Source organism: Oenanthe melanoleuca, unplaced genomic scaffold, assembly GCF_029582105.1.
Source record: "Oenanthe melanoleuca isolate GR-GAL-2019-014 unplaced genomic scaffold, OMel1.0 S001, whole genome shotgun sequence".
NCBI classification, from domain to species: domain Eukaryota; kingdom Metazoa; phylum Chordata; class Aves; order Passeriformes; family Muscicapidae; genus Oenanthe; species Oenanthe melanoleuca.
In genome coordinates this window covers 1585913-1656605 of record NW_026612650.1, presented here as the reverse complement: position 1 = coordinate 1656605, position 70693 = coordinate 1585913, and the positions used below count along the sequence as shown (strand labels likewise).

Here is a 70693-nt window from a genome sequence, read left to right as displayed (position 1 = left end):
AGGCTGTGAGCAGGAACTGCAATGCTGAGCAAGGCCTGGGCTGGTTGGAGGCAGCAAAAAGGCCAAGGCCTGAGCCCAGGCCTGGCCCAGCAGGGCCTGTCCCTCACGGGTAGCTCAGGGCTGTTCCTGGGGCACTGGGATGGGAGGGGCAGCAAGGACAAATGGCACCAACCTGTGTGACACTGCAGATGCTCATGGAACCAAGGGCCAGTGTGACACAGCAGGGTCTCATGGAAACAAGAGGCCATTGTAAGCCTGCGGGGCTGTAACACCCCAGAACTCTGAAATGCTGTGGGTGACCAAAGGATCCTTTACATGAGCTTGGTGCACAGGAGAAACCCCAGCCAGATTTTCTCAAGAGGTTAAAATGGCACAAAAAGTTTACTGGCAAAGTATAGAAAGTCAAGGAATTTTGGAAAAGTATTTAATATGGAATCCAAGTTATCATAAAAAAACTTCTCATAGCAGTAACTTCATAAATTTTGTCCATTTAACCTCAAAACCTTTAAATACTTCAGTAGTTGAGGTACCCAAAACTCTTTCATATAAAGAGCATAAGAAGAGCAAGAAAGAGAGACAGAATGAGAGAAGCTCTGCAGAAAGACACGCATATTGTTACCATGTCCCACCTGCTCTCCTCAGGGCTCTGCTTGCACACAGGCCCAGCAGAAGTTTTCCTGTTGGTGAGGAAAGAATGGAAATGCCTGAGCAGGTTTCATGAACAACAAACCCCGCTCAGGAACCACATTCTTAGTACAGGATGGCTGGAGTGCAGTCACCTTTCTACAAGGGACAGTATGACCAGAACTGATCTCTGTAAGCAGATTATCTGAGTCTTTCAGCTGGATTCTCTGTCCCTGTCCTTTCCCTGGATCTCTGTTGCAGATGGAAGCTGCTGGTGCCATTCTCACCTTTAACCCCTCTTTTGAATGCAGACAGATGTTCCCAGGTGTGTTAAGCAGTTGCTGCTCAATGCTCATGCAAAGCTTTTGTATCCTCTTGGAACCAAGGACACACTTGTGACACAGCAGGGGCTCATGGACCCAAGGAGACAATTGTGACAGTTCAGAGCCTCAGAGAAATAAGTCTCCATTGTGACACTGAGGGGAATTTTGGAATCAAGGAGACCATTGTGACACAGCCAGGCCACATGGAACCAATGGTCCATTGTGACAATGCAGATCCAAGGAGACCATGGTGACACTGTGGAACTCCATGGATCCAAGGGGCCACTGTGACACTCAAGAACTTCATGGAACCCAGGGTCCAGTGTGACATAGTGACGCCTCCTTGGAACAAGAGAACCATTGCTGACAGCACAGAAACTCATGGAACCAAGGGACCATGGGGAAACAGCAGGGCCACATGGAACCAAGGAGACCTGTGACATTTAGTTACCCTATGGAACCTAGGGACCATTATGGCACTGCAGAAACAAGGAGACCATGGTGACACTATGGAAGCTCATGGAACCAAGCAGCCATTGTGACACTCCAAGGCCTCACTGAACCAGGGAGACTATTGTGACACTCCAGAACCTCATGGCACTAAGGGTTTATTGTGACACAGCAGGGTCCCATGGAACCAATTGTCCATTGTGACAGTGCAGATCCCAGGAGACCATGGTGACATTTTGGAAGCTCATGGAGCCAAGGGTCCAGTGTGACACAGCAGAACCTCTTGGAATCAAGGCAATCATGGTACACTATGGAACCTCATGGAATCACAGATCCAATGGAACACTGAGGAGCCTCACTGGAACAAAGGACATGGTTGATGGGAAAAAAGCTCATGGAAACTCTGGGGCATTGTGACACTGCAGAACCTCATGGAACCAAGGGCACCACTGTGACACTGAGGAACCCCATGGAACCAAGCAGCCATTTTCACACTGCAGACCCATGGAGACCATTGTTGACAGTACTAAACCTCATGGAACTGAGGGGACCTTGTTATACTGCGAGGCCTCATGGAATCAAGGGGCCATTGGGACACTGGGGCCGCATGGAACCAAATATTCATTGTGACCCAGCGAGGCTGCTTGTAACCAATTGTCCATTGCCATACTGCAGATCCAAGAGACACTATGGCAGTTCATCAGCCAAGGGGAAGTTGTGACACACCAAGGCTTCGAAGAGCCAAGGAGAGCATTGTGGCAGTGCAGAACCAAAGAGGCCATTTTGACAATATGGACCCAAATAGAACCAAGGGGCTATTGTGGAACTGTACACGGGACATAATGGAGTCAAGGACAGCAGTGATACTGAAATGTGCTGGATAGAACCTTCTGAACAGAGTTTTGAGTATTCTTTATTACAGCATGGTGGTCACTCTAGTAATCCTTCATCCATTTCTGTGTACTGGGTATCAGGTAAACAGTGATTTATCACACACGCTGATCATGTCTTCATTAGCTATCCCCACTTCCTTTGACTTTATTTGACATATCACAAATCCTTATGTGGTTCATTGGGGTGTGTCTTCAACATCTGGTAAAGGTGGCTGTTCCTCGATCTCTGCTTTTGAATGATGGCAATTTCCTTGTTTTCCGTAATTTCTGCTTTATCAGCAGTCTTTCAGAGCTGAGCTGGCATACTGCTTACATTTTGAATGATTTGTGTTTGCCTGAGTGACATCTTTGATCTGTTTCTCCAAGGCTGTGCACTTCTGTTCTACTGTCCTTGATAAGAGTAAATGTTCTCTTCTCCTGTCCTTGTCACAGTGCTCACCCCACATGAGACATGTCAGCAATCCCCTCCAACCCATGGGCTGGGGGTGGACAAGTGTTCCTGAGGGAACAGGGATGGGACAGCTGGGCTGGACTGACCAGAGGGATTTTCCGTTTTGTGCCACATCATAATCAGCAATAAACTGAGAGACGTGTGGGGGGCAAAGGGAATAGGGAATTTATTTTTTTTAATGACATTTTTCTTTCCAAACACCACTTACAATTCTGCCCCTGGGTAGTTAAACATTTTCCACTGATAGGAGATTTCCTCTGCATTTGTTTGTTTCTGTTTGGGGTCTTTGATTTTGTAGTTAGTTTGTTTGTGGGGGTTTTATATTGTGGGTAGGTTTTGCTTTGTTTTTTATTTTTGGTCAGGTTTGGGGTTTTTTTCCCTATTTCTTATCTTCTGATGCATAAGTTTTTTCTCCCTTTTCATGTTGCTTGGTTTGCACCTGATCGCAAGGCAAATTTACCCAACTCAGTCATCTTGCTCCATTATGTTTTGCAGTCATCATTAACTGGATGGGTTTGGTCACAGACTTCCTGCAACTTGGGAGCATCCACAAAGAAATTGAAAGTGCATTTCATGCCATTATAGAGATAATAGGAATGTTCCCCAGTGGTGGTCAAGGGCTGGTCACTGAGGGATGTCACCAGGGTGTGGCTGCCAAGGGGACTCTGTGCCTTGGATGACATTTGACCATCATTGATCAGCCAAATTCCCACCCATCCCATGTTCCACTCCTGCAGCCCAGCTCTGTCCAGTCTGGCTCTGAGGAGAGCACAGCAGACCATGTCCCAGGCCTGGCTAAAGTCAGGGCACACAACATCCCCTTCTTTTCCCTCCCATGGGAGTTCTGCCATCCCTGCCTTGTGTCACCAGTGCCTGGAATGGCTGCAGGAGGATTTGCCACATGCCCTTCCCTGCTGAGCCTGACCAGTCTGTGACTCTCCCAGTGCCCCTCCCTGCCCTGTTTGCACACTGCTTCCATGTCTACCCTTCCCAAGTGCCCAGGACCCTCTGGGATGGCTCTGGCCTTTCCAATGGCTTTGAGAGAGGTCTCAGAGTGACACTGCCCAGCCTTCTCAACATCCCTGACACCAAAGGCCATTTCCACATCCCTCACTTCCAGGCCAGTGCCCAGAACACAGCACAGCCCTGTCCAGGCGCTCAGGGTGTTTCAGAAGGGAGGCAGCTCTGATTTCTCCCCACAAACCCCCACCCCAATGGTCTCTCTGTGCAGTCCATGGCTGTCCTGAGCATTTTTTCCTGGAGCCTCCTTGCCCAGGCTGTTTCTCTCTATGGAATCCTAAAGCACAGCCCAGCAATGAATTCAGGTGTTTTCCCAGAGTTTAGTGGCCTCAAGGCACCGTTTGTGCCACCAGAACTGTGCCACCCCCGAGTGCTGATGATGGTGTTTGTGTTCACTCGGGTTCATGTCCCCACACACACGTGATGCACTGCTGAAATCTCCTCAGTACAGAGCAAACTCAGACTGCTCACTGGTCACTTGGTGTCCCTCCATGCAGGGACAAACAACCTCCTGCAAGTGGGGGAGAGGCCAGTGCTGGGTGTGGTGGTTGCAGGAGCTATTGTGAGACAATTGCCCTGGGCCACTTTCCCAGGCTGTGGCCAGAACAAAGACACAGCCCAGGCCCTGCTCTGCTGCTCCCTCAGGTCCAGCCAGGAGCTCTGGCTGTGCCAGGACACTGCTGTGTGCCCCCCCTGCACACTGCCCCTCTGCCCCAGGCACTGGGCTTTGCTTTGCATTCCTGGAGCACATTGCTGACAGCAGCTCTGGAGGAGAGCAAAGCCTTCCTGCCCTGCCCTCAGGAGATGCCCTTTGCTGATGGAGCTGCTGTGCTGGAGCCCAGCTGTGTCCCAGCAGTGCCCATGGCCTGTCCCTGCCTGTGCTCACAGCACGGACACGCAGCAGGACAGTGACCAAGCTGCCAGAGCACTGCGGCCTTACAGCCACAGAAGGGCTGGCAAGGAGAGGGTGGAGCTGGGAAGAGCAGATGTGGGAAGAGCCAGGGCCATTGTCCCAGGCTGTGCTGCTGTGCTGGGAGTCTCTTCACCTCTGCCTCTGCCCACAGGCACTGCCCTGCAGAGACAGAGAAGTGCTGAGGAAGGATCCGGGACACACAGGAAAGGGCATGCACTTGTTTTTATTTAAATGCATAGGGAAGACACCTCTTGAATATATTTGTGTTTCAAAGGGTAGATATTAATGTAGAAATGAAAAGAGTAATGTTACAGAATTTTTTAAAAATCAGGGCAACATTAGAAAAAGTAAAAAGGCTCTGGTGCAGAAAAGAAAGTGTTAAACACTTCTGAAAACATAGAGTCATCAATTTTCTCAGGCCACCTTTGAGCTCCTGGTTCCTCAGGCTGTAGATGAGAGGATTCAGGGCTGGAGGCACCACTGAGTACAGAATCGACAGGGACAGATCCAGGGATGGGGAGGAGATGGAGGAGGGCTTCAGGTAGGAAAATACTGCACTGCTGATAAACAGGGAGAGCACAGCCAGGTGAGGGAGGCAGGTGGAAAAGGCTTTGTGCTGTCCCTGCTCAGAGGGGATCCTCAGCACAGTGCTGAAGATCTGCACATAGGAGAAAACAATGAACACAAAACAACCAAGTGCTAAGAAGGAAGTGAAAACAGAAATCCCAAATTTCTTGAGGTAGGAGTGTGAGCAGGAGAGCTTGAGGATATGGGGGATTTCACAGAAAAACTGGCCCAGGGCATTGCCCTGGCTCAGGGGCAGGGAAAATGTATTGGCTGTGTGCAGCAGAGCATTGAGAAATCCACTGGCCCAGGCAGCTGCTGCCATGTGGGCACAAGCTCTGCTGCCCAGGAGGGTCCCATAGTGCAGGGGTTTGCAGATGGACACGTAGCGGTCGTAGCTCATGACGGTCAGGAGGAAATACTCTGCTGAGATAAAGAAGAGAAAGAAGAACACCTGAGCAGCACATCCTGAGTAGGAGATGATCCTGGTGTCCCAGACAGAATTGTGCATGGCTTTGGGGACAGTGGTGCAGATGCAGCCCAGGTCAGTGAGGGCCAGGTTGAGCAGGAAGAAGAACATGGGGGTGTGCAGGTGGTGGCCGCAGGCTACGGCGCTGATGATGAGGCCGTTGCCCAGGAGGGCAGCCAGTGAGATGCCCAGGAAGAGGCAGAAGTGCAGGAGCTGCAGCTGCCGCATGTCTGCCAAAGGCAGCAGGAGGAAGTGGCTGATGGAGCTGCTGTTGGACATTTTATTCACTCTGGGCATGGTGGGCTGTAGGAAGGAGAAACAGACAAGTTGGGCAGGTTTCCTTGTGTGAATTCAATGTTATTTTCTTAGAGATTTACTCAAAATTGCTTCTTCTTCAGTGGGGAAACTTCACTTACTTTTTTTTTAAATCTTTGAGCTTGGGGTTTTTCCTATCTTTAAAAGAGGAGAAATCCTCTTTAAGCATTGCTCTGAGCCTGGACACTAGGGAGCCCAGGGAGATCACAGGCTCCCTGTGTCCCAGTGTAGTCATACCTGCTGGTACCCCAGAGCTGCCCTTCCCTCATATACATCTTCCTGTATTTCGGAATGATTGCCCTTAAAATGTGCTTGAAATAATAAAGAGGACATTTTGCAAAATCTGGTTTCAAAGTTAGTTCCTCTAAAGCCACCTCCCTTTCCCTGTACAGCTAGACAGGATGGGATATCCAGGTTTGGTGTGGCTCTCAGCTGCCTGGGGTTGTGACTACTGGGTGCTGTTTCTCTCTATCCAAGCCTTGTCCCTGCCAGTGCTCCCACAGGCAAGCCCAGACCAGCCCTGGGGGCTCAGCTCTGCCCTGCACACCCCTCCCAGCACAGGGCACTGCCCAGGGGCATTTCCCTGGCAGCAGGGCCTTAAGGGCAGCTGAGACAAACTGAGATGCTGCAAGCCAAGGTGCTGCTGCTGCTGTCTGTAGGCACAGGAGGGTGAGGAGGCACTTTGTGAGGGAGATGAGAGGCAGATCTGCTGATTCCCAGTGGGACAGTGCAGGAGTCTCAGTGACACAGACACACCTGACAGCCCCTTTCCCTTCCCTTGAGGAGAATGTGGAGAGCAGCCCTGGCCATGCAGCACCATCTCCACATCAGGAGGAATCTGCCCTGATGGGGGTGGCTCCTTCCACCTCCAACTTCTCCCCACAGTCCATGGGGAGCTGCCAGGCAGGGTGAGAGCTGCCCCTGGCAGGTGGCACATGCCCTGGGCTGGCCAAGAGCCCTGAGTGCTTCAGGAGCTGCTGTGCAGGACAGCCCTGGGCAGCCCTGGCTGCAGCCCCAGCTTCAGCCCCTGCAGCCGTCCCTGGCAGCAGGAGCCATCCTGCCCTGTCCCTCTGACACTGCCCAGGGCAGCCTCGCTCTGCAGCACATCCTCCTCTTCCTCTGCCTCTGAGAAGCTGGGAGAGTCCTCCTGACATATCCCCCAGGCTGTGGGGTGTGCTGGATCCAGGAGATCCCACCAGGAGCACAGGGAACATTGCCCTGCACCCACAGACTCACCATGTCCAGGGCTGTGAAGATGTTTCCCCAAGTGAAGTCTCAGCTCAATGTCTTACCAGTCCTGGTTGCCTGTCTGTGCCTGGCTCCTGTCCCCTCAGTGCCTGCAGGCAGAGCCCTCAGCCCTGCTGGGATGGGAGAGGAGATGCTCCTCAACAGAAATGTCTTTTTGAAGGTCTTCTTGGTTGAGCTTGGGAGCTGCCTCTGTGCCAGGAGGGCAGCCCAGCTCAGCAGCACAGACACTGCACAAGGATTTTAATGAATCTCTCAGGGCTTTGGTGCTGTTTACATCAGACTCAGTCCCTGAGAGAGTGTTCAAAAAACTTCTCAAGGTCTCAAAATCACAATCAAGCCCAAAAATTTCTTGAAGTTTTAATGGGTTCCAATGAGGAACACACCTGGGAAAGTGTCCCCAGGTTGAAGTTAGAGTAGAACACTGGTGGCAGTGATGACAGGTGGGGACAAACAAGGGAAAGGTGTCTCTGATGCTGAGCAAACCTGGATGTGTTTCAGGAATGCAAAGGGCCAAGGGCTGAGCCCCAGACCCTGGCAAGGCACATCCTGTCCCTCCCTCATTGCTCAGGGCTCTTCCCGCGGCACTGGGCTCTGGGGATGTGCAATGCCAAGGGCAGGACCATGGGGCGGCCCCTGCCAGGCTGCTGAGCAGGGACAAGGAGGCAATGAGGCCCCAGCACAGCAAGGCTCACTTGTCCCCTGCTGGCCTCAGGCCTAGGGCCAGCAGCCATGGCCCAAGTGCTGCAGCAGTTGGCTCTGGCAGGGCCTTTCAGCTGCTGCCCATCCCTGTGCCCTGTGCAGCCCAGGCTGTCCTACGGTGTCCATGCCCTGCGCCTCTGTCCCTGCAGGCTGTCGTCATCCCCCGGCTGCCCCACCTCGCTGGCCCCTTCCTTTGCTGACAGCTCTGCGTCCTGCCTGCCTCTGCCTGGCCACCCAAACCTTGGCCCTGATTCTAAATATTTTAACTCATGTTTTACTGTGCCTGTGAACTTTTATCACAGGAACAAGACATGCCAGGTCTGCTTTTCCAGGAGGGACAATTGAAAGAGAAAAGACATCTGGCTTAAGGGTGCAGTGATAGAAAAAACAAGGACTCTCCATCTTGGGAATTTGGGTTGAGTTTTATGGAAATGTGTAAATTGTTATACATATGTGGTGACTGAATATATAGAACATACTTGTAGAATCAATTTTCCACATAAGGTTAGGTGTTATCCTGGGTTAGACCAAAGGCATAAATAAATGATGTCCTCTTCCACACCAAATTGGTGTCAAGGAGTCTTATTCTGATACTTCAAGGCTTGGCTGTGTGGCCTCTCAGAACTGAGGATTCAACTGTGACACCTTAGAACCTCATGGAGCCAAGGGGCCATTGTGATGCAGGAGACCCTCATGGAACCAGGGACACCACTGTGACACTGTGGAACCTCATGGAAAGAAAGGGCCATTTTGATACTTCCATGCCTCCTGCAAACAGGAGCCATTGTGACACCACAGGGCCACAGGGAGCCAAGGGGCCATTGTGACACTGAGGATCCAAGGAGATCACTGTGACACTGAGGAAACTCATGGAACCAAGGGCCCATTGTTACACTGTGGGACCCTGTGAACCAAGAGGACCATACAGACACTGTCGTGCTCCATGAATCAAAGGGGCCATTCTGATACTGCCTGGCCTCATGAGACCAAGGGGACAATTGTGACACTGTTGGGCCTCGCTGAACCTTTGACCTAACGTCACCTCATCAGCTAGACCATGGCACTGAGTGCCACGTCCAATCTTTTTATAAATTCCACCAGCGACAGCGGCTCCACCACCTCCCTGGAAAAAAGATTCCAGATCCCAATCACTCTTTCAGTGAAGAATTTTTTCCTGATGTCAAACCTAAACTACCCCTGGCTTGTCTTAAGACTGTGTCCTCTGTTCTCTCAGTGGTTGCCTGGGAGAGGAGAGTGACTCCCACCTGACTACAACCTCTGTTCAAGCAGTTGTAGAGAGTCTCACTGGAGACCATTGTAGCCATTGGGGCCCTGTAGCATGGCAGGGCCTCATGGAATCAAGGGGACCACAGTGACAGTGTGGGGCTCCATGGGACAAAGGGGCCATTCTGACACTGTGGAACCAAGGAGAGCTTTGTTACACTACAGGGCACCGGAGACCATGATGACACTTTGAGGCCTCGTGGAACCAAAGAACCATTGTGGCACTGCAGGGCCTCATGGAACCAAGGGCACAAGAGTGACACTGTGAGCTCCAAGGGACCAAGGGGGCATTCTCACACTGCAAACCAAGGAGACCATTGTGACACTGTGGGTCATCATGGAACTGAGGGTCCATTGTGACACACCATGGCCTCATGGAACCATGGAGGCCATTTTTACAATTTGAGGCTTTGTGAAACAAAAGGGACATTGTGGCATTTCAGGGCCTTCTTAACCCAAGGAAACCTTAGTGACACTGTGGGGCTCAACAGAACCAGGGGGCCATTGTGACTCTGTGGGGACTCATGGAATCAATGTCTGTTGTGACACTTTGCAGCCCCATGGAACCAAGGAGTCCATTGTGACACTGCAAGGCCTCAAGCAAAGAACCATTGTGACACTATGGGTCTCCTCAGGCCAAGGGGCACTTGTAACACTGTGTGCCACCATTAAACGAAGGAGTTCATTGTGACACTACAGGGCCCCATGGAACTAAGGATTCATGTAACAGTGCGGGACCCCATGGAACCAAAGGTCCATTGTGACACTGCAGGGCCTCATGGAATCCTGAAGGCTGTTTTCCTAGTTTAGGACAAAACTGGGGGAAGCCTCCAAAGGAGCCCCCCAGAGAATAAGCCCCCCTTACAATTCCTCCCCCCCACTGGGCTCAGAAAGAATTTTACTCGGGGGGAAAAGTGGAAAAATACTATTTATTAACAAACACAAGAAAAACACTTCCCAGCAACAGGAAAGTACAATCCCAGATGACAAAAGAAATGTTTTCACCGAAGTGAGAGACGGTCGCTGCTGGGAATGGCGAGAAGCTTCTTGGGCAGGCTCCGGAGGCAGTCTCTGATGCTCAGGTCCCGTCCGGAGCCGGTACAGATCTTGGAGCTGAAGGAGAGAAGGGGGAGGTGAAGGCAGCAGCTGGGGCAGAGCAGGGGCAGAGCCGGGGCAGCAGCAGTGGGGCAGAAGCAAGTGGGCCGCAAGCAGCAGCAAGCAGCAAGCCGGGCAGCTGGGCAAGCCAAGCAGCGCAGCCCCCCGGGCCCCCACCCCCCCGGAGGGGGAGAAGGGCACTGGCGGCAGCTCCATGCAGACAGAGAGGTGTGGGGGTGGGAGAGGAGCAGACACAACACCAACCCAGGACAGCTGTGATGACACTTCGAGGCTTCGTTGAATCAAGGGGCTCTACAGGTCTGCATGGAACCAAGGAGACCCTTCTGCCATTGTGAGTCCCCATGGAACCAAGGTTCCATTGTGATACTGTGGTGTGGGAAGCGCAGGCACGAAGACCTCTCAGGGCCTTGTGCATACAGGATCAGAGACAGAGACGGATACAAGGTTTGACCTTAGACCTTGAAGAAGGCTTGGAGAATTACAGCATTAAAGTGAAACAGACATGAAACAAGATTATAAGTTTGTAGTTTAAGTAAAAATATACAGAATCTTGCTAATTTCCCTCCCGACCCCGTAACTACGACTGTTCATGTCTCTCATGCTTCCTCGGTAACCCCAAATCCCGCCCCTCCTCTCGCAATCTGCAATTTCCCCACCCCCGGTTCTGGCCCGTCCCCGTCCCTTGCCCCCGCCCCCACTATCCCAGCCCCTGCTATCCCTGTCCCCGCGCCCGTCACTGTTTGGCCCCGCTCGTTGGCTCCGCCCCTGCACGTCCACCCACCAATGTCATCGTCTCCGCCCTGCCCCTCGCTGCTGGCGTCAAGCTGACCACGCCCCCCTCCCTTGCTCCTGCGAGTCCCTCAGCCCCTCCCCCAATACCCGGCGCCACCGCCATGACGGACGTGGCTGCGGCTCCCTTCGTTCCCACCCCGTTGCAAACACAGCAGTCTACAAAGTCCATAGTCCCTGCAGTTACGGCATCAGTGCAGTCCAGCGTCCCGACGGACCGGGCTGCACCACTCGGCTCCACACCGGTGCTGCCGGCGGCAGCACAGATGCTTCCCGTTCCCAACCCGGGAGCCGCCTGGCGCGGAGTGAGCCTGCCGTCGGAGCTGGCCCGCGCAGATGCACCGCTGCCTGCGCGCGGCCCCGCGGCTGTGCGGAGCACAACGTCGGCGCCGACTGCGGTCCCGGAGTGCCCAGATGTGCCTGTTGGTCCCACGCCAGCGCTGCAGGCTCCGGCCAGCCCAGTCCCCGGGCAGGCAGTGGGGGACGCTCAACCTGGAGCTCCTCCACCACCTGTGCTGCCCCGTGCTACTGCGTTCCTGCCTCAGTTCTGCCCGGCAACCATCGCAGCTCACCCCCTGAACTCCCGGTGCTCGGCAGCGTTCACCGAGAAGCCGCCACCCTCCCAATCTCCTTCCGAGACATAGCCGCAGCCGCGCCACCGCTCAGCTGCTCTTCCGTGTCAGCAGTGAAAACTATGTTCTCTCTGCATCCCCCCGCCGGCGCCCCGCCTCCACCTCCTGCTCTGGCCCTGCCACACACGGCTCCGCCACCTGTGACCCGCATGGCACCGCCAGCCGCCACCATAATGCCAAGTCCACCGGTGGAAGCCCTGATGCAGCATCCTGCCCCAGTTCAACCGCTGCTGCCCATTGCAGCCCCAATCCTGCCTCCCGTTTTAGTCCCATTAAATGCAACTCCGCAGCCCATGCCCACCAGCGCAACTCAGTCCTTCTTAGCCCCTCCTGGTCCACAGCACCCCGCCGGAGCCGTCAGCAAGCAGCCCGCCACAATCAAAGACGCCATGCCTGTCCACATAACACTGGACACGAACACCGCCCATGTGCAGAACTCGCCAGTGCCTCCTGCATCTGCGCTGTCCCCGTCTCTCCTATGTCCCAAAGCGTCCCTTCAGCAGTACCCCTCCACAGCCCGCTGTCCAGTACTCTATATGCCTACCGCACCAAAGCCAGATCCACCGCCGGACTTATCCAGTTCAGCCCTGTTATCGCAGCCTGGCACACATATTATGCAAAACAGATGGGGAATTGACGGCATAACACCCCCCGGTTTTGGTTAAAAACTCAAAAACACCTCAAGAAAAAAAATGGAATTTTATCATTTGCACAAATGCATGTTAATTTTCTTCCTTTGTTTTAGTTTTTATAGTAAAACCTTATCTGTAAATCAACCTAAGATAAATGCCTGGGTTGCTTTAGCCAAATCCGCAAGCTATGATATCATCTGTCTATTTAACACATATAAAAATTTTCACAAATTTGCTGCATAAATTTATCAAAACATTTTGCAAAATTTAAAAAAAAAATTTGGCTGACCAAATTACAAAAAGTTACTACCTAGCTGAACAGTTTGTTCAAAGTTAAGGCTTTGCCTCTTGGCTAAGGAAACTCTGTTTAACTCTAAAATAAGTTTGTGTATTCTAGTAGTATTAATTTTAGTTTTAATATTTGTACCCTGCAAATACTAATCAAAGCAATATCCAATGTATTAATTGTTGAAGAAAACGGGGGAGATGTTGGAGAAGATGAAACTGAGGAATCTTGCAAATATGAATGCTCAGATTCTGGGAATTGTTGGGGAAGGTAGAACAGGAAAGCCCTAGTTACTGAATTACCATAAACACAATAGGATGGCTCGATGAAGCTAATCCACTCTTAATTAAACAATGCTTTTGGCCAGAGGGCAATGCCAAAAGACACAAAAGACTAGCCAACACCCAAAGATTAGATCTTAGAGTTTAGAATGTCACACACTATGCTAATATAAGGATTCCTATAGGCTACATGTAAATGCTATAGAATTAGTATTTTGTATTAGATTGGTTCTTAGGGATAAGAATATTCATGATAGAAGTGGATTTATTGTGTTACAAACAGGAAGTCACTCTCTTTCTCTTCTCCTCTTCTTCCTCTCTCTTTCTCTTCTCCTCTTCTTCCTCTCTCTTCTCTTCTCTTCTCTTCTCTTCTCTTCTCTTCTCTTCTCTTCTCTTCTCTTCTCTTCTCTTCTCTTCTCTTCTCTTCTCTTCTCTTCTCTTCTCTTCTCTTCTCTTCTCTTCTCTTCTCTTCCCTTCCCTTCCCTTCCCTTCCCTTCCCTTCCCTTCCCTTCCCTTCCCTTCCCTTCCCTTCCCTTCCCTTCCCTTCCCTTCCCTTCCCTTCCCTTCCCTTCCCTTCCCTTCCCTTCCCTTCCCTTCCCTTCCCTTCCCTTCCCTTCCCTTCCCTTCCCTTCCCTTCCCTTCCCTTCCCTTCCCTTCCCTTCCCTTCCCTTCCCTTCCCTTCCCTTCCCTTCCCTTCCCTTCCCTTCCCTTCCCTTCCCTTCCCTTCCCTTCCCTTCCCTTCCCTTCCCCTCTTTACCTTCTTTACTCTCTCTCTCTACCCTCCCCCTTCTCTCTGTCTTTCCCTCCTTTTATCTCTTTAATCTGCACGAGGCTGTGCTGGGCAGCTCCTAGCAGACTTTCTTATAATAAACTGCAACTGTAGCTTTTAGCATTTACAGAGCGTTTGAGTCTTGTTCCACGCGTCCACCCTGATACAAAGAATCCAGGAGTCTCCCGCACTGGACCTTGTCCCCTGGCCCTTGGGAAGGGAATGTGGTGAGTTGGGTGGGCAGGGGGATGTGGGCAGTGGATGTGGCCAGTGGCTATGGGAAATGGGTGTGGGCAGAAGGTGTGGTCAGTGGCTGTGGTCAATGGATGGGTGCTCAGTTGGGTGGTCATTCGGTGTGGTCAGTGGATGGGGTCAGTGGATGTGTTCAGTGGGTGTGCTCAGTGGAGGTATGGTCATTTGGGGGATGAGTGGGGTGCAGTCAGTGGGTGTGGTCAGTGAGGAGTGGTCAGTAGGATGTTGGTATTGGGGTGTGGTCACTGGCTGTGGTCAGTGGGGTGTGGACAATAGGTGCAGTCAGTTTGAAGGTTGCTGGAGGATGGTCACTAAGGTGTGGTCAGTGGGTGTGATCAGCAGAGAGTGGTCAGTGTGTTTTGCCAGTTTGGGTGGTCAGTGGGTATGGGCTGTGGGTGGTCATTGTGATATGGTCAGTGAGAGCGGTGTGTGGGTGTGGTCAATTTGGGTGGTCAGAGTTTTGTGGTCAGTGGTTGTGGTCAGTGGCAGTGTAGTCAGTTGTGTTTCAGTGGCTGTGGTAAGTGGGTTGTGGACATTGGTGTCTGGCCAGAGGTTTTAGGCATTGGGGTGTGGTCAGTAGCTGTGGTCAGTGGATGTGGTCAGTGGGGAGGTCAGTGGGGGGGTAGTAAGTAGGTGTGGTCAGTTGGTTGGTCAATTGGTGTGGTGGTGGATGGTGGTCAATGGCTGGGGCCATTGGCTACAGTCAGTGGCGGAGTGGTCAGTGGGTGGGTAGTAAGTAGCTGTGGTCAGTTGGGTGGTCAATTGGTGTGGTGATGGACGGTGGTCAATGGGTGGGGTCACTGGCTGCAGTCAGTGGCGGAGTGGTCAGTGGGTGTGGTGAGTGACTGTGGTCAGTGGGGTGTAGGCAGTGGTGTGTGGACCAAGCGTGTTGTCAGTGGGGGTGGTCATTGGGCAGGTCCAGGTGGTTTGGTCAGTGGGGGTGGTCACTGTGTTTGGTCAGTGGGTACTGTCGATGGGAGTGGGCAATGGGGTGTGGGCATTGACGTCTGGGCAGTGGGTTTGGTCAGTGGGTGCCATCAGTGGGTGCAGTCAGTGGGTGTGGTCATTAGGGGTGATTGTTGGGTGTGGACAGTGGGTGTGGTCAGTGGGTTGCAGTCAGTGGATGTGGATAGTTGGTGTGTCACTGGGGTGTGGTCAGTTGGTGTGCTCAGGGGATGTGATCAGTGGAATGGTCAGTTGGTGTGCTAGGTAGGTGCAGTCAGTGGGCATGGTCATGGGGGTGGTCAGTGGATGAGGTCAGTGGATGTGGTCAGTGGGTTATTTGGTATGGCCAGTGGATTTGCTCAGTGGCATGTGGTCAGTCAGGGTATGGTCAGTTGGGTGGTCAGTCAGTTTGTTCAGTTGGGTGGTCTATGGGTAGTGGTCAGAAGGATCAGGCAGTGGGGGTGGTCAGTGTATGTGGCCATTTGGGGTGGTCATCGGGAAGGTGCTTGGCCAAGGCAAAAGGAGGCTCCCTGTGTGCCCTGCTCCCCTCTCCCTGAGCTCCTGAGAGCTCTGCAGCCCCTGCTGCCATCTCATCTGCCTAGGCCAGCACAACAGCCCCAGCCTTGGGGCCCTCCAGAGCTGCTCCTGCTCCAGGCCCAGGGCCCATCCCAGAGCTGGGGCAGCCACAAAGCTGTGCCCATTGCTGTTCCTTCCTGCTCTGATGAGGATGGATCCTCAGCCACTTGGAGGTTACTGATGAATTTTCCTACTCTGGAGATGTGTTCTTCCTTGAGCTCTTCAGGACGGGATTTAAATGAGAAAGACTCAAAAATATTTGTTCAAAACACCCAAACAAGAAAATCCCCTGGGAATAATTTAAGTTTTCAATTCTTCTGTGGTTACATAGAAAGAGCTAATATACTATCTTGAAAATAATTCAGAGACAAATCTATTTTGTTTAATTGTATTTTCCTGTTTATAGGTTTATATCAGCAATGTCCAGTAGATGTTGATCCCCAGGACCCTCTAATGAAGTCTGAATAGACATGAAAGCCAAGACGCTTCATGGCTCACAATCAAATCACACTTTGTCCAAACCACCTCCCCACCTATTCCCTCATCCAAACCCTGGGACTCCTATGGATCAGGAATGGTGTGGCCAGCAGGACCAAGGCAGTGATTCTTCCCCTGTGCTCAGCACTGGTTGGGCAGCACCTCGAGTGCTGTGTCCAGTTCTGGGCCCCCCAATTTAGGAAGGACATGGAGAGACTGGAGCATGTCCAGAGAAGGGCAGCAAGGCTGGTGAGGGGTCGGGAACACAAGTCCTGTTAGGAGAGGCAGAGGGAGCTGGAGTTGTTTATCCTGGAGAAGAGGAGGCTCAGGGAGACCTCATCATTCTCTACAACTCCCTGACAGGAGGGTTCAGTCAGGGGAGGGTCAGACTCTTTTCCCAGGGAACAGTCACAGGACAGGAAGACACAGCCTTAAGTTGCACCAGGGGATGTTTAGGATAGGCATTAGGAAATATTCTTGACAAAAAGGGTGATTGGGAATTGGAATGGGCTGCTCATAGAGGTGGGTGAGTCACCGTCCCTGGAAGTTTTTCAGCATAGACTGGATGTGGCACTGAGTGCCATGGTCTGGGTGACAAGGTATTGTTTGGTCACAGGTCAAACTCAATGCTCTCAGAGGTCTTTTCCAGCCTGGTTGATGCTGTGATGATTGTGACACTGCAGGGCCCTGGGGAAGCAAGGGGCCATTGTGACACTGCAGGGCCTCGTGGAACTGAGAGGACCAGAGTGACACTCTGTATGACATGGCACCACAGAGCCAAGGGGCCACTGTGACACTGTGGGGCTACATGGAAGCCAGGAGTCCATGGTGACAATCTGGATCCTTGTGGAACCACAGAGGCCACTGTGACACTGCAGGGCCTTGTGGAACCAAGGGGCCACTGTGCCACTGCAGAACCAAGGAGAGCCTTGTGAGAGCCTGGGGAAAATGGAATCAAGGGGCCATTGTTCCACTGCAAGGACTCTTGGAACTAAGGGAACAACTGTGACACTCTGGTGCCCCATTGAACCAAGGGTCCCTCGTGACACTGCAGGATCTTGTGGAACCAGGGCTCCATTGTGACACTGCAGCACCAAGGAATTCATGGTGGCACTCGGAGGCCTCATGGAGCCAAGAGGCCACAGTGACACTGCAGGGCCTTGTGGGACCATGCAGAGCATTGTGACAGAGCAGGACCTCGTGTGATGATGGGGCCATTGTGACACTGCAGGGCCCTATGGAACCAAGGGGCCAGTGCTGCTCCTCAGGGACTCATGGAATGAAGGAAACATGTTTGGCACTTTGTCTAAGTTTTTTTAAACTTTTAATGGAGCCTTTTAGAGAAAAAGCCCCCCTTACAATTCCTCCCCCCCACTGGGCTCGGAAAAGAATTTTACTCGGGGGCAAAAGTGGAAAAAAACTTATTTATTAACAAACAAAAGAAAAACACTTCCCACCAACAGGAAAGTACAATTCCATATGACAAAAAACATTTTTACTAAAGTAAGAGACGGTCGCTCCTGGGAAGGGCGAGAAGCTTCTTGGGCAGGCTCGGAGGCAGTCTCTGATGTCTAGGTCCCGTCCAGAGCCGGTACAGATCTTCGAGCTGAAGGGGAGAAGGGGGAGGGGAAGGCAGCAGCCGGGGCAGCAGCAGCAGGGCAGTGGCAGCCGCAGCAGCAGTGGGGCAAAAGCAGCAGGGCAGAAGCAGCGGGGCAGAAGCAAGCGGGCGGCAAGCAGCACCAGCAGCCGGGCAGCGCAAGCCAGCTAAGCAGCTCAGCCTCAGGGCCCCACCCCCCCGGGGGGGAAGAAGGGCACCGCACCGGCAGCAGCTCCATGCAGACAGAGATGTGTGGGGGCGGGAGAGGAGCAGACACATCACCAACCCAGGACACACTGTCATGGCCCTTGGGAAAAGAGGCCATTGTGACACTGTGGAACCAAGGAGAGCATTGCTGCACTGCGAGACCTCATGGAACCAAGGATCCATTTTGGCACTGCGGGGCCCAATGATCCAAGAGACATTGTGACACCAAGGGATCCCATGGGACCAAAGGGACATTGTGACCTCATGGAATCATGGAGATCATTGTGACTCTCTACAGCCTCATGGAACCTTGGTGGTACCAAGTTACCTGGGAGTGTGGATCTGCTGGAGGGTAGGAGGGCTCTGCAGAGGGATCTGGACAGGCTGGATCCAGGGCCCAAATCCAACAAGGTGAGGTTTAACAAGACCATTTTCTGGATCCTGCACTTTGGATAAAACAACCCCTGCAGTGCTACAGGCTGGGGAGAGAGTGTCTGGACAGCAGCCAGGCAGAAACGGATCTGGGGGCACTGATGGGCAGCAGGCTGGACATGAGCCAGCAGTGTGCTCAGGTAGCCAAGAAGGCCAGTGGCACCTGGCCTGGATCAGGAATGGTGGGGCAGCAGGACCAGGTCAGTGATTATACCCCAGTACTTGGCACTTGTGAGGCTGCACCTCGAGTCCTGTTGTCCAGTTCTGGGCCCCGCACTTTAAGAAGAACATGGAGGGGCTGGAGCATGTCCAGAGAAGGGCTACAAGGCTGGTGAACGGTCTGGAACACAAGTCCTGTGAGGAGAATTGTGGGAGCTGGGGTTGTTTATCCTGGAGAAGAGGAGGCTCAGGGAGACAAGTCGGTGTCAGGGCACAGGTTGGACTTGATGATCTCCAAGGCCTTTTCCAGCCTTCCTGATTCTGTGATTCTCTGAAACCAACCCTGGAGCAGTTGCAGGATGAGCCCTGGGCCTCCTCTTCAGAAGATCCAGCAGTCCAGGTCCCTCAGCTTCTCCACAGAGCCCCAAAGCCCATCCTATCAGTCTTGCAGAGCCTCTCCAGCCCCTCCTCATTGCCCAGAACAGGGAGCCCCACACCCAGACACACCAGCCCAGATGTGCCCCCTGGGCTGTGGTGCCTCTGGCAAGGGAGCAGCACAAGGCACTTTAGGATCCTGCAGACAAAAAAAAGGGAAAAGGATGGGCAAGAGGAAAAAATCTGTATGACTAAAGAGGAATGAAAGTGAAGGTGAAGGAAAGGAAATACTCAGGGCTATTTGGGAGTGGCTGCCAGGCAGCTCTGGCTCTAAGCAACGATGTCTGCAGTGGGACAGGAAGCTCACAGCTCATGGGAACAAATTTTCTGGCTGAATTCAGAGGCCACCACAACACCTGAGTGGTTTCCCTCCCGTGCCCCAGACCTTGCTGGCCCCAGGGGCTGATGGCATTTGTGCTCACTCAGCTCCATCTCCCCACAGCAGCACCATGGGGGTGCTGACGCCTGCTCTGTGCAGTGCAAACAGGGGCTCCTGAGCCAGTGCTGCCGTGTCTGTGCCTGCAAGGATGCGACACCTGTGTGAGCTGGGGGAGAGGCCAGGGCTGCAGAGGGGGATGTTGTTGGCAGGTGCATGAGGACGCTGTGGGACGCTGCCCTGGGGTGTCCAGCACAATGGGGATGGATCAGCCCCTGCTCTGCTGCTCCTTGCCAGGGTCTCCCCCTTGCAGGGACCTTGCAAAGCACCAGCCATGCTGTTTGCCCCCAGCCTGCCCACGGCCACCCTGGGGCTGCTCAGGGGGGTTTTCTCTGCTCAGCATTGGCCTGGCCAAGTGTTGTGGAGAGAGCCTGGCCAAGGAGCCTGGAGCCCCCAGGCCCTGCCCTGAGGCGTCAGCGCTGCCCCAGCAGGGCCCATGGCCTGTTCCTGCTGCAGCCCTGGCACTGCCACCCCCAGGGCTGTGCCCGGCCCCGAGAGCACTCAGGCCCTGCAGCAACACGAGGGGCAGGAGGGCAGCGGGGCAGTGGCACGGGAGCAGCACTGGCAACAGCAAGTGCTGCTGCTGCTGGGCACAGCTGCTGTGCCAGCACTGATCTGCCTCAGCTCTGCACACAGACATTGCTGCTGCAGCTTCAGAGAAGGGAACAGAAAAGAGATCTCTGGAGAAAACTTTGCTGGGAGAGAGATACTTTATTTTCTTAAAAGCCACCATAAGCACAGCTCCTCATTGACATGGACTGTGTCATAGTGAAGGTTGACAAATGTAAAATGAGAAAGGGCACAAATTATGGTGTTTCTTAGTGGGCAAAATTATAAAAATAATGCAAATGAAATGAAAGAGCAAGCCAACACACAAGCCCAACTGAAATAATCAGAGATGGCTTTTATTACAAGTGATTTGAAGAAATGGGCCAGTATTTCACATTTTCTGAAATCATCCAGTGATCAGTTTCCACACAGCAGCCTTAAGCTCCTTGTTCCTCAGGCTGTAGATGAGGGGATTCAGGGCTGGAGGCACCACTGAGTACAGAACTGACAGGGATAGATCCAGGGATGGGGAAGAGATGGAGGGGGGCTTCAGGAAGGCAAATGACCCAGTGCTGAGAAACAGGGAGACCACGGCCAGGTGAGGGAGGCAGGTGGAAAAGGCTTTGTGCCGTCCCTGCTCAGAGGGGATCCTCAGCACGGCCCAGAAGATCTGCACATAGGAGAAAATAATGAACACAAAGGAACCAAATGCCAAACAAAAACCCACCCATGAAATCCCAAGTTGCCTAAGGTTGGAGTGTGAGCAGGAGAGCTTGAGAATCTGGGGCACTTCACAGAAGAACTGGCCCAGGGCATTGCCCTGGCACAGGGGCAGGGAAAATGTATTGGCTGTGTGCAGCAGAGCATTGAGAAAGCCACTGGCCCAGGCAGCTGCTGCCATGTGGGCACAAGCTCTGCTGCCCAGGAGGGTCCCGTAGTGCAGGGGTTTGCAGATGGATACGTAGCAGTCATAGCACATGACGGTCAGGAGGGAAAGCTCTGCTGTGATAAAGAACATAAGGAAAAACACCTGAGCAGCACGTCCATCATGAGAGATGTTCCTGGTGTCCCAGAGGGAATTGTGCATGGCTTTGGGGACAGTGGTGCAGATGCAGCCCAGGTCAGTGAGGGCCAGGTTGAGCAGGAAGAAGAACATGGGGGTGTGCAGGTGGTGGCCGCAGGCTACGGTGCTGATGATGAGGCCGTTGCCCAGGAGGGCAGCCAGTGAGATGCCCAGGAAGAGGCAGAAGTGCAGGAGCTGCAGCTGCCGGTGTCTGCCAATGGCAGCAGGAGGAAGTGGCTGATGGAGCTGCTGTTGGACATTTGGTGTGTCTTGGCATGGGGATCTGTAAGAAAAGTAAGCATGAAATAGTTCGGTTTGGACTTTAAATATCCCAGCCCAGCTTTGTGGCACTTTCCTCCCAGTGCCCACCCAGGGCTCTTCTGCCTGGAGCTGCTTCCCAGTGCTCAGGGCTGGGCAGTGCCAGTGCTGCCAGAGCCCAGCCCAGCCCTGGGGGCTCAGCTCTGCCCTGCAGAGCCCTCCCAGCACAGGGCAGTGCCCAAGGCTAGCTCTGACCCTGCAGGGTCTGCTGGCAATGTCACAGCAACCCTGATGAGACTAAAAAAGCTGCTCTTATGCTGCTTGTAAGGGGCCCTGTGCTCGTTTCTGCCTGGATTATTATGATTTGAGAGAAAAAAAAATTTTTTTGCAACCTGATCTGAGAGATGGATATTAGTGTGCAAATTCCCATCCAGGCAACCAAGAGGAGTTGGTTCTAAAAGCATGACTTTCCCTTTCCTGCAGCCTCTATCTCATTGTGCTCCCTGCAAAATCTACTTGGAAATGTTCTGGAGTTAAATGTTGTGCTGGGAGAAGTCCTTAACAATACAGCATCCTCACCACACAAGAAAAACACTTCCACACCTTACCACCTGTCTCCTTCCACCCAGACCTTGTCCCCCAGTGCTCTGGGCAGCTCTCAGGGCTGGCTGAGAGGTGTCCCTGGTAGGCAGCAGAGTCCCTGGCCCAACACAGCACCCTGGGCTGCAGGACCCTGCTCTGCAGGACAGCCCTGGGCACACCTGGCTGCTCTGCACAAGAGGTAATCAGAGAATGTACTCACAGAGTCTGTAGGCATTGGGATGTTCCAGCTTTAGGAGATCACTGCAGGAGCTGCAGCTGCCTTGTCCTGCAGCCAGAGGCTTCCTGTGTCAAGGGCTGGGAGTAATACTGCCCAAGTCACTTCTCAGCATCTTCTCAGCCCTGACTGATTGAAGCTCTCTGTGCTGTGTCTCTGTGCTGTGCCCAGGGTGGCTGCAGGCAATGCCCAGCCCTGCTGGGTTGGGAGAGGAGCTGTTCCTCAGCAGAAATGTGGTTTTGAAGATCTTCTTTGTTGCCAGGAAGTTCCTCTGTGCCAGGAGATTTGCCCAGCTCAGCAGCACAGACACAGCAAAAGAAATTTAATGAACCTCTCAGGGCCTTGGTGCTGTTTACATCAGACTCAGTCCCTGAGAGAGTGTTCAAAAAACTTCTCAAGGACACAAAGTGAGATATAAACTCCAAAGTTTCAAGACGTTTTAATGGATCCCACTGAGAACCACGAGTGTGAAAGTGGTTCCAGTTAGAGCTGAACACTGGAGGCAGTGATGACAGGTGGGGACAAGAAAGGGAAATGTGTCTGTGATGCTCAGCAAACCTGGATGTGTTTCAGGAATGCAAAGGGCCAAGGGCTGAGCCCCAGCCCCTGGCCAGGCAGATCCTCATCACTCAGGGCTCTTCCCAGGGCATTGGGCTCTGGGGATGTGCAATGCCAAGGGCAGGACCATGGGGCAGCCCCTGCCAGGCTGCTGAGCAGGGACAAGGAGGCAATGAGGCCCCAGCACAGCAAGGTTCACTTGTCCCCTGCTGGCCTCAGGCCCAGGGCCAGCAGCCATGACCCAAGTGCTGTAGGAGTTGGCTCTGGCAGGGCCTTTCAGCTGCTGCCCATCCCTGTGCCCTCTGCAGGCCAGGCTGTCCTACGGTGTCCATGCCCATGCCTCTGTCCCTGCAGGCTGTCGTCATCCCCCGGCTGCCCCACCTCGCTGGCCCCTTCCTTTGCTGACAGCTCTGCATCCTGCCTGCCTCTGCCTGGCCACACAAAGCCTTGGGCTGCTTCAGACTCCTTTTGGGAGACATGGTACACCACAGCCCTTGGAGAGATTTTCCTTTCTCTTTCTTCTCAGTTCGGCCCTCCCCAGCTTCACTTGGCATTAATTTCCTTTTTCCAGATGTTCTCTACTATGTCAAAAGGATCCACCATGTCTGAAACCGCCTTTCAATCCCTCCCAGGGCTGTCTGCTGCTGTCCTCATTTTCTACCCCCTTGGACCACAGGCCTCTTTTGTCCCTACAAAATGCTGCAGTGTCACAATGTAATGACGGTGGTAAAGAAGAGACGGGTTCTTCACGATATGCCATGAAGCGGTTTATTGATCCACAAAGCAAAGTTTATATACTTTTTTACCTATTACTAAAAATAGCGCACCAATCATATTAGCGGTACTAAGTTATATAACAATATCATTGCTCAATCTATGCCTCGTTTAAGCTAACCAGGTACCAGGTAGATATTACAAAAATCCCCATAAAAACTGCAGCGTAAGCTCTTCGTACCAAGCACTTCACCCTTTTTCTTACGGTATTTGTCCTCACACCACCATATGGGTTTCATTTGGCCTGGAGCATCACAGTTCTTATGCATAGTCATGTTATACAAAGCATCCCATTCAGCTTTTTCTAAAGGCACAGATATTAGGCAAGTTTGAAAAGGATTACCTGGAGAAGTCATAGAAAGGTACAGCGTAGATTCATTCAATGCGTCAGCAAGCGTAAGCCAAACATTGCTTTCTGGAAGAGGCAACAATGGCAATGTTTCTACCTGCCCTTCGTGAAGGCCGAGCCCTAGTACAAGGATCAGCCCAAGGAGTCAGATACGGCTCCGAGAAATATTGATGTGGAAGCCAGCCATGGTTATGTCCACATACAAATTTCAAAATATCACAATTACCAAAAGAGTGTCGTAAAGGATCACAAATTGGACACTGGCGAAGGCGGCGGCTTGCAATGCAATACCACCTTTTCTGACACTTCTGACACTGACACAAGGCCCACACCTGGTGCCAATGTTCCTTGCAAATAAAACAAGGTATGGGGTTACATTCAAGTCTAAGTTCCCGTTTCAATTGTCCCGGTTGCCGTTCACGACAATGCACCTGTACTTCAAGGATGTCTTCTACTGTGTCCGGGGTCAGACGACCACGGAATTCAAAGAGCGGTGCAAAGTCAATGAGCCCTCTCGTATCAACGAGAAGCTGGTTGAGACGATGGTCCGGAAGAATCTGGGACTGGAGCCGAGGATGGCTGGGTCGGGATCTCCGGTGAGATGCCAGGGCTACAGCAGTCCTCTTTCTGGGGAGGTTCCAAGGATTCTCGGAATGGTCTCACGCTCTTGGCCGGAATTCACCTCGGGCCGTTCTCTGTGGAGACACAAGCATACCCTTTTCCCCAGGTGACAAGGGGATAGGGTCCCATGATCTTACCTGTTTCTGGATCCTCAATGAAGACTGGAGCTTTCTGTTTGACCTCTAACTGAGGATTATTACCAAAATGCCTAACAATAGGAGGGTTAGGGTCCATTAGGGAACAATTTAAAAAGTTAAAAACAATGCTTTCTGCAGCCTTTCAGCTGGGGTGGCATTCCCCATTCCGCCTTTCTGTTGTAACAAAAGACGCTTAAGTGAAGCTTGGGCTCTTTCAATGATAGCTTGGCCTGTGGGGGAATGAGGAATACCTGTTTTGTGTGACACTCCCCAGAGAGCAAGAAAACCTGCAACTCTTTGAGAGATATATGCAGGACCGTTATCAGTTTTAATTTCAGAGGGAATCCCCAAGACCGCAAAAGCACTCGCAAAGTGACGACATACGTCCTTTGCAGATTCTCCAGTGTGACAAGATGCAAACAAGGCAACTGAAAATGTATCTATAGAAGAGTGAATATATTCAAGTTGGCTGATTTCAGGAAAATGAGTAACATCTGTTTGCCAAATTTGAAGGCTTTGAAGATCTCTAGGGTTAACACCTCCTGCAAGAGAAGGAAAGGAGTGTCTTTGACAATCTGGGCACACAGCCACAATACTGGAGGATTGGCGACTTGTCAAGCCGAAAGTGCGTGCAAGTGCAGCAGCATTTTGGTGAAAAAATGAATGACTGAGTTTTGCTTGAGAAAAGCGGTCTGGTAACACAGGCTGAGTTGTTTGAACTGGTAAAGTAAGCAAATCTGCTTGACGATTCCCTTCTATAATAAAACCAGGTAACCTAGTGTGAGAATGAACATGCATTACAAAATAGAGATGCTTTCTGGTATCTAAAAGAAAAACAAGCTGTTCTAACCATTGAAACAATTTTGCATTAGGTACTTATTTGAGTACTGCAGCTTCAGCTCGCTCCACGATTCCTGCAACATAAGCAGAGTCAGTGACCAAATTAAAAGGAGTAGCAAATCTTTGAAAGGCCCACATCACAGCTGCTAATTCAGCGATTTGGGGAGAACCTGAAAGAATAGTAACATTTGAATTCCATTGGTTGAGGTTTTCATCCCACCAAAGTAACACTGATTTATGGGTACAGCCCAACCCGTCTGTGAAAACAATTAAGGCTTGCAATGGGACCTCACTCCTTTTGGGCTGCATTAGAAGATTAAAGCCTGTTGCCACGAGTTTGTGCTTCGATGGATGTGAAGACAGCTGTCCGGAGAAATTAGCAAGAGCCATTTGAAACACATCAGACTGTTGCAGTAGCCACTGCAAATAAACAGTAGTGACAGGTAAACAGATTAAACTAAAATCCACACCTGCAAGTGTGGTAAGCCTGTCACGAGCTTTGATAATAAGCAATGCCATCATTTCATGTTGAGTACTAATAGTTTTAGACATTTGGTGTGACAGAAAAATCCACTCAATGAACAACAGTGGGTCTGGTGCTTTAGGATCCCATTGAAAAATCAAAACATGAGGTTGCTTAGCCAGATTTAGGATAAATAGAGAGAAAGGTAGTTCAGGGGCCCATCAGGCAGCTTGCCTGTTTGATATAGCATCAACCACATTTTGCAGTGCTTGGCAAGCATCAGGTGTAAGCTGACAAAGTGACAGGAGATTGGAATCTCCTTTTAACAAATTGAACAAGGAGCTTAGGTCTGCATTTGAAATTCTTAATAAGGAACGAACCAAATTAATTGTCCCCAAAAGTTTTTGAGCATCATGCAGAGTCCGAATATTTGTGTGAATTTGCAAAGGCTGAGGGGAAATAGACTGAGTCCTAATGCGCCAACCAAGGTATTTCCAAGGAGGTAGTTGTTGTATTTTTTCTGAGGCAAGACTGAGTCCTGCCTGAGTTACAGCAGCAATGACAAGGGCTAAGGTTTTCCCCATTACCTCCTGATGTTCTGCTGCAATTAGAATGTCATCCATATAATGATACAGCAAGGCAGCAGGTATTTTTTGATGAATGGGACTGAGGACCTTTGCAACAAACCACTGACAAATAGTGGGGCTGTTTTTCATTCCTTGTGGAAGCACAACCCAGTGGTATCACTGTAAGGGAGCTTGCCTGTTAGTACTAGGTACAGAAAAAGCAAATTTAGGAGCATCATCAGGATGCAAAGGAATGTCAAAAAAGCAATCTTTTAAATCAATGACTGTTAAATCCCAATCTCGAGGGATCATGGTAGGAGATGGGAGGCCAGGCTGTAAAGCTCCCATGTCCTCCATTACAGAATTAATTTTGCGGAGGTCTTGGAGCAAACGCCACTTGCCGGATTGTTTTTTAATTACAAACACAGGAGAATTCCAGGGACTGGTGGAGGGGACTATGTGACCCTTTTGAAGTTGTTCTTGGACAAGATCAGTGAGTGCGGGCAATTTAACCAGTGGCAGGGACCATTGATCTACCCAAACAGGTGTTGTGGTTTTCCAAGTTAGTTTTAGGGTGTCGCGCACTTCAATGGCCCCCACTAAAAATCTGACTGAATTTTGAAACCCCATTGAGAAAGTACATCCCGTCCCCATAACACCATAGATACAGATAAAACAAAAGGCTTAACAGATGCTATGAGGCCTTCTGGTCCCATGATTTGAATGAGATTTTGGCTTTGATAGCTTCAACTGCTCCCCCCGATCCCGGTGAGAGCTTGGGGTACCTCAGTGAGGGCCCAGTCAGAAGGCCATTCATCTTGAGAAATGACAGTCACATCAGGCCAGGTATCTATGATACCAGTGAGTGTTACTTTGTGTTCCTGAAATGACAGGGTGCATTTGCAAGTGGGACGCTTATCAGAAATTTTCTGTACCCATAATATTTGTGGGGTTTCTGTAGAATCAAATTCTCCCACCCCCTTTTGTTGTTCCCCTGTAACAAACACTGATTCTTCTGGAAAAGGGATTAACTGTGCAATGTGGGTTCCCTCAGGGATAGTACAGGGGGGAAGGGGTGTCCATGCCATGATTTTTATTTCTCCAATAAAGTCAGAGTCTATTACTGCAGGGAGGACAAAAGGTCCTACATGATTATTTGAGGATTTCCCTATTGGCAAAGTGCCTTTTCGTAGTCCCAGTGATCCGAAGATTCCTATAGGGAGTAAATGAATAGAAGAGTCAAGTAACGTTACTGTGACTGAGGTTGCCAAATCCATTCTGGCACTGCCTGTAGTTGCTGGGTGAGAACTTGAGGAGACACAGTGTGGGACACCTGCAGTGGTGGCACTTGCAATGGCATCTGCGGAGGCAACCAGAGAATTTGTGTCGTAGCACGGCGCCGCTGTCCCGAGCTCTGGAACCGGTTTCCCTGGATCAGGCGACCTTCGGAATCATAATTAGAATGACATTTGTTAGCAAAGTGCCATCCCTTTTTGCATCGAGGACACAAAGTAGGTGCTTTTGACTTGTTTCCTTTCAGAGCAGAGCAGTCTTTTTTAAAGTGTCCAGGTTTCCCACACCCATAACAAACTTCTGCAGACTCAGAGGGACTCTTTACGGCAGCAAGAGCTTTGGCCATAGTTTCATACTGATGTTCTAAAGTCCCAATATGATTGCATGCTTCAATCATTTCTGTTAAAGTTGGGTTTTGATTCGGCAAAGATTTAAGGAGTTTTTTGCAGTCTGCATTAGCAAGTTTTAAAAGTAAACAGCAAGTTTTAAAAGTAAAATTTCACGAGCCTCTGAGTTATCAATTTGGCGTTCAAGCGCTTGCTTAAGGCAGGTCTACAAAATGCATATACGGCTCTTGTACCTCCTGAGTGATGGATGTAAAAGCTTTCTGAGGCTTTCGAGTATCAGGCACCTTAAGAAACGCCTGCCGAGCTGCTTCCCGGATTCCGTCTAAGGCTTCTCTCGGCAGTCTCGGGCTTGGGCAGCAGGATTTGTATGTGGTCCTGCCCCCATGACTTGTCTAATTGTAAGGTTTGCCAGAGCTGTATTAGCGTGACCCACATAAGTAACCATCAGATTTTGCACACATCTTTCCCATTCTTTCTCCCATAAAGCGAGTTGAGCATTGAGCATGTTAGCAGTAACCGAGCAAGCATTCATAAATCATGCGGGGTCATAGTGTGGGCAGCAAGCACTGACTCCAGGATGGTCGTAAAAAATGGAGAGCCAATGCCATGATCAGTAATTGCCCGTCGGAGCTCCTTAATTTCTTGGAAAGAAAGCAGCTCCCATTGGGCAGTTCGTCTTTGAGCTCCCGAGTAAATAACTGGAGAGACAATATTTTCAGCAATGTCCAGATCTCCCTCCATTAATGCTTGTTGTTTTAAATGGACCCAGTTTTCATGAGGGTCAGGAGGAAATAAATTTGGTTCATCATCAGGACTAACAACCCCAGCATCAAAGGGATCCTCTTCTCCTCCTTCGCTGTTTTCTGGACAGTAGCCAGCAGCAAAAACCCCTGTGGATTTCGAAGAGCCTCTCACCATTATTTTTGGTGGAGGGGGGTTTGAGAGAGGTGGGGCTGTGGGTTGCACAGAGAGAGATGAATCATTCTCTCCTGCCTCTGCCGATTGCAAAGAGCTGTGAGTTTCTGCGGCGGGGGGACACAGGGGACATCCCCCTTATCTTTTGCTTGTAAATTTTCTTGGGCTTTTAAAGTCTTTAAAACAACCGTCCAAGAGGGAATCATATTTGCAGCTGCTTTGTCTCCCTTAGTTACAGCATTCCAAAGTTTCACTCCCACTTCGTCCCACAAGTCTGTTGTAAAGATTGTGGTCTGGGAGACCCCCAGCAGTTTAAATTATGTCCATTTCAACAAAATTTTTAAGTGATTTGAAGGCAAAGTTTTGCTGTGCTGTTGTAACAGCTTTTGCATAAGTTCAAAAACGTCTCTTTCCTCTCTGGACATTGCCTGTCTCATGTTTCCCCGTAGCAAATTGGAATTCAGGGGAACGAGCCCCTGTGTCTCACCTCACTCCAGAGGGGTCGAAAGCTTCTCACTGGCCAGTGTCTCCCACTTCCCCCCAGCGGATCCTCCCTCCTCCTCTTACAAGTGGAGTCACGTCCTACGGGGACTCCGTCGTCTGGTCAGTTGCAGCTCCTCACACGGGGCACCATTTGACAATGGTGGTAAAGAAGAGACGGGTTCTTCACGATATGCCATGAAGCCGTTTGTTGATCCACAAAGCAAAGTTTATATATTTTTTTACATATTACTAAAAATAGCGCACCAATCATATTAGCGTTACTAAGTTATATAACTAAATATCATTGCTCAATCTATGCCTCGTTTAAGCTAACCAGGTACCAGGTAGGTATTACAAAAATCCCCATAAAAACTGCAGGGTAAGCTCTTCGTACCAAGCACTTTTTTATCTCTTACATTCCTTCTTCAAAATCCCGCTTACTCTTGCCAAGGCTTGCGGCCTACTGTGGCTACCACATCCATGTCGGTTGTGACAAGCTGAGCAGTGCTCGCAGTCCTGCTCTCTAGTTGTATTCCCACAACAATGGTTTCTTGGTTTCAGTGGATCCTGAAGTGTCATAATGGTCTTCATGGTTCCATGAGACCCCACAATGTCACAATGACTTTTGGTTCCATGAGCTTTCATACTGCCAACAAAAATCACCTTGGTTTTGCAGTGTCGCAATGGACCTTGGTTCCATGAGGTTCTGTAGCGTACATGGATGCTTTGATTCCATGAGGTTGTATAGTATCACCATGGTCTTTTTGTTCCACAAAGCCTTGCTGTGTGTTGGGGATTGAGTGTTTTTCTATTACTGTGTCAATTTAAAGAATTTTTCCCATTATTATGCCAATGGAGCTGGCCAGGTTACAACCAGGACCTTTGACAACTCTAGACAAAAGGGGTAGGTGGGAGCTGGGCTTCCGGAGGGGCTCTCGTGCTTCCAGAGGGACTCGTGTTTCTGGGAGCTGGGAGGAGGATCCCCTGTCTGCAGCCACGTGGCCGAACACAGGAGAGCCAGATTCTCTTCGATCATCTGCCCTGCATCTGCCCTGCTGCAGCTTCCTGCCTCTGCGGACACAGCTGACCACCAGAACCCAAACGGTGAGCGAGGAGCTGCCCGCTCCAGCCCGTTCACACCCGAGACAGGCGCGGCCGCTGCCTCCCCTTCCCGCCTCCGCTCCCGCCGAGAGAGAGCGTGCTCACAGCTAAAGAAAGGACTGGAACCGAGTTAGCTGTTCTGTTTTGTTGGTAATTTTAACAACTGCTGTTGTTTCTGCTTGTACCGTTGGATATATTAGTAAAAGAGCTGTTATTCCTACCCCCTTATCTCTGCCTCAGAGTCCTTGATTCAAACAATTATGATACTTGGGAGGAGTGGAATTAAAGTCTTTATTTCAAAGGAAAACTTCTGCCTTTATTGGCAGACACCTGTCCTTCACACCAGGACACTGTCACATGGATCCTTGGTTCCATGAGGTTCCATACTGTCAACAATGATTTCCTTGGTTACGCAGTGTCACAATGGATCCTAAGTTCCATGAGGTTCCTGGCCTCCCACAGCCTCTCAGAGACACTTATAACACCTCACAGCCCCTCATTGATGTCACCACCCCTCACAGCCTCTCATGACCCCTCACAGCCCCCCAGTTGCCCATCACTGCCCCTCACTGTCCCTCACAGCCCCTCATGGCCCTCCATAGCCCAAGGCGTGGGGATTCTCCCGAAGGAGAAGGGGTTGGGCCCTGCTTGTTCCGCTTTTATTTTGGTCCCTTCACAGAAATGAGTAAAGAAAGGCTGAATGGAGCCTTTCCTCAGTGTTTCCCTTGGGGTTAATTGCGGGCTGAAGCTCTGTGCTGGCGCTGCCTGAGTGTGAACATCCCTGCAAACCCAAGGCCTTTGCTGTCCCTCATGTCCATTTCCTATCCCCAGTCCCGCCCAAGGCCTTTGCTGTCCCTGTGTCCATTCCCTGTCCCCAGTCCTGCCCAAGGCCTTTGCTGTCCCCGTGTCCATTCCCTGTCCCCAGTGCTGCCCAAGGCCTTTGCTGTCCCTGTGTCCATTCCCTGTCCCCAGTCCCGCCCAAGGCCTTTGCTGCTCCCATGTCCATTCCCTGTGTCCATTCCCACCCAAGGCCTTTGCTGTCCTGTGTCCATTCCATGTCCCCAGTCCTGCCCAAGGCCTTTGCTGTCCCCGTGTCCATTCCCTGTCCCCAGTCCCGCCCGGCTCTGGCAGCAGCAGGAGCCACAGCTCAGTGGGCGCCGGCCCGGCCCAGCCGGGGCTCCCGGGCAGGAGCAGCAGCAGCGCCGGCCCCTTCCCACCTGCTCCTGCCTTGCTCAAAAGGGTTTTTTCCAGCTGAATTCTGGAGCAGAGCAACAACCACCCACACACAGCCCTGATTCCTCAGGGCCCCCCTATGCTGCCCTGACCCAGCCTTCAGAGAAAGAAAGGATCAGGTTGCAGCACTGCTTTCAGCCCTGTTTTACACACCCTGAGGTGGCAGCAGGAGGCTTTTGTTGCCTTTGCCTTGGGAATTGTATATCATGGTTGCTCTTGCCCCTCTTCTGCTTGCCACTTGAATTTTATCCATAAAACTGAAATTGCCTTTTTTGGTCACTGCTACCAGAATGCTTTCATGAGGGAGAACTCAGTTGTGTCAGGCATCATGATTTGCAGATCTCATAAAGCTCACCAGTCCCTAAGCACAAAGTCGAGGCGATTTAAAGCCACACAGGCATTATTTGCAACACTCAAACACAGTCCTGTTGCTGGGTCTGCTAAAATAAAACCAATTTACAGAGGCCATTACTGAAATTGCCTCTGGAGTGTCAAATAAAGTGAAAAAATCCTCCAGGAGAAAAAGAAACCAGAACTTCTCAACTCACTCCATTGTTCCTTCGGAGCAGCAGCAGCAGATGGAAATGCCCAGAGGTATTTCCAGCTGCTGCTGGTCCCAGTGGGAGCCCAGCCTGCTGCCCAGCCCCAGCAGGATCCTGAGCCCAGCCCGGGCAGCTCCTGCAGTGTCGGGAGCTTAGCGCACGCGGGGCCGGGCCCAGAGCCCCGGGCACGGCCGCCCATTGCGGGGCAGCGGCGCAGGCGGAATGTCCTGCGGCCCAAACCTCCTGCTCCTGCCACAGCACCCAGCCTTCTCCCCTGCTCCTCCTCTCCCAGCACGGCACAAATTCCAGCTCGGAGGAGGCATCCCCAGACAGGGCCCAGGCTCCTGTTTCAGCCTGAGTGTCCCTGCAGAGGAACAGGGCATCTTTCAGGCACTTCCACAAGCTCAGGGTTCTTATTTCATGGGGAATCTGGCATGCAAATGGCATTGCTAAAAAGACAAAAGCAGAGGGAATGAACTGGAAATTATTAGGGAAAAAATTACTCTTCTTACAGACGAAGGTCATTCCCTGCATTTTTCCTTTTCAGATTTGTTTAGTCATCTACTCACAGAGATCCAGCTTCTTCTGGTGCTTTGAAAGAACTGATATTACTTTTGATTTTTATCAGTGCAAGAGATGTAGAATCATCTAAACTGAGCACAAACTCCCTCCCTCTAGACCATTTTCATGTTCTAGATCACTTTCAGGATGTCCATGGAGTTGTTGGAATGATTATCACACAATTCTCCACTTCTGCCTGCAGGCTCTGGAGATTCATTCTCTGCATTGTCAAGGTTTTATTCCCTAACAATTCCTGGTACCACCTCCTGTTTTTCTTTCTAGGTTAGAACAGTAACAATGAAAACCTTCCCCAAAGCACAACTCCCCAGCCCACAAGAAAAAGAAAGAACAAGTTGGAAAGTTTTTCAAATATTTATCCTGCTTTGCTGCAAGAGTTGTGCTGCATGCACAGCGTGGAAAGCCAAGAGAGGTCCACCTTGGTGGCAGTTGGTGGCACATCTTGTGACAGAAGCTGCACCTCGTTCCAGAAAAGACTCTTGGAAAGAGCAAACAGAACTGTAGAGAAGATTCTAGGAAAACATAAAATGCTTTTAAGAAATTAAATTAAAATGGAAAGAAACAATCCAAGATCTTTTTCTCTATTTATTTCTATGCTCCCCTTTTCATCATTACACTACTTCTCCATCCCATTAATTCCAAATGGATCTCACCTCTAATATCTATGACTTGGCAAGTTTTAGACACTACAAAAAACCGTGATCTACACAGAGATTGCCTTCTCCCGTTTTTCTTGGAAAGCAATGCTGGAGACAAAAACACAGTGCTTGGGTCAGGTACACATTCTGCATTCAGGGAATGTGTTCAGATAGTGTTTGAACCGTCAGCAGGGACAATGCACAGAAACAGCCAAGGGAATCTCTCTGCCACTGTGCAGGAGTCAAGACTCTGGGTCTTGGCTCAGCACGGCAAAGTTCCTGTATTTGGACGGGAGCTCTGGCATCTCCTGGCCCTGCAGGGCTGAGGCTTTTCCCCATTGCTGGGCACAGACTGATGGAGCAGCACTGCTGAACATGGGGACACACAGAGTGTGTGCAGGAGCAGCTGCCTGTGGAGCTCCAAGGCCCAAACTCTGAGCAGACAGGGCTGGAAGAGACTCGCAGGCTCCTTGTTTGAGGTGCTGCCTATCTGTGCCCAGCCCAGCTCTGTGTGGGGCAGAGGGAGAACAAGGGGCAGCTCCCTCCAAGCCCAGGGACCCCTCTGGCCCTGCGGCCTGAGGCACTGTCAGCACCCTCTGCTCCAGCCACCGCTTCTGCTGGCACTGACAGCAACACCCAAACTGTGGCTGATCCCGAGGGAGCAGCAGCAGTGCCTGGATCTGATCCCTGACTCTGGGGCAGGGCTGGACAAATGACCCCCACAGCAGCAGTAGCAGCAGTAGCACATGGAGCTGACTTTCAGCACAGCCCCTGCCACTCTTCTCTCCCGTGTGCAGTGGTGTCACAGCAGCCTGGGGCACCTGGGAGCCCCCAGTACCAGCAGGGACTTGAGATGGCAGCCCTGGGCTCCTGGAGGCTGTGCAGGGAACAGAGGTGGGGACTCCCTGTCCATGTGCAGCTTCCAGATGGAAAAGACTGCTGTGAGCAGGCAGCTCCAAGGGCAGAGAAAGGAGGGGCTGGAGCCCTTGATCTGTGCCAGTTCCACAGCCCTGGGCAGCAGCCACTGAGCACAGGGGGAACAGAGGGCACAGCAAGAGGGACAAAACCAGTCACGGTCAGAGACTGGGTAGAGCCAGAGCTGGGGCAGGAACAGCTACTTCATTCAACTCTTGGAGAAAGCTCTTGGCTGGTTCAAAGTGCTGAAAGGTATGAAGGGCAGAGAGGTGACACCAAACAATGCTCCTGTTTTCACAGCCTCCCCTCTCAGTGTCCCAGAAGGAACTGAATTAACTGTATTCTTCTCTAGGAGTTGCCTCGTTCAGCATGAGCAGCTGAGCACCAGGAGCTGAAGGAGCCAAAGCTTTAGGCTGCAAGAGCTGAGCAAGAGGGGACTTTTTGACCAAAGTAATGCTGCCAACCTGAACCTAACTGAATCCAGCAGACAGAATCCTTTCTATTAGAATCCTTTCTGTTGGAAAAGATCTCCGAGCTCATTGAGTCTAGGTGTTCACCCAGCACTGTCAAGCCCAGCAATAAAGCACATCCCTGAAGTGCCAAGGCCTGGACAACAGGCCCTGAGACAAAGGTGACCTCTGGATGGACCTTCCAACCAAAAGTAATCTTTGTATCTACTCATTAAGAAAATATGAATGGTCATTAGTACCATCAGAGATGTATTCACTCATTAGTAAAACATATATTGACTTTTCTGTATTTAGAAACAGGACAAGGCCATGAAATCTGGCCTTGTTAGGGAATGTTTGGTCAAAGTCAGCTCCCTTGGTTCCTCCTTGGGCCCTGGCCAGGCTTTGGGAGTGACCCAAGATCAGAATGAAACCAGCTGTACCTGCGCTAGCAGTGCTGTCAGTTTGTTTATTCAGTACTGTCAGAGCTGGGCCCTCTCACAGCGGGGTTGGAAGCCTCACCTGTGGCTGGAGGCACCTGCAGGAATTCCCAGTGTCCGGGAGTGGCTCTGCAGTCCTTGGCTGTGACAGCTTCCCCAGCTGATGTGTGCACCTGGGGGATGGCAAAGCCTGAGGAGAACTACTGCTGTCTCTCTCTTCATCACTGCAGCAATTTTTGGTAGTGATGGTTGGGTGCATTGCTGAGCTTCTCCTTTTGGGATCCTTTGCTGCTCTGAACTACAGTAAATGACGCTGAATCCTGGACTTGGTGTCTGTGTCTCTGCTGCTGACCCTGCCCAATGATAAATCAAAGTTGGTGTGGTCTGGCTGGATCACTACCAAATGTTGCTTTTTAATTGTAAATGTAAGGAATCAGTCCTGTCCTAAATTCCCAGATACAGGGAAAACTTTCCCTAGAGTTTCCTGGCCCTGGAGTGGGCTGAGGTCAGAGCACTGTGAGAGCAATGGGGAAGTCTGCTGAAAGAAGCTGAACCACTGGATGGAATAAAATATGGAAAAATGAAAAGAACTTGTGTGTTTGGAAAGATGAGGGCAGATTTTGTTAACGGCATCCCAGAAACAGCACCAAAAAAGGTAGTGATTGGTGTCAAAATGATCCTACATGGAGTAACAGAAAAGGTTTTTAATCTTGAACTTGGATTCATTTGTGCATGGAAAGAATAATAATATAATAAATAATTATAAACATATATATAACATAATCAACATTTATTGCATATAATTTAACATATATATATATATAATAACATCGTAAAATATTGGTCCAAATACTAACTTTTTAACTTTAGCTGCTCAGGTATGTAATGCTTAATACTCTACAGATAATGATTGGGCAGGACCAAACATCACTGGTGAACTCTGTGAGGTTGTATACAATGAATGAAGGAGGAAGGGATGAAATTGGCAGTTTTTATAGGTGTCTTGGGTTGCAGTTGTTATAAATGGATATTGAATGTGTTCAATTTAGTTCAATTAATCAAACCACAAAGTTAAATTTAGCAGTAATTTATTAGTAATAGCAATTGTATATAAACGAATACAATCAAAATATATGAGTTATATAAATTTGAGCAAATACAAAATTCAGCAGCAATTTAAGTATAATAAAAGTCCAATGGTTCGGTCGAATAAAGCATAAGCAAAACCGACTGGGGGATACCCCGACCGGGGATACGGGCAGGGCCATTCCTCTCACACCATACCTAATCAGTCAAGCTAAAATCTCACTTATATACAGTTTACTAATGCATATTAATACAGAATCTCTAGAAAGCTCCTCCTCGTTTCTATTCCTAAAATCTACGTCACTATGTTGTGTCATATGCGTCACCAGTGGTCGAGGTCTCTCCTCCTTTCAGGGGTCTTGTTTCTGATGAAGGCTCTGGGTCTTCCTCAGTGTTTGATGTTTGACCTCGCAGGTAGCGCAGGCGCACTGAGCTTAAAGTTATATAATTAAATATATGTTCCCAAAACAGGCCTCAGTCCAGTGACCAATGCTTTGGAATTATCCCAATTTGGCCCAGTTCAAGGTTGAAAACCTATTTCTAGACACTAGTTCTTAGACCTATACCCTTCCTATCCTGCCTCCCACCTAACATCTGGAGGATGAATATTTTCTGCTTTGTTTAATCATTTCCTTTATCTCTTTTGGTTTTATAGCAATTAAATACAATTTTTGATTAATTATAATGCCACAATTTTGCCAATATTGTTACAATTTAATTAGCACAAATCACATATATAACACAATGGACACTTGTTTCCAGGAGATTCCAGTGTCACAGTGGCCTCCCAGGTCCCATGAGGCCATGTTGTGCAATAATAGAGCCTTGTTTCCACTAGGCCTGGCAATGTCCCAGTGGCACCTGTGTGCCATAAGGCCCCACTTGGTCGAAGTAGAGCCTTGGGCTGATGTGGATAAGGGTCTGTAGTGATGCAGAGTCCACAGGTGCAAAGGTGAGATGCTTTATTTTAAAACTAGGCATTTTTAATAAGTTAGCCCATTATCAGTTACATAGTTTAAAGCATAAGAGACACAATTCGACCAACCACTATATACCATGATGAGAACACATGATGGTTATGTAAAATTTTTTGTACCCCTAATTCAGCTGAGTCTCTTTCCTGCAGTCCTTTTCTACTTAGCTGAAGTATCAGGCCTGAACCATGATTTTACAAGGCCTTTCATTTGTAAAGTTTTACTTATTGGTAATAGGTTGACAATTAGCTCTTGTTTCCTTGAAATTCCATTGCACCACAATGGTCTCCTTGGTTCCATGAGGTCGCACTGTGAAACAGTGGATACTTGAATCCATGAGTTTCCATTCCATCATAATGGTCTCTCAGATTCCATGAGGCCCTGCAGTGTCACTATGCAGTCTTTGTTCCACATTTCTCCATTGTGACACAATGGCTTCCAGTGCTCTATGAGGCTGTGCTGTGAAACTGTGGACACTTGAATCCATAAGATTCCACGGTGTTACAATGGTCTCCTGCATTCCATGAGGTCCCTCTTTGTATCAATTTACACCTGGGTTCCATGAAGTCCCACTTTGTATCAATTTAGTCTTGATTCCATGGGATTCTACTGTGTCATAATGATCTCCTGGCTTTCATGAGTACCCACTGTGTTTACAATTAACACGTGGTTTGAATCATGATTTTAAAGAGTTAAAATTTTAGCACAGAGTTAGAAGCAATTCATTTTGATCAGAGTGTAAGTTAGATAAACAAGTGATAGGTTAATGATTATTAGATGCTTAAACTAAAGATAATAGAGGTATTGTTTCCAATTATGAGCTTGTTTCAGTTTCACTTATAGAAAGAGATGGAGTAAGTGAACCATTGTAAGAACAGGTTGAAACCAGTAGAACAATGGCTAACGACTGAACTTCATACCAATCCATCATGAAGTAGAGATTCAAGATTGTGCCAAAAGGTCAAGGAGACCTGATGAAGACTTTTCTTACTTCATCTTTCAAGACCACTGACCCAATTTGAGACCACCTACCCAACTCAAGAGTAGAATTGTGCACACGTAAAGGACTAATAGCCTCACTTTAATATGGAAAGGGGATGAGAGGTGCTGGGGTTCTGTATATGCATAGAATGTAAGATTTTGTGAAATAAATAGAAGGCAAGGAACCTTGTATGAGGCTGCCATGTCTCAAGGGGACTAGTCCCGTGCAGCCCACTGGCATCTTAATAAACAGACCACTTTCTAACATTAATTAGTTAGAGAGTTTTGTCCATGAACGTATCAGTTTTAACAATTCAGGCTCCCCAAGATGCCATTGTCTCACTGTGCTTTCCCGTGATTCATGAGGCTGTGCTGTGTCACAATGGACACTTGGATCCTCCAAGGCTGGACATGTCCCAGTGGCACTGGGTTTCCATCAGGCCAAGCTCTGCCACAATGGGGCCTTGGTTCCATGAAAATCCATTGCATCACAATGTTCTTCTTAGTTTTACAAGAGCCTGATGTGTTGACAATTGACCCTTTGTTCCTTGAGGTTCTATTGCATCACAGTGTCTCTTGGATTCCATGGAGGCCCTGCTGGGTCACAGGGAAGCCTTTGTGCCATACGTTTCCATTGCAGCACAATGGTCTCCAGCATTCCATGAGGCCACACTGTAAAACAGTGAGCACTTGGTTCCATGAGTGTCCATTCCATCAGAATGATCTCGTGCATTCCATGATGCCCAGCTGGGTCACAGGGGAGCCTTTGTTCCATGTCTTCCCATTGTGACACAATGGTCTCCAGTGCTCTATGAGGCTGCACCATGAAACTGTGCATACTTGGTTCCATGAGATTCCATGTTGTCACTGTCAGGAAAATCCACAAATGCCAGAGGTTTATGTCCAAAAAGGAGACAGAGGAGTCCTTCCAATTTATTTGAATAAACAGAGAGAGTTCACTGGAGGACATTCCTACAGGGTTTTCTCTCTCAAGGTTTCAGAGGGTGCAGCCTCCTTTTATCTTAAACTCCTGGCTGCACGTTGCCCTCTTCCTTTCCCCACTGGTCGAGGTAGAGGGAAGGTACAGCCTTTCTGACTCACCTGCCCCATATCCCCCTTGAACCTGGCATTTTCCCCTGAAGTTCAGCCTTGTGCAGACCACTGTCTGTTTCAGAAGCCAAGCTCTCTGTGCCCGGTAATAAACCTGCTGCCCAAAGGCAGTAGAAAAATTTTGGCCAATTTCATGACCCTAATACTCTTCCCTCACTCATGAAATGATTTGTAAAGACATTATCATACATCTCTCCTTTCAGATTGATGTTTTCTGTGCTGGTGACAGTCTTTTAAGCCTAGCCTTCTGCCTGACTTCCCTGCTGTTGTAGTTCCATGGACAGAGGTTGTTGTCTCTTACCCCTTCCATGGGCAGGCTGTGTTCAATCATCTCCAGGACAGCAGGGCCCCACCCCACGTCACTGCTACCTGGGAAGATGAAAACCATCACTCCAAATGTCCCCCTCCTCCTTCTTCCCAGGCATTTGGCCCTGCCAGGGTGGGTTGCTGCTGATTGCCATAGGGAAAAGGAAACCCCTGTGACACTGTGCAGCCCCATGGAACCAAAGGGCCAATATGACACCATGGGGCCCCATAGAAGCAAGGACACCCTTATGAGACAGCAGGGCCTCCTGGAACCAAATCTCCACTGTGACATTACAGAACCTCACAGAGCCAAGGGGCCATGGTGACACAGCAAAGCCTAGTGGAACTGAGGAGTCCAAAGGTCTAAAAGAATTCTTGCAGGGTTGTGCCCTGGGAAGAGAAACCTCCTTGGTGGCAGCTTGGGCTTGGCACACCCTTAAGGATGGTGTCTGTTTGTAATGGGGGAACTCAGGAGTTTTAGATTGCTTCAATAAAAGAGAAGGGAAAAACCCTGTTTGCCTGAGCGCAGCCAGTTGTCCAAGCAAAGCAGGTCCCAAGTGAAGGAGGACAGACAGGATGGGATTGGGGAATGTGGAGCCAGGTTGTCCACACTGGGTCAGACCTCAAGGCACAGCTTCTCTGAGCAGGCCAGACCTCCTGAGGAGACACCCTGGATTATTATCAATCACAGAATGCTGCAATCACATCTTCCCGAAAGAGAACAGATATAAAAGACAACTTCTAATATTGGAATGCATATTTCTTAGCAGCTCTTTGAAATATTTCTCCATAAATGGAGTTGAAAATCTTCCTAATGAACTGTATTAGACCAGAGAAAATCAAGGCAGAGCCATAGTTTATAGGACTTGCTTGATCCCAGTGAGCCCCGTGGTGCATTTGGTGCTGAGCACTGGAACCTCAGGGCCTGAGAGGAGATTGCACAAACCTTTCCAGGAGTCCAAGGCAGAAAAAAAACCCAAAGTGTCTCAAAGCATTAATGGGTCCCACTGAGGTCCATCCCAAACACAGGCTCCTCATGGACTCCTCGGAGGAGAGAATGGGAGGCCATGATTGCCCAAAAGCATCTCAGAGACTCAGAGAGAAAAGGAAAAAGGAAAATACATTAAAATCTGAAGCACCTAGAGGCATTGAGCCCCACTGAGTGTTGTTCCTGACAAAGGCTCTCAAGAGACTAATTAAAGCAGATAATTGGAGGCTATGATTGCACAAAGCTCTCAGAGACTCCAAGGCAAAAGCAAAACCCAAAGTCCTCTGAAAAACCTACAGTCCCTGGGAGCATGAAGGAGCCCCCAGGGCCATTCCTGACCAAGGCTCCCCAAGGACTGGTCCCAGCAGATCACTGAGGCCACTGGGATGTGGGGAGATGCTGAGGGCAGCACAAGGGGTGACAGTGCCCAGCCTTGCTGGGGCTGTGCCAGGAGGCCCCAGTGCCTCAGGACAAGGTGTCTCCTCCCAGCCCTTGGTGGCACAGACCCTGCTGTGCCCCAGGGCACCAAGACTTGGCTTCTCTTTGTCCCCACCTGTTATCTCTGCCTCCAATTTCCTGCTCTAACTGGAACCTGGGGACACTTTCTCAGTCGTGTCCCTCAGTGGGACCCATGAATGGGATCAGAAACTTTGGAGTTCGATTATGACTGAATTCTTGAGAGGTTTCCTAACAAACCATGGCTGTGCCTTGATTTCCCTCTGGTCTGGTGCAGTTCATCAGGAAGGTTTTCAACTCCAGTTATGGAGAAATACATCAAAGAGCTTCTAAGAATTACATATTCGTATTTAAAGGTGTATTTTAAACTGTTGTCTTTAGAGCAGAGGTGATTGCAGCATTCAGTGATTGATATTGATCCAGGGTCTCTCCTCAGGAGGTCTGGTCTGCTGCTCAGAGAAGCTGTGCCTTGAGGTCTGACCCAGTGTGGACAACTTTGCTCTACATTCCCCAACCCCATCCTGTCTGTCCTCCCACACCTGGGAACTGCTTTGCTTTGAGAACTGGCTGCACTGAAGGAAAGAGAGGTTTTTCTTTTTCTTTTCCTTTTCTTTTTTTCTAGCAGTCTAAAACTCCTAATTTTCCCCACTGCAGTCAGACACACTCCTCTGGTGTGTGCCAGCCCAAGGTGCCACCAAATCCACCCCAGAGCTGTCCTGGGCCAGCTGTGAGGGTGGATCATCATCCCAACCTGCACTGGCCACTGCCAGGGGCTGTGGCCATGGACACTGCACTGACCCCACTGCTGGGTTTGGTGCCACGGCCACCGTGAGGAGTTCAAGATTCCTTGGAAACACTGGGGAGGACTGGGACATACTGGGAACACTGGGAACCCTGTGGGAGACACTGGGACGTACTTGGGGTGATCCTGGGAAATATTGGGGAAAAACTGGGGACACTGGGAAAACTGTGAGGAACTCTGGGGGACACTGGGGCTTATGAATGATGACACTGAGGGGAACTGGAAGGGACTGGGAATAAACCCAGGTGTATTGGGTGGGACTGGACTGTCCTGAGGATGAATTGGCCTGTTCTGGGAGGGCCTGCAGAGGCACTGGGGCTGTACTGGTCTGTACTGGGGATGAACTGGGCTGTACTGGGAGGGACTGCAGGGGTTGAATGGGCTGTTCCCGCCTCTGCCGCCTCACATTTGCTCAGGACCCTGCCCATCACCGCCTGCTGCCAATGAGCGCTGGAGATCGGGGCCTCAGGAGTGTGTGCCTGGTGTCGACGCCATCTTTTCTTTTTGCCTCTAACTCCCATCATGCCCCGAGTGCGACAGAGCCCATTGGAGTGCCTAAAACTCTTGCCGTGCCCTGTGCTCTAAGGAGCCCGGTTAGAGCTCCCCGAGCTCCCCCCAAGTGCTCCCGATCTGTATATGTTCCCTCTGCGGGAATCAAATCATGGCTTGGACACAAAAGTGTCTCCCAAGTTCATTTCCGGATTCCCAGATGCCCTGTCCGAGACACTTCTGGGACTACAGCTCCCATCATGCTCTGCGGCGAACCTTTCCAACCAATGAACCATTGCTTACAACTCCCGTGATGCTCCACGGCTCCATTAAACCCTATTATACTCACGCCTTCAACTCCCATCATCCCCTGCGCCCCCAGAGTCCCGTTAGAGCCCCCAAGTGTCTGCCCGGGCCCCGAATGTCCCCAGATTCCCCTCCCTGACCCTCAAGTGCCCCCCTGGAGGCATACGAGCTCCCCCACACCTCTAATTGTCTGTCAGAACCCCTCAGTGTCCATCCAAGTCCCACCTGTCTCCCCCAAGTATGCTCCAGACCCTAAAGTTCTCTCTAAATTCCATCCCCTGACCCAAAATTGCCCCAAATGTGCCCCAGAAATTTCTTCCTGAACCCCGAAGTGCTCCCTCTGACCCTGCCTGAGAACAAGATCATAATAAAAATGAGAAATAGCTTAAAAAAATACTAATTATCATAATAAGGGAGAAAAAATAAATCACTAGATAAATTAATTAATTAAGGGATTTGTGTTACTTAGAACTAATGAAAATTAATTTCTTAGCCTGTAAAAAATGTATAGATTTTTAAATATAAAACTAAGTAATAAAAAATATAAATAGAAATTAAAATAATAAATAAAGTTAATAATTAAATATTAACAATGGAGAATAAAGTACATGAAGATTTATGGATATTTTGGGATATCAGTCCCAAAATGTGGGCAATGTCAGCCATGGTGATGCTGGAGATGAGGAGCAGGTTCTCCAAACAGGGTCAGCCTAGGATGGGGCTCATTCTTCTGTGTGCACAGACCTCCTAAGGAGACATTCAGCATCAACATCACTTGGGGAATGGTTCTTTCACCTCTTCTCCAAAATGAAAATAGGAAATCATTCCCTTCCTTATAAAAGGATTTTTGATTTGTTGAATTATACAAACAACAAGATGAAATTTAGTAGCAATTCATTAATAATAGCAGCAATTGTATAGAAATTAAGAGAATCAAAGTATATGAAATACATATATTTGAGTATATTAAAAAAAAATTTGGCAGTGAGTAATTCAGTATAATTGTGGTTCGAATAAAGCATGAGCAAAAACACTGGGAGTACAGGGAGGGGCTTGCCCTTCCTCACGTACCAAAAATTCAAGTGAAAAACCTCATTGATATGATGAATGCTAAAATATATTAATACGGAACTTTCTGGAAGGCTCCTCCTAGTTTCTATTCCTAAAATCTATGTCACTATCTTATATTACACATGCTTCACCAGTAGTCAGGGGTCTCTCATCCTTTCAGGGGTCTTATTTCTGATGAAGGCTCTGGGTCTTCATCAGTGTCTGCTATGTGACCTTGCAAATAGCACAAGTGCACTGAGCTCTGGGTTATAGAATTAAGCTTATGTTCCCACCACAAACCTTATTCCAAAGTCCAATGTCTGGAATCATCCCAATTTGGCCTGCTCCAAGGCCAAAGCTTGTTATCCTAGATGCTGTTTTCAGACCTACATCCTCACAATCCCTACTCCCACCGAACATCTGGAGCATCTGTTTTGTCACTTTTCCTTTTCCTTCCCACTTTGTAACAATTGTAACAATTATTTTCTGTTGATTATGAAGAAACAATTTTGCTGGGATTCCAAGTCCAAATCTTCCTACATCCGAGGATTGCTCCCAAGTAAAAGCTGCCAGGACAGACAGGTCTGGCTGCCCTTGGCCTCCTCGGGGCTGCCTCTCCCCTGCTTTTGAATCACTGGGGCTCCGTGCTTTCCTTCCTATGGAAAAGAACCATTCTTTTCATCACGGTGTTGGTGGTCAAAATTGAGACTCAGCCCACAAAATCCTGTATATTCAAGAACTTCTCCATGACAAAGCTGCCAGGACAAACAGGCCTGGCTGTCTTGGCTTCCCAGTAGCCACCTGTCTCCTCTTCTTCCTTTGAAACACCTGAGCTCTCGGCTTTCCTTCCTATAGAAAAGAGCAACCCTCCCTATCAATGCAGAAATGGCTGAATGTGGAATCCCACATCCAAAATTCCCTATATTCTTTCCTATAGAAAACATAGATTCCCTTTCCTATAGAAAGGGTTTCTTTTAAATAGAAGCTACTAGAACAGAGAGATTGGGCTGGCCTTGGCCTCTGATGGCCGCCTTTCATCTGTCACAATGGTGAAACAATGGTGTTCCATGCTTTCCTTCCAATGGAAAAGAACCCTCCTTTTCCTCCAGGCATCCATGTCCAAAACTGGCATTCTACCTCTAAAATTCCATGTTTCCAGGGATTATTCCTAGACAAAATCTGCAAATACCTTCAAGTCTGGCTGTCCTTGGCCTCTGGTGACTGCTCCTCATGTGCCCCTGCAACACTGGGGTTTGGTTGTTTCCTTCCTATGGGGGCCATTGTGACACCTTGGGGATCTTGTGGAGCCAAAGGGCCATTGTGACCTTGCAGGGTACAATGGAACAGGTCTGGCTGGCTTGGCCTCCTGGGGGCCACCTGACAGGCCTGGCTGACCTTGGCGTGTCAAGGGCTGCTGCTCACCAGTCCCTGCAGCACTGGGGCTTTGTGCTTTCCTTCCTAGGGAAAAGAACCATCCCTCTTTCCAGGTGTGCATGGCTGAAATTGGTACACCCCCTAAAAAGTTCTCTCTATGGAAGAGTTGCTTCCTAACAAAAGCTGCCAGGACAGACAGGTCTGGCTGGCCTTAGTCTCTGGCAGTCACCTCTCATCCGCCCCTGAAACACTGGGGCTCTGTTTGTTCCTTCCTATGGAAAAGAACCAACCTTCTTGTCCAGGACCATGGCAAAAATTGGGATTTGGCCTTTAAAATTGCATCTATTCAAAGAACTGCTCTCAGACAAAAGTAGCCAGGACAGAGACAACTGGATGGCCAAAGGCTCTAATGATTTTCTTAGATTATGATCAGAAAGTTTTCATTTGCAAACACCTTGGAGAGGGCGCAGAGATCTCCCAGTGTGGGGACTGGGGCCTCAAGCACATGACCAATAAACATGGACAAAGGAGGTCTGTGCTCAGTGGACTGAAGACTGATGAGGAGAGCCCTGGGGAGAATTGACAGGTGGTTTAAGAGATGGTGGATCCTTTTGACATTGCAGAGAAGAGCCAGAGAAAGAAAGAATTAATGCAAAGTGCAGCTGAGGAGGCCCAGACTGGACCCAAGGAAAAAGGAATTTCTATCCAGGGAAGGGCTGTGGTGCAACACATCCCCCAGAAGCAGTCTGGAGCAGCCCAAGGCTCTCTGTGCCCAGGCAGAGGCAGGCAGGACGCAGAACTGTCAGCAAAGGAAGGGGCCAGCGAGGTGGGGCAGCCGGGGGATGACGACAGCCTGCAGGGACAGAGGCGCAGGGCATGGACACCGTAGGACAGCCTGGGCTGCAGAGGGCACAGGGATGGGCAGCAGCTGAAAGGCCCTGCCAGAGCCAACTCCTGCAGCACTTGGGCCATGGCTGCTGGCCCTGGGCCTGAGGCCAGCAGGGGACAAGTGAGCCTTGCTGTGCTGGGGCCTCATTGCCTCCTTGTCCCTACTCAGCAGCCTGGCAGGGGCCGCCCCATGGTCCTGCCCTTGGCATTGCACATCCCCAGAGCCCAGTACCCCGGGAAGAGCCCTGAGCAATGAGGGAGGGACAGGATGTGCCTTGCCAGGGGCTGGGGCTCAGGCCTTGGCCCTTTGCATTCCTGAAACACATCCAGGTGTGCTCAGCATCAGAGACACCTTTCCCTGGTTTGTCCCCACCTGTCATCAGTGCTCCAGTGTTCAGCTCTAACTGGAACCTGGGGACACTTTCTCACTCCAGTACCTCAGTGGGACCCATTAAAACTTCACAAAACATTTAAATTTGAATATGACTGAGTTCTTGAGAATTTTTCCTTCAGCTCCCTCTCAGGGACTGATGTCCAGGGACTCAGCACTGTTGGAAAATCCCATATCTACAGAGACTGCTGATCTGAGAGGCATTTTAAAAGATTTTATTTCATTATCAGTCCCATTGAAGTGTGAAATATAAGAAATGTAAAACTCAATGCCATTCTATCAGAAGCCAAGCTATTTTCTGGTTACAATACCTTCTAAATAATTTTCAGCCTATTTGCCTTTGCCACACAATGGTGCTAATACTTCTAATACCAATCACCTGTTACTTTACCCCACATGGTCTTGTCACAATGCGTCTTTCACAGTTCTCATTATCCAAAATATCTGGTATATTTGCAAGGCCATCGTTTGAAACTTGTTTCTACTTCAGTCTCTCTCTCTCTACAATGTCTCAAACTTGTTTCTAGTTCAATCTCTCTCTACAATGTCTCATCTATTCCATGGCCTTTCTAAGTCAGCACACCTTATGTCAGAGTTTGCATGCGGATGTACAAGACTGTGTGAGCTTTTAGTCAGGCTTTGAGAATCCTTTACAAGTCCATTTCACAGAATTATCAATCACAGAATGCTGCAATCACCTCTGCTCTAAAGAGAACAGTAATAAAGTACCCCCTTAAAAATAGGAATGAATATTTCTAAGAATCTCTTTGACGTATTTCTCCATAACTGGAGTTGAAAATCTTCAGAGTAAACTGCACCAGACCAGAGGGAAATCAAGGCAGAGCCATGGTTTGCTAGGAAAGCCTCTCAAGAATTCAGTCATAACTGAACTTCAAAATTTCTGATACTGTTCATGGGTCCCATTGAGGGACACGACTGAGAAAGTGTCCCCAGGTTCCAGTTAGAGAAGGAAATTGGAGGCAGAGATTACGGGTGGTGAGGGAAATGCAGGCACAGGGAGCTCTTAGGGCCTTGTGCATACAGGCTCAGAGATAGAGATAGATGCAATGTTTGACCTAAGACCTTGAAGAAGGCTTGGAGAATTAGAGCATTAAAATTAAAATAGACATGAAACAAGAAAATTAGTTTCTAGTTTAAGTAGAAAAATGTTCTAAGCCAACAGAGATATGCATTATATATGCAAAGCAGTATGTTAAGTAAGATAGCAAAAGATTTTGAATTTTAGGAATGGAACCTGTTTTAAAGTTAACTAGGAGCTTAATATGTGTCACTGTAGGTTTGTGCAGTGTTATATGTTTGGTTACAAAATGAGGCATTATAGCAAAAACATGACAACTAAAGCAATTAATGGTGGTGTAAAAAGACACTAGCAAAATTCATAGAAGTATTTGTTTGGCTGAAAACTAACATAAGCCATTGTAGCTTAGAATTAGGGGGCTTCTGATATTATGGTGTTGGATGTAACACCTTTAATGTCTCACCCTTCTATGAGACTGATGCTATCAAACACTAAACTATCTTTTACAAAGTTTCTCAGTTCCCCCATCTTTTGCAATATTAACTTTACAATAGGGAGTTTTTGGACATCAGGTCTACTGTTTGAAATCAATGGGGATATGGGAACATCACATCTATGCCATTAAAAATCAATAGGGATTCATGGACATCAGGTCTACCCCATTCAAGTCAAGGGGACCTTTTTTCAGCTCAAAATTTGGGAATTCCAAGCCAAATATTGGGATTTTTAGCACCAAAAGTTTGCAACATAAGGTCTACCCATATAAATCAATGGGCATTAAAGGACACCAAATGTAGTTTATTGAAATTATTTGGGGATTGATGAACACCAGGTGTACCCATTAATAGGGTTTGGTTGGGAAAGTTTACTGGTTAAACTGGCAGCACTGGATGTGGCTAAGGTGGCCACTGGGATTTCTGGAAGCACAGGGGCAAAAGTGGGACCACTGGGAGGGTTTAGTAGAAATAAATCAGGATAACCAGGAGCCTATTGAAGTCAATAGGAATTTAGAAACATTAGGTCTAACCATTAAAGGGATTTTGGGACACCAGGTCTACACAGTCAAAGCAATGATGAGTTTTGGGACAGCAGATTTGGGCGGCCCCAGGGGTTTCTGGCCATCCAGGTATCCAAGGGGTAGCCAGGTGTATCCAGGTGATTTTTGGGGTGATGCAGGATATTTTTGGTGATACTCAGGTGTACCAAGATGATTTTTGGGGATATCCAGATCATTTTTTGCGATATCCAGATGATGTTTGGGGCACTCAAGTGTCCTGACTGACTTTGAAAGGCTGGAAAAAGATGATGGTAAGTGTTGCATCCTCCCAGCCAATGTGGTCACAGAAGATCCACCGCTGGGGTGGGGGTGTATCAGAAGCCACCAGAGGGAACTCCAAAACTCCAGGTGAGAGCCCCAGTGGTGGAGGGAGCCCCAAGTTACCTCAGGAGAGGATGCAGTGCAGGTACACCCAGGCGATTTCGTCTGTGGGGTCAGTGAAGAAAGCATTCTACACCAGCTCCAGCTCTGGGGAGGAGCAAAGGGGGCACCCCAAAATCTCAGGGGAGCAGAGGGGTCACCCAAATTGATGCACAGAAAACCTTTATACCCTATAAAATAAGTTACAGGTATGTACTTTATACAGCACTGAGGTGCATGGGGGATAGCTCCTCCAAAAACATGCACACCTTTGGCGATCTGCACCTCTCTTTTTATTCTCTACAAACTGGGGTTGCACAATGCACTTAATACATATTTGTATCTTAACCTCACCTGTCCGCACTTCATATTAAAATTATCTCCCCACCTCTTTGCGACTGTGCACTCCTCCTTGTTGGTCACTCAAGTGGTCGTCTGGGGTCTTTGTGATGACATAAACAGTCTTCTTCTCAGTTGAACTTTTCACCTCTCCCTCTTTGTGTATTTGTCTTTCGTCACTTTCCAGACCTTGATACCAGTTTTCACTGCCTCAGGGGTCTAGGAATCCCCCTTATCTGGAAGGGGCCTCACTCTTCTATCCTGTTTGAGCATTCTTGGCCCTCAATCTTATCTTGAAGCCTTGTCTGTCCTCCTGTTCTTGCAAAGACAGCCAATGTTAAACTTCATAGAATCTTGTCAGCCCCCTTCTAGTTAAAGCATCTTCTTGTACTTTTACCCTTAATTCTTTTTTTAAAATTTTAATTTCACCAGTTTCAGTGTCACAATGGCTTCTTGGTTCTGTGGACCCCACTGCTTCATCCTTGACCTTTGTTTCCATAGGGCTCCTGAGTTTCACAATGGTCCCCTTGATTCCATGAGGGGCCAGAGTGTCACAATGGTCTCTTTGGATCAATGAGACTCCTCAGTGTCACCATGGAGTCCATGAATCTGCATTGTCACAACTGACCCCTGGTTCCATGAGGTTCTGCAGTGTCACCATGGTCACTGTCACAGCCCGGATGAGATCAATGTCCCAGACACCTCGGGATGAGCTGTCAGTCAGTCACACAGTGGGCTGGTGCTGACCCAGGCTCTGATTGCCTGAGCAATCCAGGTCCCACCTGGGGGGAGGGCCATGAAGGCCCATGGGCATAAAAAAACATGGAGCACGGGCTCAGCCCATGGTCCGTATCCTGCCTTCTCCTGGGGTCTGTCTCACACCAAAGGCCAAGAGGCCATTGTGACATTCTGAGGCCCAATAGAACCAAGGGGCCAATGTGACAGTTCATGGCAGGAGAGCATTGTGGCACAGCAATGGCTTATGGAATCAAGGAACTCTTGAGACACAGGGGAGGCCAATGGAGCCAAGTGTCCGTTGTGACATTGCAGGGCCTCAAGGAGCCAAGGGGCCACTGCTGACACTTCAGGGCCTCCTGAAAGCAAGGGGATCATTGTGGCACTGTGGGGGTCTTGTATAACCAAGGGCCAGTGTGGCACTGCAGGGACACGTGGAGCCAAGGAGACCATTTTAAAGCTGCAGAGCAGACTTTTGGGACACTGTGGAGCCTGACTGAACTGATGAGAATACTGTGACACACTGAGACATTATGGAAACAAGGATCCATTGTGACACTTTGGGGTCTCATGTAACCAGGAGTCCAATTGAGACACTGCAGGGACAAGGAAATCATTATGACACAACAGAGCCGCATGGAACCAAGGTGACAATTAGGACATGATGGGCTGTCATGGAACCAAGGGGCCATTGTGACACTGCAGGGCCCTGCAGAAGTGAGGGTCCTTTGTGACACTGCTACCAAAAATGCAGGTCTGTGGCCCCTTTGTGCCCCGCTGGTAAAGCCATGGTGGCACAGCATGTGCAGGCCCAGCCCAGGACAGGAGCATTGCTGGTGGGAATGCCTGCGGACAGAGGCTGGAGGTGACAAATGTCCTGGGCCCCCTCCCTGCTCTGTGCATGCCACCAAGGGCACAGAGCAGCCTCCTCTCTGGGCCACTTGCCTGTTTCCAATGCCTTCCCCAGGCGCTGCCCTGCCCCACAAGGCCTGGGCTGAGTCCTGCCCCTGCACGCTCAGCCAGGCTGACATGGACACTGCTGCTTTCTCTGGCAGGCTCTCTCAGGCCAGCCCAGCTCCCTGCAAGCTGTGCCAGCTGCCCTGAGCTCTGTGCAGCACCAAAGGCCTCTCCCCAGCACAGCCCAGCCGGCTCTGGCCCCACAGCTCTGCTCAGGGCAGGGGGCTCTGGGCAGTGGCCCCACGGCCTCAGCCCCTGGCAAGGGCACAGCAGCAGCTGCAGCTCAGAGAGGACTCAGCCCCAGCCATGGGCAAGGTGCTTGGCCAAGGCAAAAGGAGGCTCCCTGTGTGCCCTGCTCCCCTCTCCCTGAGCTCCTGAGAGCTCTGCAGCCCCTGCTGCCATCCCATCTGCCCAGGCCAGCACAACAGCCTCAGCCTTGGGGTCCTGCAGAGCTGCTCCTGCTCCAGGCCCAGGGCCCATCCCAGAGCTGGGGCATCCACAAAGCTGTGCCCATTGCTATTCATTGCTGTTCTGATGAGGGTGGATCCTCAGATACTTGGATGTTGCTGGTGAATTTTACTTTTCTGAAAGCCTCTTCTTTCTTGAGCTCTTCAGTTCAGAAATTCAGTGACAAGGACTCATAAACATTTCTTCAAAACACCTAAACAAGGAAAGACCCTGGGAATAATTTCAGTTTTGATTCTTCTGTTGTTACTTAGACAGATTCCAGAAGTGTATTCAAAGTAAATATACTATATTGGAAACCATGCAGAGAGGACAGTTTTGTGTGGTTTTCTTTTTCTTGTTCCTGATTGATACCAGCAATGTCCAATTGTTATTGACCCCCAGCACCTTCTAATGCAGTCTGAATAGCTATGAAAATCAAGACCCTCCATGGCTGACAGGCAGTTAGACTTTGTCCCCAATGCCTCCTCACCATATCCCTCATCCCACCCCTGGGACTCCTATGGATCAGGAATGTGTTGGCCAGCAGGACCAGGGCAGTGATTCTTCCCCTGTGCTCAGCACTGGTTGGGCAGCACCTCGAGTGCTGTGTCCAGTTCTGGGCCCCCCAATTTAGGAAGGACATGGAGAGACTGGAGCATGTCCAGAGAAGGGCAACAAGGCTGGTGAGGGATCTAGAACACAAGCTTTGTGAGGAAATGCTGACAGCTGGGGTTGTTTATCCTGGAGAAGAGGAGGCTCAGCTGAGACCTCATCAATCTCTACAGCTCCCTGACAGGAGGGTGAAGCCGTGCTGGGGTCAGGCTCTTTTCCCAGGGAACAGTGACAGGACAAATAGACATAACCAGAAGCAGCAGCAGGGGATGTTTAGGCTGGACATTAGGAAACATTCTTGACAAAAAGGGTTATTGGGCATTGGAATGGGCTGCCCAGAGAGGTGGGTGAGTCACTGTCCCTGGAAGTGTTTCAGGAAAGACTGGATGTGGCACTGAGTGCCATGGTCTGGGTGACAAGGTGGTTTTAGGTCACATGTTGGACTCGATGCTCTCAAAGGTCTTTTTCAGCCTGGGTGATTCTGTGGTGATTGTGACACTGCAGGGCCCTGGGGAAGCAAGGGGCCATTGTGACACTGTGAGCCCTCGTGGAACTGAGAGGACCAGAGTGACACTGTGTATGACATGTTCCCAGGATAGAGTGGCTGGAAACCAGCCAGGCAGAAAGGGATCTGGGGGCACTGATGGACAGCAGGCTGGACATGAACCAGCGGTGTGCCCAGGTGGCCAGGAAGGTCAGTGGCTCCTGGCCTGGATCAGGAATGGTGTGGCCAGCAGGAGCAGGGCAGTGATTCTTCCCCTGTGCTCGGCACTGGCTGGGCAGCACCTCGAGTGCTGTGTCCAGTTCTGAGTCCCCCAATTCAGGAAGGACATGGAGGGGCTGGATCGTGTCCAGAGAAGGACAACAAGGCTGGAGAGGGTTCTGGAACACAAGTCCTGTGAGGAGTGGCTGAGGGAGCTGGCGTTGTTTATCCTGGAGGAGGCTCAGGGACACAAGGTGGTGTCAGGGCACAGTTTGGACTTGATGATCTCCAAGGCCTTTTCCTGCCTGGCTGATTCTGTGATTCTCTGAAACCACTCCTGGAGCAGTTGCAGGATGAGCCCTGGGCCTCCTCTTCACAAGGTCCAGCAGCCCAGGTCCCTCAGCTTCTCCACACAGCCCCAAAGCCCATCCTGTCAGTCCTGCAGAGCCTCTCCAGCCCCTCCTCACTGCCCAGAACAGGGAGCCCCACACCCAGACACAGCAGATGTGCCCCCCTGGCCTGTGGTGCCTCTGGCAAGGGAGCAGCACGAGGCACTTCAGGAGCCTGCAGACAATTCCTGCAGCACTTGTAGGATGATCCTGCTCCCCAAGGGACGTTCCCATGGTGCCAGCTCAGGAACTGAAATGGGGAGTGGGGCTAGAGAAGAAAGGGAAAACAGGGATGGGCTGTTTGCAGGGAAGGGGACAGGGATGGGCAAGAGGAAAGAAAGCAAAGGTGAAGGATATGCTCAGGGCCGTTTAGGGGTGGCTGCCAAGCAGCCCTGACTCTGAGCAACAATGTCTGCAGTGGGACAGGAAACTCACAGCTCATGGGAACAAACTTTCTGGCTGAATTCAGAGGACACCACTGCACCTGAGTGGTTTCCCTCCCATGCCCCAGCCCTTGCTGGCCCCAGGGGCTGATGGCATTTGTGCTCACTCAGCTCCATCTCCCCACAGCAGCACCATGGGGGTGCTGACGCCTGCTCTGTGCAGTGCAAACAGGGGCTCCTGAGCCAGTGCTGCCGTGTCTGTGCCTGCAAGGATGCGGCACCTGTGTGAGCTGGGGGAGAGGCCAGGGCTGCAGAGGGGGATATTGTTGGCAGGTGCATGAGGACGCTCTGGGACGCTGCCCTGGGGCTGTCCAGCGCAGTGGGGATGGATCAGCCCCTGCTCTGCTGCTCCTTGCCAGGGTCTCCCCCTTGCAGGGACCTTGCAGAGCACCAGCCATGCTGTTTGCCCCCAGCCTGCCCACGGCCAGCCTGGGGCTGCTCACGGGGGGTTTTCTCTGTTCAGCATTGGCCTGGCCAAGTGTTGTGGAGAGAGCCTGGCCAAGGAGCCTGGAGCCCCCAGGCCCTGCCCTGAGGCGTCAGCGCTGCCCCAGCAGTGCCCATGGCCTGTCCCTGCTGCAGCCCTGGCACTGCCACCCCCAGGGCTGTGCCCGGCCCCGAGAGCACTCAGGCCCTGCAGCAACACGAGGGGCAGGAGGGCAGCGGGGCAGTGGCACGGGAGCAGCACTGGCAACAGCAAGTGCTGCTGCTGCTGGGCACAGCTGCTGTGCCAGCACTGATCTGCCTCAGCTCTGCACACAGACATTGCTTCTGCTGCTCCAGAGAAGGGAACAAAAGGGGGACCTCTGGTGAAATCTTTCCTGGGAGAGAGATCCTTTGGTTCATTGCAAGCCATTGAGAGCAGAGCTCCTAATTAACACATCCTGTGGATCACGATTTGGAGAGAAACAAAATGAGAAATGTGAAGAACAGTAACATTTCATTGTGGACAATAATATAAACCTAAAACCAAGGAAAGAAAACAAACCCGCCATCAAACCAGAAAATATCAAAAGTGACTTTTATTACAAGTGATTTGCAGAAATTGGCCAGCAGTTTAATGTTTCTGAAATTCTCCAGTGACCATTCTTCTCACTGAAGCCTTGAGCTCCTGTTTCCTCAGGCTGTAGATGAGGGGGTTCAGGGCTGGAGGCACCACCGAATACAGAACTGACAGGGTCAGATCCAGGGATGGGGAGGACAATGAGGGGGGCTTCAGGTAGACAAAGATAATAGTGCTGACAAAGAGGAAGACAACAGCCAGGTGAGGGACGCAGGTGGAAAAGGCTTTGTGCCGTCCCTGCTCAGAAGGGATCCTCAGCACAACGTTGAAGATCTGCACATAGGAGAAAACAATGAACAAAAAGCAGGGAAATGATAAACAAACACTAACAGCAAGAAGTCCAAGTTCCCTGAGGTAGGATTTGGAGCAGGAGAGCTTGAGGATGTGTGGGATTTCACAGAAGAACTGGCCCACGGCATTGCCCTGGCACAGGGGCAGGGAAAATGTATTGGCTGTGTGCAGCAGAGCAGTGAGAAAGCCACTGGCCCAGGCAGCTGCTGCCATGTGGGCACAAGCTCTGCTGCCCAGGAGGGTCCCGTAGTGCAGGGGTTTGCAGATGGGCACGTAGCGGTCGTAGCTCATGACTGTCAGGAGGAATACTCTGCTGAAATGAAGAAGACAAAGAAAAAGAGCTGAGCAGCACATCCTGTGTAGGAGATGGTCCTGGTGTCCCAGACAGGAATTGTGCATGGCTTTGGGCACAGTGGTGCAGATGCAGCCCAGGTCAGTGAGGGCCAGGTTGAGCAAGAAGAAGAACATGGGGGTGTGCAGGTGGTGGCCGCAGGCTACGGCGCTGATGATGAGGCTGTTGCCCAGGAGGGCAGCCAGGGAGATGCCCAGGAAGAGGCAGAAGTGCAGGAGCTGCAGCTGCCGCATGTCTGCCAATGGCAGCAGGAGGAAGTGGCTGATGGAGCTGCTGTTGGACATGTCTTCTCTTTGGCCATGGAGTGCTTTTGAAAGGAGACATTGACAAGCTGGGATAGATTTTTTTGAGTCAATTCTGTGCAATTAAATTAGGTTTCCTCTCAAAAGTACTTATCTTCCTATAGGGGTACTTCACTAAAAATTTTTATTTTTGAGTTTAGGTTTTTGCTGCTGAATCACTGCCTCATCTTTAGCACTTCTCTCAGCCTGAACACAGGATTCCCTGTGCCCCAGTGCAGTCAGACCTGCTGGTCCCACACAGCTGCCCTTTTCTCATTACGCCTCCCACTATTTCAGGGTCATCAGAATTACAAAGTGCTGGATAAATATAGTGGATTCTTTGAAGTTTCCAGTTTCAGATACAAAGTCCTTAAACCCTTCTCTTTTTCCCTATGCAGCTGGATATTGAGGGATATCCAGGGCTGACATGGCTCTCAGCTGCTTGGAGTTGTGCCTACTCGGAGCTGTTTCTCCCTATCCAAGCCTTGTCCCTCCAGTGCTGCCAGAGCCCAGCCCAGCCCTGGGGGCTCAGCTCTGCCCTGCACCCCCCTCCCAGCACAGGGCACTGCCCAGGGGCATCTCCCTGCCAGCAGGGCCTTAAGGGCAGCTCAGACAAACTGAGATGCTGCAAGCCAAGGTGCTGCTGCTGCTGTCTGTAGGCACAGGAGGGTGAGGAGGCACTTTGTGAGGGAGATGTGAGGCAGATCTGCTCCCCGGAGGGACAGTGCAGGAGTCTCAGTGACACAGACACACCTGAGAGCCCCTTTCCCTTCCCTTGAGGAGAAAGCTGAGAGCAGTCCTGGCCATGCAGCACCATCTACAGAGCAGGATGAATCTGCCCGGATGGGGGCGGCTCCTTCCACCTCCAACTTCTCCCCACAGTCCATAGGGAGCAAGAGTCGTCCTGGAAAGGCTAACCTTGAACAGAGACTAGAAAAACAAATGGAATAAACCAGGTATTTTTTGAAAGGGTACACGTTGAGCAGTGCAAGAGCCTGGCAGGAGCTACACCCAAATCAAATCCAAGATGGATACTGCTCACAAGTTTTTTACACTTTTATAAGTTTTGGTTAATCTACATCTTGGGGTCAATAATCCATCCATAGCCCCTGGTTATGGAGTCTCAGCCCCCTGACTTGCCCCCTGCCCTTAGACATTGTTTATGATTTGTGGGTACTGGTTGTCCTTGATACTTTAGCTGGGAAGAGATTGTTTTGTCTAACTAGCCTGTGAAGAGAACTTACTAACATGTAATATGAAGTTTCAGAGAGGCACATTAAGAAGCAGAGAATCTGAAAATTATAAAAGGTAAAACCCCAGGTATCATTACCCCCACACATTCACCATGTCATGTGCTGTAACGGTGTTTCCCCAAGTGAAGTCTCAGCTCAATGTCTTCCCAGTCCTGATTGCCTTTAGCCTGTCTGTGCCCTCAGTGCCTGCAGGCAGTGCCCTCAGCCCTGCTGGGATGGGAGAGGAGCTGCTCCTCAGCAGAAATGTCTTTTTGAAGCTCTTCTTGGTTGAGCTTGGGGGCTGTGCCAGGAGCCCAGCCCAGCTCAGCAGCACAGACACAGCACAAGAAATTTAATGACTCTCACAGGGCGTTGGTGCTGTTTCCATCAGACTCAGTCCCTGAGAGCGTGTTCAAAAAACTTCTCAAGAAGTTTCTCACAAACTCAGATTAAAACTGCAAAGTTTATTGAAGTTTAAATAGGTCCCACTGACGAAGCGATCTGAGAAAGTGTCCCCAGGTTCCAGTTAAAACAGAACACTGGTGGCAGTGATGACAGGAGGGGACAAAACAGGGAAAGGTGTCTCTGGTACTGACCAAACCTGGATGTGTTTCAGGAATGCAAAAGGTCCAAGGGCTGAGCCCCAGCCCCTGGCAAGGCAGATTCTGTCCCTCCCTCATTGCTCAGGCTCTTCCCGGGGTACTGGGCTCTGGGGATGTGCAATGCCAAGGGCAGGACCATGGGGCGGCCCCTGCCAGGCTGCTGAGCAGGGACAAGGAGGCAATGAGGCCCCAGCACAGCAAGGCTCACTTGTCCCCTGCTGGCCTCAGGTCCAGGGCTAGCAGCCATGGCCCAAGTGCTGCAGCAGTTGGCTCTGGCAGGGCCTTTCAGCTGCTGCCCATTCCCTGTGCCCTCTGCAGCTCAGACTGTCCGTACGGTGTCCATGCCCTGCGCCTCTGTCCCTGCAGGCTCTCGTCATCCCCCTGGCTGCCCCACCTCGCTGGCCCTTCCTTTGCTGACAGCTCTGCGTCCTGCCTGCCTCTGCCTGGCCACACAAAGCCTTGGGCTGCTCCAGACTCTTTCTGGGGGATGTGTTGCACCCCAGCCCTGCCCTGGGTCAGAAATCCCTTTTATTTTCTTACCATTCTGGGCCTCCTCAGCTGCACGTGGCATTAATTTTCTTTCTCCGGCTGTTCTTTACTATGTCAAAAAAATCCACCATCTCTGAAACCACCTTTCAATCCCTCCCATGGCTCTCATCTGCTGTTCTCAGTCTCCACTCCACAGAGCATGGAGTTCCTTTGACCCTGTATTGTGGTCATGTGCTTGAGGCCTCCAAACCCCACCTTGGGTGATCTCTGGGCTCTCTCCATGCTGTTGAAAAATTAAAAGATTGTGCTCATAGTCTAAGAAAATCACCAGAGGACAAGGCAATCAGGCCTGTCTGTCCTGGCTATATTTGTCTTGTGCAATCCTTGGATAGATGTTATTTTGAAAGTAGAATCCCAGTTTTGGCCATTGACACCTAGGTGAGAAGGGCAGTTCTTTTCCACTGGGTGGAAAACACTGAGCCCCAGTGTTATGTGCTAGATAAAGGACAGCCTTCAGGAGGCCAAAGCCAACCTGAGCTGCCTGTACTGACAGACATTGGCTGGGAGTCACTCTTGCATATAAGGGAACTTTTAGGGGATATACCAATTTCAGCCATGGGTACCTGGAAAGAGGGATGTTTTTTTTTCCCTAGGAAGGCTAAGCACATAGCCCCAGTGCTCCAGGGGCTGATGAGAGGCAGCCCTCAACACACCAGGATCAGCCAGAACTGTATGGTGGCCCCAGGAAGGCCCAGCCAGCCAGATCCTGTTCCATGGCCCCTTTCGTTCTATGCGGCCCCTCAGTGTCAGAATGTTCTCCTTGCTTCTGCAGAGTCACAATGGCCCTTTGGTTCCATGAGGCCCTGAAGTGTCATTATGGTGTTCATGGTTCCACGAGGTCCTCAACAGTACCTTGGATCCTTGGGGTATCCAAAGTGTCACCATGGTCTGCACAGGAAGGAAACAACCCATCCCCAGTGTTCGCATGGGGCAGATGAGGGCAATCACCAAGCCCAGCCAGATTAGATGGCAGTGGCAAATTTTGTCTGGAAGCTATCTTTGGATACACAGCATTTTGGAGGTGAAATATCAATTTCAGGCATGGATACCTGGAGGAAAAGGAGGAGTTCTTTTCCATAGGAAGGAAAGCATGGAACACCATTGTTTCAGGGGCAGATTAAATGCGGCCATCAGAGGCCATGGCCAGCCCAACCTCTCTGTTCTGGAAGCTTCTGTGTGAAAGAAACCTTTTCCATAGGAAAGGATATAGGGAATTTTGGAGGTGGAATCCCACATTCAGCCATTTCTGCATTGATTGGGATGGTGGCTCTTTTCTGTAGGAAGGAAAGCACAGAGCTCAGGTGTTTCAAAGGAAGAAGAGGAGACAGGTGTCTATTGGGAAGCCAAGAAAGCCAGGCCTGTTAGTCCTGGCAGCTTAGTCATGGAGAATTTCCTGAATATCCATTATTTTGTGGGCTGAGTCTCAATTTTGAGCACAGACATTTTGATGAAAAGGATGGTTCTTTTCTGTAGGTGTTTCAAAAGCAGGTGGGAGGCAGCTCCCAAGAGGCCAAGGGCAGCCAGATCTATCTCTCCTGGCAGCTTTCACTTGGGAGCAATCCTGAGTTTTGGAGGTAGAATCCCAGTTTTGGCAATAGGTACCTGGTCGAGATAGATGGATTTTTCCATAGGAAAAAAAAGTGCAAAGGCCAAGTGTTTCGGAAAAAATGAGAGGTGAGGACCATAGGGCAAGCCAGCCACATGTCTATCCTGGCACCTTTCATCTGGGGACTATCCTTCAATAGAGGGATTTTTGCAGGTGGAATCTGAGTTTTGGCCATGGCAGCCTGGCCAGAAAGGAGAGTTCTTTTCATTAGGAAGGAAAGAACAGAGCTCCAGTGTTTCAAAGGCAGATGAGAGCCAGCCCTTAGAAAGCTACAGCCAGCCAGATCTGTCTCTCCTGGCAGATTTCATCTGGGAGCAGTCTTTGAATATGAGAAAATTTGGAGGAAAAATCGGAATTTTGGCCATGGGCACCTTGATGAGAAGGGCGGTTCTTTTACATAGGAAGGAAAGCACACAGCCCCGGTGCTTCAGCAGCAGATGAGCAGCAGCCTCGTCATGCCAAGGTCAGCCAGACCTGTCAAGTGGCCTCTGGGAGGCCCAGCCAGCCTGACCTGTTCCATGTTCCCTTGGTTCCATGGGACCCCACAGTGTCACAATGTTCTCCTTGGTTCTGAAGTGGCACAATGGCCCTGTGCTTCCATGACACTTTGCAATGTCACAATGGGTTTTTGGTTCCACAAAGCCCTGAAGTGTCACCATGGCCCCTCGGCTCCATGCGGTCCTGCTGTTTCACAACAGCTCCTCTGTGACACTCTGGGCCCCACGGTGTCACCATGGCCCCTTGGTTCCGTGAGGTTCCGCAGTGTCACCATGGTCGCTGTCAGAGGCTGGATGAGATCGATGTCCCAGACACCCTGGGATGCTCAGAGTGCCCGTGTGGGACCCGGGTTGGCTCAGGCCTTGGTCTGTGGGGGGACAGAGCCCTGCCCAAAGCCATGGTACTCCCCAGCTCCGATTGGCCGACCTGTCTATCAATCACACAGCAGGCAGGGCTCACCCAGCTCTGATTGGTGGAGCTGTCAATCAATCACACACTACCAACTGATGCCAACCCTGACTCTGATTGGACAAGCAGCTGGCAGTCTGTCCAAAGGGGCGGGCCCATGCTGGCCCAGGGGTTAAACCCAGAGCAGGAGGTCAGCCCTTGGCCTGGATCCTGCCTTCTGTTGGGGATTTTCTGTGAGTAGTGCTGGAACCAGAGCAGCTGGTGCCTCTATGTGTGTCTTTCTATAGATCTTCTGTTGTTCTCTATTTGTCCTCTATCTAGTCCTATTTACCTGGAAAATTTTGAGGTAACTAAACATCTAAAGGGTTAAAGGTTTTTAGGTTGAATTAAGTTAATGTTATGCTAAGAGTTTTATGTTAAATTGGATGTTGTATAAACCCTTTGCCCAAGTTCCTTTGTGTCATTTGGCCTCTTAGCTGAGCTGGTTAGAGCATAGTGCTTGTGTCACTGGACCATTCGTTTAATAGCTGGAATTGCTGATCATTGTGGGTCCCTTCCTACTAAGAATATTCTTTGCATCTGGCCATGTTGAGAATATCTGGCTGCTGTTTCTCCTGTGCACCAAACTGGAGTAAAGGAACCTTTGGTCACCCACAGCATTTCAGAGTTCTGGGGTGTTACAGCCCCGCAGGCTCACAATGGCCTCTTGTTTCCATGAGGCCCTGCTGTGTCACACTGGCCCTTGGTTCCATGAGCATCTGCAGTGTCACACAGGTTGGTGCCATTTGTCCTTGCTGCCCCTCCCATCCCAGTTCCCCAGGAACAGCCCCGAGCCATCCGTAAGGGACAGGCCCTGCTGGGCCAGGCCTGGGCTCAGCCCTTGGCCTTTCTGCTGCCTCCAACCAGCCCAGGCCTTGCTCAGCATTGCAGTTCGTGCTCACAGCCTTTGGCTCCTGCAATCCTGCCCTCAAGGATCTGCTCTCACCAGTGCCTGGGGAGCTTTTGGCAGTCCCTGCCCTCAGCGGGGCCACTGATGCTCCTTGGGACTTGAAGTTTTGCTTCTGACTCCTTGGGCAGGTTCTTTAACTTTCTCTCAGTGCCTGGGAGTCCTGGACTCAGCCCCAAATCCACCGTGGGGATCATTAAAATACAGAAAGCCTTCAGCAGCTCTCTGTCTTCCTTCACTTGTATTCATGTCTCCAGGGCTTGTGCAGCTGCTTGGAGTCAGTTTGGAGTTCTGGTAAGGAGGAAGATTTCAATATGCCCCTCATGACTTTATTTTCATGGGAATGTTTTTCTTTTTTTCAGTTCAGAGAGATGGTGATAGAAGCATTCCCCAAGTGATCTTGATGCCAAATATCTCCTTATGAGGTCTGGACACCTTGAAGAAAGAGCCTCTTGTGGGCTGACCCTGTTTAGACAACCTGCTCCTCACACCCAACCTCACCATGTTATGATATCTCCCACCTGGGACTGAGAATACATAATATTAAAAAAACCGACTAAATTCATCTTTAAAAAAAACATGTTCATAATTTTCAAATTAGGGTTATATTTTTCTTATTTAAAATATTACTATTCTTTATTTCAAAAATCTAATTTTTAATTTTTATTTTAAAACTTTATATGTAATTAGCAACCAAAAAAATTTTTGGTCATTCCTTGTAAGTTTCACAGTTCCCTTCATTAATTAAATAAGATCTATTGGTTATTGATTTCTCCCTCTTTAAGATATTTCATAATATTTGTAGTTTTTTTCTCATCTTTATTATCATATTTTTCTCAGGCAGGGTCAATGTGGGCATTTCCTGTTCACGGAGACATTTCAGGGACATATTTGGGGTTGTTTTGGATCTGGGGAAAGAATTTAGAAGGAAGTTGAGGGACGGGAGGACACCTGGGGGCATCAAGTGAGATCTAAGTGAGAACTTAGGGATCCTGAGGGAAGGTCTGGGCTTTGGAGTAGCACTTAGGTGTCCAGGGGGCACTTGTAGGTCAGGGAGGGGAATCCGGGCGGGCACTTGGGGGGCTCTAACGGGCTCTCTGGGGCGCGGGGGGTGATGGGAGTTGTAGGCACAGGAATAACAGGATTAAAAGTGTCGGCAGAGCATCATCGGAGCTGTAGGCGCAATTGCAGTGCCTCTTGGTGAGGCGCAGGGCATGATGGGAGATGAAGTCTCAGCTAGAATGGCATTTTACCGGGACTGCGGAGCATGATGGGCACTGAAGTCCCAGAAGTGGTTCTTGCTGAGAGTTTGGGGTTCGGGAGGGCACTTGGGGGATACTTTTGCCTCTGAGCAGTGAGTTCGGATTCTCATGAGGATACCTATGTGGTTCAGGAGCACTTGGGGGGAGTTTGGGGAGCTCTAAATGGGCTCTTTAGGCAGCAGGGCACGGCAGGATATTTAGGCGTCGGACTGGGTTATAAGGTGCTCTGAGCTCATGGGGAATGGCAGGAGATTAATTCCCAGAAGTGGCTGTAATGGGCATCTATGGGGTTGGGAGCATTCAGGGGATCTGAGCATGCTTTTGGGAGCTCCTGAATGGAGCAGAGGGGGCACTTAGGGATCCTTGTGGGTCTGGGGACATTTACGGGAAACATGGGGGGCATACCAGGGGTTCTGTGGGGCGCAGGGCATGACGGGAATTGTAGTCCTGGCTCCAATGGGGCTCTATGGGGCCGCAAGTCATGATGGGAGTTAGAGGCAGAAAGGAAAGATGGCGCCGACTCCAGGCAGCGCCTCCGAAGCACCGATCCCCGGCCTGAACCTCTTTACTGGCGGCTGGGGCTGGCAAACACCTGAGCAATGTGTCTGTTTCCACTGAGGAAAATTAGGAGTTGTAGATTTCGTGCAAAATAACAAAAAGGAAACATCACTCTTCCTGAGTGAAACCACTTTTCCAAGCAAAGTAGGTCCCAGGTTAGGAAGGACACACAGGATGGGGTTGGGGAAAGTGGGGCAAGGTTGTCCACACTGGGTCAGACCTCAAGGCACAGCTTCTCTGAGCAGGCCAGACCTCCTGAGGTGAGAGCCTGGATCAATATCAATCACTGAATGCTACAGTCACCTCTGCTCTAAAGACAACAGTATAGAATTCACCCTTCAAAATAGGAATGTGTATTTCTCAGAAGCTCTTTGATGTATTTCTCCATAACTGGAGTAGGAAAACTTCCTGATGAACTGCACCAGACCAGAGGGAAATCAAGGCACAGCCATGGTTTGTTAGGAAACCTCTCAAGAATTCAGTCATAATCGAACTCCAAAGTTTCTGATCCCATTCATGGGTCCCACTGAGGGACACGACTGAGAAAGTGTCCCCAGGTTCCAGTTAGAGCAGGAAATTGGAGGCAGAGATAACAGGTGGGGACAAAGAGAAGCCAAGTCTTGGTGCCCTGGGGCACAGCAGGGTCTGTGCCACCAAGGGCTGGGAGGAGACACCTTGTCCTGAGGCACTGGGGCCTCCTGGCACAGCCCCAGCAAGCCTGGGCACTGTCATCCCTTGTGCTGCCCTCAGCATCTCCCCACATCCCAGTGGCCTCAGGGATCTGCTGGGACCAGTCCCTGGGGAGCCTTGGTCAGGAATGGCCCTGGGGGCTCCTTCATGCTCCCAGGGACTACAGGTTTTTCAGAGGCCTTTGGGTTTTGCTTTTGCCTTGGAGTCTCTGAGAGCTTTGTGCAATCATGGCCTCCAATTATCTGCTTTAATTAGTCTCTTGAGAGCCTTTGTCAGTAACAACACTCAGTGGGGCTCAATGCCTCTGGGTGCTTCAGCTTTCAAAGGTTCTTTACTTTTTCCTTTCCACACTGAGTTTCTGAGAACTGACACCACTCAGGCAAAGAGGGGGTTTCAATTTTTTTTCAAGCATTTTAAAATTCTTACATTTCTCCATTGCAAATAGACACAAGGGGCCACCAAGGAAATTCTTCATGCCCAAGGATAACCCTGCAAGGAATGTTTGAGGCCTTTGCACTCCTTGGTTCCCTGAGGCCTTGCAATGTCACAAAGGCCCCTTGTTCCATGAGGTTCTGTACTGTCACAGTGGATATTTGGGTCCATGGGGCCCCACAGTGTCACAATGCTCTTTTTTAATCCATGAGGCCTTGATCTGTCACAATGGACTTTTGGTTCCATGAGGTTCTGTGCTCAGCAATGGTCTCTGTAGTTCCAAAGTGTCACAATGGACCCTTGGTTCCATGAGGTTCATTGGTGTCACCAAGGTCTCCTTGGTTCCAGGAGGCATCACAATGTCACAATGCACCCTTGGTTCCATGAGGTTCCTGCAGCAGGACTTCCCCTATGGCCCAGCAGAGCTTATCTGTTCTGTCCATCAGCTGGGCCATAACTCAGGGCATCTTCCCCCTCTCAGGAATTCCTGAGATAAACCAGGCCAGACATCTGTCCTGTCTTGAGTTCTCTCTGGTGCCAGGCAGGTGGAATTCCCAGCTTACCATGAACAGCTTGCTTTGTGAGCAGCTGAAGGGAGATAAGCCTTGAATTTCTGAGTGACTCACACTTCACTGTACAAACTAGAAAAGCCACGCAAAACTTTGGCAAAGCAAAATTCTGCTGCATAGTCCCTGGAAATGTGTTGGGCTTCTCTCCCAAGTCTGGATGCATCTTTGTGGTTACTTTTCTGGAAGGTGGATGAAAGGGCTCCATGTGTACTCCCTCATCAATTCATTGCTAAGTTACATTGACTCCTGATATCTGCTATTTCTTCACTAGCTGTAATATAAGTAACTTTATTGTGCATTGTGTTTGTATCTGGGGGCTCTAACGGGCTCTCTGGAGCGCGGGGGATGATGGGAGTTGTAGGCGCGGGTATAACACAGTTGAATTGGGCCGCGGAGCATCATGGGAGTTCTAGGTGCAGGTGCAATGTCTCTCGGTGGGGCGCGGTGCATGATGGGAGATGAAGTCCCGGCTTGAGTAGAACTCTGCAGGAACCGCATAGCATGATGGGAGCTGTAGTCCCGGAAGTGGCTCCGATGGGGAATTTTGAGGTGGGGAAGGCACTTAGAGGAGACTTTTGCATCTGAGCCGCGACTTGAGGCTGTTGTCAAAGGATGTATATGGTTCAAGAGCACTTGGGGGGAGCTTGGGGGGCTCTAACCAGGCTCTTTAGGACGCGGGGCGTGGCAGGAGTTTTAGGTGCGGTAATTGTGTTATGAGGGGCTCTGAATTTTGTTATGAGGGGCTCTGAAGCCTCTGGGGATGACAGGAGATGAATTCGCAGAAGTGGCTGTAACGGGCATCCATGGATTGGGAACACTCAGGCAATCCGGGGATGCTTTTGGGGGTCCCCAGTTCCCGAATGGGCGCTGTGGGCGTACTTAGGGATCACGGGGACTCTCGGGGTCACTTATGGGACATGTCGGGGGCAGATACCGGGGTTCTGTGTGCCGTTGGGTATGATGGGCGTTGTAGTCCCGGCTCCAGTTGGGCTTTATTGGGCTGCGGGCTATGAAGGGAGTTGTAGGCTAAAAGAAAAAAAGGAACCGACACCAAGCACCGCCCCCGATCCCCGATCCCCGGTGCGGCTTGGCTGCGACAGTGATGTGCGGAGGCGGGAACAGCCCATTCAACCCCTCCAGTCCTCCCCAGAACAGCCCGTTACAGCCCCAGTGCATTTTCACTGCCCCTCCAGTGCAGGAGGCCCTCTCCCCTGGCCAAGCCAGTACAGCCCAGTCCCTCCCAGTACACATTAGTTCATGCCCCGTCTCCTCCAGGTCCTCCCAGTGTCATCCCAGTATGCCCCAATGTCCCCCAGTCTTCCCTACACTGTCCCCAGTGTCTCCAGTATGTCCCAGTGTCTCCCACAGGGTTCCCAGTGTTCCCCAGTATGTCCAAGTCCTCCCCAGTGTTTCCAAGGAATCTTGAACTCCTCACGGCGGCCGTGGCACCAAACCCAGCAGTGGGGTCAGTGCAGTGTCCATGGCCACAGCCCCTGGCAGTGGCCAGTGCAGGTTGGGATGATGATCCACCCTCACAGCTGGCCCAGGACAGCTCTGCAGTGATTTTGGTGGCACCTTGGGCTGGCACACACCTGAGGAGTGTGTCTGTTTGCAGTGAGGAACATTAAGAGTTTTAGATTGCTCAAAAAAGAAAAAAAAAAATAAAAAAGGAGAAACTTTTTTTTTTTTTTTTTTCCTGAGCGTAGCCAGTTGTCCAGGACCCAGGTGAGTGAGGACAGACAGGATAGGGTTGGGGAATGTGGTGCAAGGTTGTCCTGGTTGTCTGATGCTGGCTCAGACCTCAAGGCACAGCTTTTCTGAGCAAGCCAGACCTCCTGAGGAGACACTATGGATCAACATCAATCACAGAATGCTGCAATCATCTCTATTTTAAAGAGAACACTAATAAAATATGCTCTTTAAAATAGGAATGAGTATTCCTAAGGAGCTCTTTGAATTATTTCTCCATAACTGGAGTTGAAAACAATCATAATGAACTGCACTGGACCAGAGGGAAATCAAGGCAGAGCCATGGTTTGTCAGGACTTGCTTGATCCCAATGAGTCCCGTGGTGCATTTGGTGCTCCCAGGAAGCTCCAAATAATATTTTGGAAATACTGGCTGTCTCTCTGCAGCACTGCCCTTGCAAGTAGCTGCCTCTGTGCCATGAGCCCAGCCCAGCTCAGAAGCATAGACACAGCACAAGGACTTCAGTGAACCTCTCAGGGGTTGGGGCTGAGTCCCTGAACATCAGCCTCTGAGAGGGAGCTGAAGAGACCTCTCAAGAATTCAAAGTCAGATTCAAACTCCAAAGTTTCCCTTACTTTTAGTGAATTCCACTGATAAATGTGAAGGAGAAGGTTTCCCAAGGGTCGAATTAGAGGAGAAACTGATGACAATCATGTCAGGTAGGAAAAAATAGGGTAAAGGAAGAAAAGAAACCTCCCAAAAATTCAAAGTCAGATTCAAAGTCCAAAGTTGCCTGAAGTTCTAATGGGTCCCACTGAGGGACATGACTGAGAAGGTGTCCCCAGGTGCCGGTTTATTGTTTATACGTTATATTTTTAAAGTATGAATTTAATGTGTTTATGATACTTTTTTAAAGTTTGGGCTTATTTTTTTAATGCTTCTATTTTGGTGGGGATTTTTTTCGTTTTCCGAATGAAGCCGAGAGATGGGACTTCTGAGTTGCTTTAGGAAGTGTGATTTTCTCTACAGGCAGAAAGGTGAAGCTTGTCTTACAGATGGCCACAGCATGTCTTAGAAGTCACAAGACTTAGGACTACAAGGTCTTTTAAAGATTTATTAACCAATAAAACATTGTCAACAGAGATATTTATGTTTCTAATTCAATACTAAGATATTTCGTCTTATTGGCTCATACTACAGTGTTAACTTTCTTATCCAATTATATCTTGTCAGACAAAACTTACATTGCTTCACTCTAAAACTTCTTGTTACCTTTGTAACTACTTTTATTTTTGCTAGATCTTAAATTCTAAAACTAAACCTACCTCTACTCAACTGTGTTTAATTCTAAGCTTTGGATTATAGACCTTATGTTCTGAGAATTCTGTGCATTTTGTATTCCAGCACCCAGATTCCAGTTAGAGCAAAACACTGGAGGCACTGATGACAGGTGGGGACAAACAAGGCAAAGGTGTCTCTGATGCTGACCAAACCTGGTTGTGTTTCAGGAATGCAAAGGGCGAAGGGCTGAGCCCCAGCCCCTGGCAAGGCAGATTCTGTCCCTCCCTCATTGCTCAGGGCTCTTCCAGAGGCACTGGGCTCTGGGGATGTGCAATGCCAAGGGCAGGACCATGCGGCGGCCCCTGTGTCCTAGTTTGAAGGACAGGTGTCTGCCAGTAAAGGCAGATGTTTTCCTTTGAAACAGAGACCCGAATTCCACTCCCCCCACCAAATATTACAAACGTTTGAATCAAGGACTCTGAGGCAGAGATAAGGGGGTAGGAATAACAGCTCTTTTACTAATATATCTAACTGTACCAGCAGAAACAACAGCAGTTGTTAAAATCACTAACAAAACAGAACAGATGACTCGGTTCCAGTCCTCTTTAGCTGTGAGCACGCTCTGTCTCGGCGGGAGCGGAGGCGGGAAGGGGCGGCCGCGGCCGCGCCAGTCTCGGGTGGGAGCGGGCTGGAGCGGGCAGCTCCTCGCTCACCGTTGGTGTCCGAGTGATTCGCTGTGTCCGCAGAGGCAGGAGGGTGCAGTGGGGCAGATGCAGGGCAGGTGATGGCAGAGGGTCTGGCTCTCCTGCCTTCGGCCGCATGGCTCCAAGACCGGGAGATCCTCCTCCGAGCTCGCCGGAAACACGAGTCACCTCCGGAAGCACGAAAGCCCCTCTCGAAGCCGATCCCACCTACCCCTTTTGTCCAGAGTCAACAAACATCCGGGGTGTAACCGGCCAGCTCCATTGGCATGACAATGGGAAAAATTCTTTAAATTGACACAGTAATAGAAAAACACTCAACCCCCAACATTATCCACCCCGAATTTTTTCCATGCCAACATGCTACAGCATATTAAAACTTTTAAATCATATACATACATGCAGTTACCAGCACAGTATCATAGATTGTTCACCCTAGAACAAGGTCTCCTTGGTATGCATCGGGTCTGTCCATCCTTTTGCATCACCCACCAAGTGCAACCTGGTCCTTGAGCGAAAACCACCCCATGAACAGGATTGTCTTTGCTGGAGGGAGAGTTCACCCAAACGGTTTTTCCTAACATGCCTCTCAGGTGTACCACAGGGACCTTATCTCCATCTGGTGTTCCCAAAGGCTCAGATTGGGCAGGGCCTGCTAGGTTAGTGGAACCTCGGGTATTCACTAACCATGTGGCCTTTGGTAGATTGATCTCCCAGTTTTGAAAGTCCCCCCAACAAGTGCCTTTAAGGTGGTTTTAAGCAGGCCATTGCACCGTTCGAATTTCCCAGCTGCTGGTGCATGGCAGGGAATATGATACACCCACTCAATGCAGTGTTCTCTAGCCCAGGTGCTTAAAGACTATTTTTGAAATGCGTCTCGTCTGTTTGACTCAATTCTCTCAGGGTGTCCTGGGTTGGTGTTGTGTCTGCTCCTCTCCCGCCCCCACACCTCTCTGTCTGCATGGAGCTGCCGCCGATGCCCTTTTCCCCCCCCCGGGTGGGTGGTGCCCCGGGGGCTGGGCGGCTTGGCTTGCTGCTGCTGCCCGGCTGCTGCTGCTGCTGCTGCTGCTTCCTGCGCACTTGCTAGCTACCCCAGCTGCTACCCTGTTGCTTCTGCCCTACTGCTTTTGCCCCGCTGCTGCTGCCATGGCTCTGCCTTCCCCTCCCCCTTCTCTCCTTCAGCTCCAAGATCTGTACCGGCTCCGGACGGGACCTGAGCATCAGAGACTGCCTCCAGAGCCTGCCCAAGAAGCTTCTCGCCCTTCCCAGCAGCAACCGTCTCTCACTTCGGTGAAAACAGTTCTTTTGTCATCTGGGATTGTACTTTCCTGTTGCTGGGAAGTGTTTTTCTTGTATTTGCTAATAAACAAGTTTTTTCCACTTTTCCCCCGAGTAAAATTCTCTCCGAGCCCAGTGGGGGGGGAGGAATTGTGAGGGGGGGCTTATTTTGGGGGGCTCCTTTGGAGGCTTTCCCCCAGTTTTGTCCTAAACTTGGACAAATAATTTGGTGGCCCGTACGGGGAAACGAAGAAAGTGGAAAAAACTGTGTAACTATATATATAATGCTGTTTGGAATGGATTTCAGTATGTGGTTCTGGATACTGGGGTTTTTTGAGGTTTTAATGCCTCTTTGGTCTCTGGGGTTATTTTCCTGCCCGGAAATAGCTCCAGTACTGTCCCTTATTTGTAGTTTTTATACTAGAGGGATAATGACCAAAATATTGATTGGACTGGGCTTGGTTGCAATGGCTTGTAAGAGGTTTATGAAGATGCTGGAATCGGTTCCAGGGATATCTTCTGGATCCTGGTTATGGATATGCATCCAGTTTATTAGAGGAGAAGCAGGGGAGGAGACTTTTCAGCCTTTGCTTCCCTTTGTCTCCTCTGAATTTTTTACATCGTTATTAGGATATGTGCAGTTCTCCTTTAGTATTAAAGAGATCATCTTTCTGATGTTTAATGTTCTAAGCTTCCTCTACATGGTTTACAGTTTATATAAAATCAGGTCTGAGATTTCTAGAGGTGCTGGTGTGACTCCTTACTTAGCAGCAGGACAAAGTGTGAGGAGTCCTGAGTGGTGTGGAAAATGGCAGGACCTGGGCCAGATGTTAAAGGAATTTTCTGATCCTATGGTTTGGGACTTTTCACATGAGCAAATTCAGAACCCGGCTGAGGTGGTGAAATATTTGAAACAGAAATG

The 70693-nt window shown here is 50.0% G+C and overlaps 2 protein-coding genes and 1 pseudogene across 2 annotated transcripts; all 3 read right to left on the bottom strand.

The window, feature by feature from the left end:
- Positions 1-4235: 4235 nt before the first annotated feature.
- LOC130265955 (olfactory receptor 14J1-like) lies at positions 4236-5986 on the bottom strand. Its single transcript, XM_056515296.1, has 2 exons — positions 5061-5986; positions 4236-4272 (listed from the first exon to the last, which is right to left on the bottom strand). Exons 1-2 carry the CDS (start codon positions 5984-5986, stop codon positions 4236-4238), a joined length of 963 nt encoding a protein of 320 aa, XP_056371271.1.
- Positions 5987-20051: 14065 nt separating this feature from the next.
- On the bottom strand, positions 20052-20802 carry LOC130265954 (olfactory receptor 14J1-like). The gene has a single exon (XM_056515295.1). The coding sequence runs from the start codon at positions 20800-20802 to the stop codon at positions 20230-20232; it is 573 nt and encodes a 190-aa protein (XP_056371270.1). The 3' UTR covers positions 20052-20229.
- A 27538-nt stretch (positions 20803-48340) lies between these two features.
- LOC130265953 (olfactory receptor 14J1-like) lies at positions 48341-55473 on the bottom strand (annotated as a pseudogene).
- Between the last annotated feature and the right edge of the window lie 15220 nt (positions 55474-70693).

Bases quoted from the DNA above. Each gene is read 5' to 3' on its own strand.
- LOC130265955 (XM_056515296.1), bottom strand. From the start codon at position 5,986: ATGTCCAACAGCAGCTCCATCAGCCACTTCCTCCTGCTGCCTTTGGCA. The intron at 4,273-5,060 runs GTGTTTAACACT...CCCCACTTGCAG, and splicing joins ATGACTCTATGTTTTCAGAA to GAGGTTGTTTGTCCCTGCAT.
- LOC130265954 (XM_056515295.1), bottom strand. From the start codon at position 20,802: ATGTGCTATGACTGCTACGTATCCATCTGCAAACCCCTGCACTACGGG.